At 55.2% G+C, this 71,439-nt stretch overlaps 2 protein-coding genes across 2 annotated transcripts; one reads left to right on the top strand and one right to left on the bottom strand.

Moving 5' to 3' along the window:
* Positions 1–48,423: 48,423 nt before the first annotated feature.
* Positions 48,424–49,011, top strand: LOC136105111 (olfactory receptor 14J1-like). The gene has a single exon (XM_065844669.2). It carries the CDS (start codon positions 48,424–48,426, stop codon positions 49,009–49,011), a length of 588 nt encoding a protein of 195 aa, XP_065700741.2.
* Positions 49,012–59,882: 10,871 nt separating this feature from the next.
* Positions 59,883–60,854, bottom strand: LOC136105110 (olfactory receptor 14J1-like). The gene has a single exon (XM_065844668.1). The coding sequence runs from the start codon at positions 60,852–60,854 to the stop codon at positions 59,883–59,885; it is 972 nt and encodes a 323-aa protein (XP_065700740.1).
* Between the last annotated feature and the right edge of the window lie 10,585 nt (positions 60,855–71,439).

Here is a 71,439-nt window from a genome sequence, read left to right as displayed (position 1 = left end):
GGGGTCCTGGGACGTCACAATGGGCCCTGGGGACAAGGGGGGTTACCACGGTGTTACAATGGTCTCGGGGGACAAAGGGGGGTGCCCAGGATGTCACAATGGGCCCTGAGGACAAGGGAGGCTCCCCATGGTGTCACGATGGGTCCTGGGGATAAGGGGGTCCCCAGGATGTAACAATGGACCCTGGGGACAATGGGGGGTCCTGGGACATCACAATGGGCCCTGGAGACAAAGGGGGTCTCCAGGATGTCACAATGGGCTCTGGGGACAATGGGGGGTCCTGGGACGTCACAATGGGTCCTGGGGACAAAGAGGGGTCCCCAGGATGTCACAATGGGCCCTGCGGACAATGGGGGGTCCTGGGACGTCACAATGGGCCCCAGTGACAAAGGGGGGTCCCCTGAATGTCACAATGGGCCCTGCGGACAACGGGAGGACCTGGGACGTCACAATGGGCCCTGGGGACAAAATTGGTCCCCACGATGTCTCAATGAGCCCCAGTGACAAATGGAGGTCCCCATGATGTCACAATGGGCCCTGGGGACAAGGAGGGGTCCTGGGACGTTACAATGGGCCCTGGGGACAAGGGGGGGTCCCCTGAATGTCTCAATGGCCCCTGGGGAGAAAGGGGGTCCCCAGGATGTCAAAATGGGCCATGGGGACAAAGTGGGGTTCTGGGATATCACAATGTGCCACAGTGACAAAGGGGGTCCCCATGGTGCCACAATGAGCCATGGGGACAAAGGGAGGTCCCTAGGATGTCACAATGGTCCCCGGGGACTAATGAGGTCCCCACGGTGTCACAATGCGTCCTGGAGACAAAGGGGGGTCCCCTGGATGTCTCAATGGGCACTGAGGACAATGGGAGGTCCCCAGGATGTCACAATGGGCCCTGGGGACAATGGGGGGTCCTGGGACGTCACAATGGGCCCTGGGGACAAAGGGGGTCCCCAGGATGTCACAATGGGCCCTGGGGACAAAGAGGCTCCCCAGGATGTCACAATGGGCCCTGGGGACAATGTGGGGTCCTGGGACATCACAATGGGCCCTGGGGACAAAGGGGGTCCCCAGGATGTCACAATGGGCCCTGGGGACAAAGAGGCTCCCCAGGATGTCACAATGGGACCTGGGGACAAGGGGGGGTCCCAGGATCTCACAGTGGGCTCTGGGGACAATGGAGGTTCCCCAGGATGTTCACAATAGGCCCTGAGGACAAGGGGTGGTCCCCATGGTGTCACAATGGGTCCCCAGTGACAAGGGGGGTCCCCACAGTGTCACAATGGGCCCTGGGGACAAAGGGGGTCCCCACGGTGTTACAATGGTCCCGGGGGACAAATGGGGGTGCCCATAATGTCACAATGGGCCCTGAGGACAAGGGGGGCTCCCCAGGGTGTCGGAATGGGTCCCCAGTGACAAGGAGGGTCCCCATGGTGTCACGATGGGTCCTGGGGACAAGGGGGTCCTGGGATGTCACAATGGGCCCTGGGGAAAAAGAGGCTCCCCAGGATGTCACAATGGGACCTGGGGACAAGGGGGTCCCCAGGATCTCTCAATGGACTCTGGGGAAAATAGAGGTTCCCCAGGATGTTCACAATAGGCCCTGAGGACAAGGGGTGGTCCCCATGGTGTCACAATGGGTCCCCAGTGTCAAGGGGGGTCCCCAAGGTGTCACAATGGGCCCTGGGGAAAATGGGGGTCCCCAGGATGTCACAATGGGTCCTGGGGACAATGGGAGGTGCCCAAGATGTCACAATGGACCTTGAGGACAAGCGGGGGGCTCTATGGTGTCACAATGGGTCTCCAGTGACAAGGGGGGGTCCCCATGGTGTCACAATGGGCCCTGGGGACAAACGTGGCTCCCCTCAATATCAAAATGGGTCCTGGCGACAAAGTGGGCTCCTCGGATGTCACAATGGACACTGGGGACAACGGGAGGTCCTGGGACGTCACAATGGGCCCTGGGGACAAAGTTGCTCACCACGATATCTCAATGAGCCCCAGTGACAAAGGGGGCTACCCAGGATGTCACAATGGGCCGTGGGGACAATGAGGGGTCCTGGGACATCACAATGGGTCCTAAGGACAAGGGGGGGTCCCGAGGATGTCACAATGGGTCCTGGGGACAATGTGGGGTCCTGGGATGTCACAATGAACCCCAGTGACAAAGGGGGTCCCCTGAATGTCACAATGGGTCCTGGGGACAATGGGAGGTCCTGGGACGTCGCAATGGGCCCTGGGGACAAGGAGGGATCCCCAGGATGTCACAATGGGCCCTGGGGACAATGGGGGGTCCTGGGACGTCACAATGGGCCCCAGTGACAAGGGGGGGTCCCCAGGATGTCACAATGCGCCCTGGGGACAAAGAGGCGTCCCCGGAATGTCACAATGGGCCCTGGGGACAAGGGGGTGCCCTGAATGTCACAATGGGCCCTGGGGACAATGGGAGGTCCTGGGACGTCACAATGGGCCCTGGGGACAAGGAGGGATCCCCAGGATGTCACAATGGGCCCTGGGGACAATGGGGGGTCCTGGGACGTCACAATGGGCCCTGGGGACAAGGGGGGGTCCCCAGGATGTCACAATGGGCCCTGGGGACAAAGAGGGGTCCCCTGAATGTCACAATGGGCCCTGGGGACAAGGGGGTGCTGAGGATGTCACAATGGGCCCTGGGGACAATGGGGGGTCCTGGAATGTCACAATGGGCCCTTGGGACTATGGGGGTCCCCAGGATGTCACAATGGTCCTTGGGGACAATAGGAGGTTCTGGTATGTCACAATGGGCCCTGGGGACAATGAGGGTCCCCATGATGTCACAATGGGCCCTGGGGACAATGGGGGTGCCCAGGATGTGAAAATGAGTCCTGAGGACAAGGGGGGGTCCCCATGGTGTCACAATGGGTCCCCAGTGACAAGGAGGGGTCCCCATGGTGTCACAATAGGCCCTGGGGACAAAAGTGGTTGCCATGGTGCCACAGTGGGCCCTGGGGTCAAAGGCGGTCCCCATGGTGCTACAATGGGCCCTGGGGACAAAGGGGGTGTCCCCATGGTGCCACGATGGGCCCTGGGAGCAAGAGGGTGGCCAGGATGTCACAATGGGTCCTGGGGACAATGGGGGGTGCCCAGGATGTCACAATGGACCCTGAGGACAAGGGGGGATCTCCATGGTGTCACAATGGGTCCCCAGTGACAAGGAGGGGTCCCCATGGTGTCACAATAGGCCCTGGGGACAAAGTGGGGTCCTAGAATGTCACAATGGGCCCTGGGGACTAATGAGGTCCCCACGGTGTCACAATGCGTCCTGGAGACAAAGGGGGGGCCCAGGATGTCACAATGGGCCCTTGGCACAATGGGGTTCCTGGGATGTCACAATGGGTCCCCAGTGACAAAGGGGGTCCCCATGATGTCTCCATGGGCCCTGAGGACAATGGGAGGTCCCCACGGTGTCACAATGGGTCCCCAGTGACAAGGGATTCCCCAGGATGCCACAATGAGCCCTGGGGACAATGTGGGGTCCTGGGACGTCACAATGGGCCCTGGGGACAAGGGGGGTTACCACGGTGTTACAATGGTCTCGGGGGACAAAGGGGGGTGCCCAGGATGTCACAATGGGCCCTGAGGACAAGGGAGGCTCCCCATGGTGTCACGATGGGTCCTGGGGACAAGGGGGTCCCCAGGATGTAACAATGGACCCTGGGGACAATGAGGGGTCCTGGGACATCACAATGGGCCCTGGAGACAAAGGGGGTCTCCAGGATGTCACAATGGGCTCTGGGGACAATGGGGGGTCCTGGGACGTCACAATGGGTCCTGGGGACAAAGAGGGGTCCCCAGGATGTCACAATGGGCCCTGCGGACAATGGGGGGTCCTGGGACGTCACAATGGGCCCCAGTGACAAAGGGGGGTCCCCTGAATGTCACAATGGGCCCTGCGGACAACGGGAGGACCTGGGACGTCACAATGGGCCCTGGGGACAAAATTGGTCCCCACGATGTCTCAATGAGCCCCAGTGACAAATGGAGGTCCCCATGATGTCACAATGGGCCCTGGGGACAAGGAGGGGTCCTGGGACGTTACAATGGGCCCTGGGGACAAGGGGGGGTCCCCTGAATGTCTCAATGGCCCCTGGGGAGAAAGGGGGTCCCCAGGATGTCAAAATGGGCCATGGGGACAAAGTGGGGTTCTGGGATATCACAATGTGCCACAGTGACAAAGGGGGTCCCCATGGTGCCACAATGAGCCCTGGGGACAAAGGGAGGTCCCTAGGATGTCACAATGGTCCCCGGGGACTAATGAGGTCCCCACGGTGTCACAATGCGTCCTGGAGACAAAGGGGGGTCCCCTGGATGTCACAATGGGCCCTTGGGACAATGGGGTTCCTGGGATGTCACAATGGGTCCCCAGTGACAAAGGGGGTCCCCAGGATGTCTCAATGGGCACTGAGGACAATGGGAGGTCCCCAGGATGTCACAATAGGCCCTGAGGAAAAGGGGTGGTCCCCATGGTGTCACAATGGGTCCCCAGTGACAAGGGAGGTCCCCAAGGTGTCACAATGGGCCCTGGGGAAAATGGGGGGTCCTGGAAAATAAGAATAGGCCCTGGGGAGAAGAGGGGTCCCCACAGTGTCACAATGGGCCCTGGGGACAAAGGGGGTCCCCACGGTGTTACAATGGTCCCGGGGGACAAATGGGGGTGCCCATAATGTCACAATGGGCCCTGAGGACAAGGGGGGCTCCCCAGGGTGTCGGAATGGGTCCCCAGTGACAAGGAGGGTCCCCATGGTGTCACGATGGGTCCTGGGGACAAGCGGGTCCTGGGATGTCACAATGGGCCCTGGGGAAAAAGAGGCTCCCCAGGATGTCACAATGGGACCTGGGGACAAGGGGGTCCTCAGGATCTCTCAATGGACTCTGGGGAAAATAAAGGTTCCCCAGGATGTTCACAATAGGCCCTGAGGACAAGGGGTGGTCCCCATGGTGTCACAATGGGTCCCCAGTGACAAGGGGGGTCCCCAAGGTGTCACAATGGGCCCTGGGGAAAATGGGGGGTCCTGGAACATAACAATAGGCCCTGGGGAGAAGAGGGGTCCCCACAGTGTCACAATGGGCCCTGGGGACAAAGGGGGTCCCCACGGTGTTACAATGGTCCCGGGGGACAAAGTGGGGTGCCCAGGATGTCACAGTGGGCCCTGAGGAAAAGGGGGGCTCCCCATGGTGTCACAATGGGTCCCCAGTGACAAGGAGGGTCCCCATGGTGTCACGATGGGCCCTGGGGACAAGGAGGTCCCCAGGATGTAACAATGGACCCTGGGGACAATGGGGGGTCCTGGGGCATCACAATGGGTCCTGGGGACAAGGAGGGATCTCCAGGATGTCACAATGGGCCGTGGGGACTATGGGGGGTCCTGGGACGTCACAATGGGCCCTGGAGACAAGGGGGCGTCGCCAGGATGTCACAAGGGGCCCTAGGGACAAAGAGGGGTCCCTACAGTGTCACAATGGGTCCTGGGGACACAGAGGGGCCCTAGATCCTCACAATCGGCCCTGGGGACAAAGGGGGTGTCCCCTGAAAGTCACAATGAGCCCGGGGAACAGAGGGGGTCCCCTGGATCTCACAATGGGCTCTGGGGACAATGTGGGGTCCTGGGATGTCACAATGAGCCCTGGGGACAAAGGGGGCTCCCCAGGATATCACAATGGGGCCTGAGGACAAAGGGAAGTCCCCATGGTGTTACAATGGGTCCCCAGCGACAAGTGGGTCTTCCATGGTGTCACAATGAGCCCTGGGGACAATGGGGGGTCCTGGGATGTCACAATGGGCCCTGGGGACAAGGGGTTAGGGGGTTGTGTTAGGGGGTTGGAGGATTAGGTGGTGCAGGATTTGGGGGTGCAAGGCTGGGGGAGCAGGATTTTGGGGGCCTGATTTGGGGCTTCAGGTTCTGGGGTTGCAGGTTCCAGGGGTGCAGGATTTGGGGGTTCAGGGTTTAGGGGTGCAGTGGTTTGGAGTGCAGTGTTTTGGGGTGCAGGGTTTGGGGAAGGAGGATATGGGGGTGCAGGGTTTAGGGTGCAGGATCTTGGGGTGCAGGGGTTTGGGGTGGAGGGCTTGGTAGGGCAGGATTGGGGGTGGAAAGTTTAGGGGGTAGGGCTGGGGGTGCAGGATTTGGGAGTGAAGGGGTTGTGGGGTGCAGGGTTGTGGGGTGCAGGGTTTGGGAGATCGGTACGTGGGGCTGGAGAATTTGGGGGTGCAGGGTTTGGAGCAGCAGGATCTGGGGGTGCAAGATTGGGGGTAGCAGGGTTTTGGGGGAGCAGGGTTTCGGGGTCAGGCTTTAGGGGGACAGGGTTTGGGGGGCAGGGTTGGGAGGGATGATTTTGGGGTGCAGGGTTTAGGGCTGCACGATCTTGGGGTGAAGGGGTTTGGGGTGAAGGGTTGGGTAGGACAGGATTTGGGGTGCAGGTTTTTAGGGTGCAACTTGTGGGGGTCAGGATTTGGGGTACAGGGTTTGGGGGTGCAGGGTTTGGGGGTGCAGGTCTTGGGGAGGCAGAATTGGGGGTGCAGGTTTTTGGAGTTCAGGGATTTGGGGGTGCAGATTTTGGGTGTTCAGGACCTGGGGGTGCAGGATTTGGGGATGTAGGTTTGGGGTTCAGGGCTTAGGGTTTCAGTATCTTGGGTTGAAGAGGTTTGGGGTGAAGGGTTGTGTACGGCAGGATTTGGGGGTGCAGGGCTTTGGGCTGAATGTTTGGGGGTGCAGGGTTCGCATGTTTAGGAACTGGGGGTGCAGGATTCGGGTTTGCAGGTTTGGGGAATTTTGCGGTAAAGGATTTGGGGTGCAGGGTTGGGGGACGCAGGATCTGAGGGTGCAGCGTTTGGGGTGCAGAGTTAGGGGCTGCAGGATCTGGGGTGCAGGGTTTGGGGGGCACTGTTTTGGGTGGAGGAGCAGGAGTGGAGGTGAATACCAGAGAGAGCGAGTGTGTGCGGATCAGAAGTGATCACCCCAAACCTGCCCCGCAGACACGGCACCCAAAATCCTGCACCCCAAAATACTCTTCCCAAACCCTGCACCCCAGATCCTGACGCCAAGCCCTGCACCAAAACCCTGCCCCTCAATCCTGCACCCCCAAATCCTCCACCCCTGATCCTGTCTTCCCAAACCCTGCACCCCAAATCCTGCACCCCCAAATTCGGCCCTACCAAACTCTGCACCCCTAAACCCTACAACTGAAACCTTGCGCCCCCTAATCCTGCCCTCCCTACCTTCCTGAACCCCAAAACCTGCACCCCAAACCCTGCATTCCCAAATCTTTCCGTCCTATACCCTCCACCCCTAAACCCTGCCCCCAAACCCTGCACCCCAAAGAATTCCCTCCCAAACCCTGCACCTCCAAATCCTGCACCTCAAAGGCCTGGAAACCCAAGCCCTTCAACCCCATCCCTGCAACACCAAATCCTGTACCCCAAACCCAGCACCCCAGAATCCTGCACCCCAAATCCTGCCTACCAAACCTTTCACTGCAAACCCCTGCACCCCAAGATTGTGCTGCCCTAAACACTGAACCCTCAAATCCTGCAGGCCCGGATCCTTGCCTCCCAAAACTCTGCACCTCCAAATCCTGCACCCCAAATCTCTCACCCCCACCACCCTGCACTCCCAACCCCTGCACCCCAAAACTCCACACCTCCAAATCCTGAACCCTGAAACCTCACACCCCCAAATCCTGTGCCCCAGTCCTGTGCACCCCACACTCTGCAACCTTAAATTTCCCCCCAAGCCCCTGCACCCCAAACGCTGCACTCTTAGACCTGACTTCTAAACCCTGCACCCCCAAACAGTGCACCCCCAAATCCTGAACCCTCAGATCCTGAATTGCAGGATCTTGCACCCCCAGACCCTGCACCCCCAAATCAGACACACGAAAACTCTGCACCCCCAAATCTTGCACCTGTAAGCCTCCACCCCTTAACACTGCATCCCCAAATCTTTCACCCCAAAACCTCAACCCAGAACCCTTTACCCCAAAACCCTACACCTCCAAATCCTGAACCCTTAAACCCTGCACCCCCAGATCCTCCCCCCAAATGAATGAACCCCCAAAACCTACACCCCCAGATGCTGCTGCCCCATACCCAGCACCCCAAACTCTGCACCCAGAAATCCTGCACTCTCATAACCCTGCACCTCAAACAATTCCCTCGACCCTGCACCCCCAGAACCTGTAACCCCAATCGCTGCACCCCCAGGTCCTGTCCCCAAACTCTGCACTGCCAGATCCTGCCCCCCTAAACCCTTAAAGCCCAAATATTGTACCCTCAGATCCTTCCTCAACACCCTGCACCCCCAAATTCCCCACCGAAAACCTGCACCCCCAGATCCTGCACCACCAAGTTCTGTGCCCTGAAACCCTGCACTGAAAATCCTGCCCCCTAACTCTGCACTTCCAAATCCTGCACCCCCAAATCCTGCATCCCTAAATCCTGCACCCCCAAATCCTTCAACCCCCAAAGCCAATGCACTGCCAAACCCTGGACCCCCAGATACTGTACCCCAGAACCCTGCACGTTGAAATCCTGCACCCCCAAACCCTGCAGCCCAGAACCCTATACCCGATATCCTGCCGCCCCACAACTTGCACCCCCCAAACCTGCAACCCCAAATACTGCACCCCAAATCCTGCATCTTGAAACCCTGCACCCCTAAATCCTTCCTCCCAAGCCATGATTCCCCAAAACCTGTAATACCAAATCCTGCACCCCTAAATTCAGCCCTACCATACTTTGCACCCCTAAACCCTGAAATCCTACACCCGCTGATCCTGCCCTCCCAAATCCTGAGCCCTGCACCCCCAAAGCCTGCATTCCCAAACGCAGCACCCCCAGGTCCTGAACACCCAAACACTGCACCCCCAAATTAGGCAGCCCCAAACCCAGCACCCCAAAATCCTCCATTCACAAACTCTGCATCCCCCAAACCTGGACCCCCACATGTGCACCCCAAAAACCATGCCCCCCTGAAACGCTGCACTTCAAAACCCTGCACCCCTAAATCCTTCCCCCAAAACCCTGCCCCCCCAAACCCTACACCCCAAGGTCCTTCCCCCACCTCCTGGAACCCCAAACCCTGCACCCCAAAGAATTCCCTCCCAAACCTTGCACCTCCAAATCCTGCACCTCAAAGGCCTGGAAACCCAAGCCCTTCAACCCCATCCCTGCAACACCAAATCCTGTACCCCAAACCCAGCACCCCAGAATCCTGCACCCCAAATCCTGCCCTACCAAACCTTTCACTGCAAACCCCTGCACCCCGAGGTTGTGCTGCCCTAAACACTGAACCCCCAAATCCTGCAGCCCCAGATCCTTGCCTCCCAAAACTCTGCACCCCAACATCCTGCACCCCAAATCTCTCACCCCCAAATCCTCCCCCCACCACCCTGCAGCCTCAAATCCTTCACCCCCATCCCCTGCACCCCAAAACTCCACACCTCCAAATCCTGATCCCTGAAACCCCGCACCCCCAAATCCTGAGCCCCAGTCCTGTGCACCCCACACTCTGCAACCTTATATTTCCCCCCAAGCCCCTGCACCCCAAACGCTGCACTCTTAGACCTGACTTCTAAACACTGCACCCCCAAACAGTGCACCCCCAAATCCTGCACCCCTAATCCTCCACCCTTTTAACACTGCACCCCCAAAACCTGAACCACCAAATCTTTCACCCCCAAAACCTCCCTCCTCCAAACCCTGCACTTCAAAATGCTGCACCCCCAAATCCTTCTCCCCAACATCCTGCACCCCCAGATCCTGACCCCAAAACCCTGCACCCCAAATCCTGTACCCCAAAGCCCTGCACTCTCAAATCATACATGCCCAGAACGTGCACCCTAAACTGTGCACCCCAAAATCCTAAACCCCTTAACCCTGCACCCCCAAATCCTCCAGACCCATGTGCCGAACCCAGCACCCCAAAATCTACCCCCCAAAACCTACATCCCCAAATCCTGCACCCCCAGGTCCTGAACAGCCAAAATCTGCACCCCCAATTCTGCCTCCCCAAGACCTGCACCCCCAATTCTGCCTCCACAAGACCTTCACCCCCAGTCCCTGCTCCACTAAATCCTACACCCCAAACCCTGCACCCCCAACCTCCTGTACCCCAAATCCTGCCCCCACAAGTTGCACCCCAAAACCCTGCTACCCCAAATCTTGTAGCCCCAGATCCTTCCCCCAACACCCTGCAATCCCAAACCCTGCACCCCCAATTCTGGCGCTAAACCCTGCACCCCCAAAACCTTCTACCCCATAAGTTGCACCCCAAAGCCCTGCACCCCCAAATCCCTGCACCCCCAAATCCTGCCTCTAAACGCTGAACTACAAGGTTCTGTACCCTAACAGCCTGCTCACCCAGATCCTGCACCCCAGAACCCTGCACCCCCATATTCGGATCCCTACAGCCTGCACCCCCAGCTCCTGCACCCCCAAAACCTGTACCCCTAAATCCTGCACCCTTCAACCCTGCAGCCCACAACGCTGCACCCCCAGCATCTGCAGCCCCAGTTCCTTAACGTGTGAAACCTGCACCCCAAGTCCTGCACCTCAAAACCTTACACCCGGAATCCTGCCCCTCAAACCGTGCACCCCAAAATCAAGGCCCCTCAAACTTGCACTCAAAAGTCCGCACCAAGAAACCCTCCCCCCCCAGTTCCTAAAGACATGGAACCTGCACCCCCAAATCCCGCACCCCAAAACCCTGCACCCCAGTACCCCAGACCACCAAATCTTGCACCTCCAAATCCTGCCCCCTTTAGCCCTGCACTTCAAACCCTGCACCCCAAATCCTGCAACCAAACCCTGTACCCCAAATCCTGCAACCAGCCCTTGTACCCCCAACTCCTTGACCTCCACATCCCGAATCTCCAAACGTAGCAACCCCAAAACCCTACACCCCCAATCCCTGCACCCCCAAATCATTGTCCTTCAAATCCCACACCCAACGCTCGTACACCCCAAGATCTTGCACCCCCACACACTGCACCCCAAATCCTGCACCCCCAAATCCTCCAGCCCCACATCCCAAACCCCCAAACCCTGCACCCTCAAGTCTTGCACCCCCAAACCATTCTCCCCCAAATCCTGCAACCCCAAACCCCACACCTCCTGCACCCCAAAATTCGACACCTACAAATTCTAATCCCTTAAACCCTGCATCCCCCAAATCCTTCCCCCCAAAACAGTGCCCCCCAAACCCTGCACCCCAGATCCTGCAGCCCCTAACTCTGCACCCCAAACGCTGCACCCTCAGATCCTGCGTCCCCAACCCTGCACCCCAAATCCTTTACCGCAAAATTCACCTGCACCCCCAAACCCTGCACCACTAAACCCTGCACCCCCAAACCCTGTACCCCAAATACTGACCCCCACAAGTTGCACCCTAAAAACCTGCACCCCAAATCCTGTCCTACCCAACCCTTCACCCCAAACCCCTTCACCCCAAGATCCTGCTCATCTAAACCCTGCACCCCAAAATCATCCCTCCCAACCCTGCCCCCCAAACCCTGTCCCCCTAAAGCCTGACCCCGAAACCCTGCTTCCCAAAACCCTGCTACCCCCAATCTTGCACCCCCAGATCCTGCTGCTCCAAACCCTGCACCCCCAAATCCTCCAGCCCCACGTACCGATCTCCCAAACCCTGCACCCCACAACCCTGCACCCCACAAGCCCTTCACCCCCAAATCCTGCACCCCCAGCCCTACCCCCTAAACTTTCCACCCCCAAATCCTGCCCTACCAAGCCCTCCACCCCAAACCCCTGCACCCCAAGATCCTGCACCCTAAACCCTGCACCCCCATATCCTCCTTCCCCAAACCCTGCACCCCAAACCACTGCACTCCAAACCACTGCACCCCTAAACCCTGAACCCCCAAATCCTGCACCCCTGGAACCTGCAACCCCAGACCCTGAAGCCCCAAATCAGGCCCCCAAAATCCTGCTCCCTCAGCCTTGCACCACCTAATCCTCCAACCCCCTAACACAACCCCCTAACCCCTTGTCCCCAGGGCCCATTGTGAAGACCCAGGACCCTCCGTTGTCCCCAGAGCCCATTGTGACATCCTGGGGACCCCACTTTGTCCCCAGGGCCCATTGTGACATTCAGGGGACCCCCCCCTTGCCACTGGGGACCCATTGTGACACCATGGGGACCCCCCCTTGTCCTCAGGGCCGATTGCGACAATCTGGACACCCCCCATTGTCCACAGGGCCCATTGTGACATCCCAGGACCCTCCATTATCCCCAGGGCCCATTGTGACATCCTGGGGACCCCCCTTTGTCACTGGGGCTCATTGTGACATCGTGGGGACCCCCATTGTCCCCACAGCCCATTGTGACATCCTGGCGACCCCCTTTGTCCCCAGGGCCCATTGTGACATCGTGGGGACCCCCATTGTCCCCACAGCCCATTGTGACATCCTGGGGACCCCCTTTGTCCCCAGGGCCCATTGGACATTCCATGACTCCCTGTTGTCCCCAGGGCCCATGGTGACATCCCAGGACCCCCCATTTTCCCCAGGGCCCATTGTGACATCCCAGGACCCCCCTTGTCCTCAGGGCCCATTGTGAGACCAAGGGGACCCCCCGTTGTCCCCAGGGCCCATAGTGGCACCATAGGACCCCCCTTGTCACTGGGGACCCATTGTGACACCATGGGGATCCCCACTTTGTCCCCAGTGCCCATTGTGACATGCCAGCACCCCCCTTTGTCTCTAGGGCCCATTGTGGCACCATGGGGACCCCCTTTGTCCCCAGAGGACATTGTGACATCCCAGGACCCCCCATTGTCCCCAGGGCCCATTTTGACATCCTGGGGACCCCCTTTGAAACCAGGGCCCATTGTGATATCCTGGGGACCCCCTTGTCCCCATGGCCTATCATGGCACCGTGGGGTTCCCACCCTGTCCCCAGGGCCCATTGTGACACCGTGGGGACACCCTTTGTCCCCAGGGCCCATTGCACGTCCCAGGACTCCCCGTTGTCCCCAGGGCCCATAGTGGCACCGTGGGGACCCCTCTTGTCACTTGGGCCCATTGTGACACCATGGGGACCCCCCCTTTGTCCCCAGAGCCCATTGAGACATCCCAGGACCCCCCATTATCCCCAGAGCCCATTGTGACATCCTGGGGAACCCTCTTTGTCCCCAGGGCACATTGTGATGTCCTAGGACCCCCCGTTGTCCCCAGGGCCCATTGTGACATCCTGGTATCCCCCTTTGTCCCCAGTACTCATTGTGAAATCCTGGGGACCCCCTTTATCCCCAGGGCCCATTGTGATGTCCCAGGACACCCCATTTTCCCCAGGGCCCATTGTGACATCCCAGGACCCCCCATTGTCCGCAGATCCCATTGTGACATCCGAAACCCCCCATTGTCTCCACGGTCCATTGCGACATCCTGGGGACCCCCTTTGTCGCCAGGGCCCATTGTGACATCTCAGGACTCCACTTTGTCCCCAGGTCCAATTGTGACACCGTGGGGACCCCCTTTGTCCCCAGGGCCCATTGTAACACCATGGAGACCCCATTTGTCACTGGGGCCCATTGTGACATCCCAGGACCCCCCATTGTCCCCAGGGCCCATTGTGACATCCTGGGGACCGCTTGACCCCAGGGGCCATTGTGACACCGTGAAGACACCCCCTTTGTCCCCAGGGCCCATTGTGACGTCCCAGGACCCCCCACTGTCCCCAGAGGCCATTGTGACATCCTGGGGAGCCCCCTTTGTCCCCAGGGCCCACTGTGACATCCCAGGACCCCCCATTTTCCCCAGGGCCTATAGTGACACCGTGGGGACCCCCTTTGTCCCCAGGGGCCATTGTGACATCCTTGGAACCCCGTTTGTCCCCAGGGCCCATTGTGTTGTCCCAGGACCCCCCGTTGTCCACAGGGCCCATTGTGACATCGCAGGACCCCCTTTGTCATCAGAGCCCATTGTGACATCCTGGGAACTCCCTTTGTCTTCAGGGCCCATTGTGACATTGCAGGACCCCCATTGTCCCAAGGGCACATTGTGACATACTGGGGACCCCCTTTGTCATCAGAGCCCATTGTGACATCCTGGGGACCCCTCTTTGTCCCCAGGGCCCATTGTGACATCTTGCGGACCACCTTGTCCCCAGGGTCCATCGTGGCACCGTGGGGACCCCCCCTTTGTCTCCAGTGCCCGTTGTGACGTCCTTGGGACCCCCCTTGTCCCCAGAGCCCATTGTGACATCTTACGGACCCCCCTTTGTCCCCAGGGCCCATTGTGACATCCTGGTGACCCCTTTTTCACCAGAGCCCATTGTGATATCCTGGGGAGCCCCCTTTGTCTCCAGGGCCCATTGTGACATCCCAGGACCCCCCATTGTCCCCAGGGCCCATTGTGAACATCCTGGGGACCCCTCTTTGTCCCCAGGGCCCATTGTGACATCCTGGGGACCCCCTTGTCCCCAGGGTCCATCGTGGCACCATGGGGACCCCCGCTTTGTCCCCAGAGCCCATTGTGACATCGCAGGACCCCCATTGTCCAGGGGGCCCATTGTGACACCTGGGACCCCACATTGTCCCCAGGGCCCATTGTGACATCCTGGGGACCCTCTTGCCCCCAGGACCCATCATGGTACCTTGTGGACCCTCCCTTTGCCTACAGTGCCCATTGTGACATCCTTGAGACCCCCCTTGTCCCCTGAGCCCATTGTGACATCCTGGGCATGCTCCTTTGTCCCCAGGGCCCATTGTGACATCCTAGGGACCCCTTTGTCACCAGAGCCCGTTGTGATATCTTGGGGAGCCCACTTTGTCCCCAGGGCCCATTGTGACATCCTGGGGACTCCTTTTGTCTCCAGGGTCCATTGTGACATCGCAGGACCCCCCATTATCCCCAGGGCAGATTGTAACATCCTGCGGACCCTCTTGTCCCCAGGGTCCATCGTGGCACCGTGGGGTCCTGGGATGTCACAATGGACCCTGGGGACAAAGAGGGCTCCCCAGGATGTCACAATAGGCCCTGGGGACAAGTGGGGTCCGCAGGATGTCACAATGGGCTCTGATGACAAAGGGGGTCCCCAGTATGTCACAATGGGCCCTGGGGACAAGGTGGGGTCCCCAGGATGTCACAATGGGCCCTGGGGATAAAGGGAGTCCCCAAGATGCCACAGTGGGCCCTGGAGACAATGGGGGAGTCCCCACAGTGTCACATTGAACCCTGGGGACAAAGGGGGCTCCCCAGGATGTCACAATGGGTCGTGGAGAGAAGGGGGGTCCCCAGGATTTCACAATAGGCCCTGGGGACAAAAAGGGGTCCCCTGAATGTCACATTGGTCCTTGAGGACAAGTGGGGTCCCCACGGTGTCACAATGGGCCCTGGGGACAAAGTGAGGTCCTGGGATGTCACAATGGGCTCTGGGGACAATGGGGAGTCCTGGGATGTCACAATGGGCCCTGGTGACAAAGGGGGATCCTCTGAATGTCACAATGGGCCCTGGGGACAAAGCAGGGTCCCCAGGATGTCACAATGGGCCTTGGAGACAAGGGGTGTCCCACCCTGTCACAATGGACCCTGGGGACAAAGTGGGGTCCTGGGATGAGACAATGGGCTCTGGGGACAAGGGGGTCCCCAGGATGTCAGAATGGGCCCTGGGGACAATGGGGGGTCCTCGGATGTCACAATGGCCCCTGGGGACAAAGGGGATCCCCAGGATGTTCACAATGTGCCCTGGGGACAAGAGGGGTCCTCCGATGTCACAATGGGCCCTGGGGACAAAGGGGGTCACAAGGATGTCACAATGGGCATTGGGGACAATGGGGTCCCCAGGATGTCACAATGGGCTCTGGGGACAAGGGGGGTCCCAAGGATGTCACAATGGGCCCTGGAGACAAGGGGTGGTCCCCAGGATGTTCACAATAGGCCCTGGGAACAAAGAGGGGTTCCCTGAATGTCACAATGGACCCTGAGGACAAGCAGGGTCCCCACGGTTTCACAATGAACCTTGGGGACAAAGGGGGGTCCCCACGGTGCCATGATGGGCCCTGGGGACAAGGGGGTCCCCAGGATGTCACAATGGGCCCTGGGGACAAAGAGGGGTCCCCAGGATGTCACAATGGGCGGTGGGGACAACTGGGGGTCCTGGGACTTCACAATGGGCCCTGGGGACAAAGGGAGTCTCCAAGATGTCACAATGGGCGCTGGGGATAATTGGGGACCCCAGGATGTGCACAATGGGGCCTGGGGACAATGGGGGGTCCTGGGACGTCACAATGGGCCCTGGGGACAAAGGGAGTCCCCAGGATGTCACAATGGCCCCTGGGGACAAAGGGGACTCCCCAGGATATCACAATGGGCTCTGGTGACAAAGGTGTCCCCACAATGTCACAATGGGCCCGGGGACAATGAGGGGTTCCCAGAATGTCACAATGTGCCTTTGGTACAATGGGGGGTACTGCGATGTCACAATGGACCCTGGGGACAAAGGGAGTCCCCAGGATGTCACAATGGGCTCTGTGGACAAGACGGGTAACCAGAATGTTCACAATGGGCCCCGGGGACAATGGGGGGTCCCCAGGGTGTCACAAAGGGCCCTGGGGACAATGGGGGGTCCTGGGATGTCACAATGGGCCCTGGGGACAAAGGGGGTCCCCACAGAGTCACAATGGGCTCTGGGGACAAGAGGGGGTCCTGGGATGTCACAATGGGCCCTGGGGACAAAGTGGGGTCCTGGGATGTCACAATGGGCCCCAGTGACAGAGGGGGTCCCCATGGTGCCACAATGGGCCCTGGGGACAAAGGGGGGTCCCCAGGGTGTCACAATGGGCCCTGGGGACAAAGAGTGTCCTCAGGATGTCACAATGGGGACTGGGGACAAAGAGATTCCCAATGGTTTCACAATGGGCCCCGGGGACAATGGGTGGTCCTGGGATGTCACAATGGGCTCTGGGGACAAAGGGGGTCCCCACGGAGTCACAATGGGCTCTGGGGACAAGAGGGGGTCCTGGGATGTCACAATGGGCCCTGGGGACAATGGGTGGTCCTGGGATGTCACAATGGGCTCTGGGGACAAAGGGGGTCCCCACGGTGTCACAATGGGCCCCGGGGAGAACGGGGTGTCCTGGGATGTCACAATGGGCCCAGAGGACAAAGCGGGTGCCCAGGATGTCACAATGGGCCCTGGGTACAATGGGGGGTCCTGGGATGTTACAATGGGCCCTGGAGACAAGGGGTGTCCCACCCTGTCACAATGAGCCCTGGGGACAAAGGGGGTCCCCACAGTGTCGCAATGGGCCCTGTGGACAAAGGAGGGTCCCCAGGATGTCACAATGGGCCCTGGGGACAAAGGGGTCCCCAGGATGTCACAATGGGGCCAAGTGACAAGAGGGGTCCCCACGGTTCCACTATGGCCCCTAGGAACAAGAGAGTCCCTCGGATGTTACAATGGGCCCTGGGGACAAAGTAAGGTCCTCGGCTGTCACAATGGGCCCTGAGAACAAGCGGGGTCCCCAGAATTTCACAATGAGCACTGGCGACACATTGGGGTCTTGAAATGTCACAATGGGCCCTGGGGACAAAGGGGGTCCCCATGGTGTTACAATGGGTCCTGGGGACAAGGGGGGGTCCCCAGGATGTCACAATGGGCCCTGGGGACAAAGGGGGTTCCTTAATTGTCACAATGGGCCCTGGGGACAAGGGGGGTCCCCACGGTGTCACAATTGGCCCTGTGGACAATGGGAGGTCCTGGGATGTCACAATGGGCCCTGGGGACAAAGGTGGGTCCTGGGATGTCACAATGGGCTCTGGGGACAAGGCTGGGTATCCATGGTGTCTCAATGGGCCATGGGGACAAAGTGGGGTCCTGGGATGTCACAATGGGCACTGGGGACAAGGGGGGTCCTGGGACGTCACAATGGGTCCTGGGGACAAAGGAGGTCCCCACGATATCACACTTGCCCCTGGGGACAATGGGGTGTCCTAGGAAGTCATAATGCGCACTGGGGAGAAAGCGGCGTCCTGGGACGTCACAATGGGACCTGGGGTCAAGCGGGGTCCCCACGGTGTCACAATGGGCCTTGAAGACAACAGGGAGTCATCGGACATCCAATGGGCCCTGGGGACAAAGGGGGTCCCCAGGATGTCACAATGGGCCCTGGGGACAAGGGTGGGTACCCAGGATGTCACAATGGGCCCTGGGGACAAAGAGGGTCCCCATGGTGTCACAATGAGCCCCAGTGACAGAGGGGGGTCTCTAGGATGTCACAATGGGTCCTCGGGACAAGGGGGGGTGCCCAGGATGTCACAATGGGCCCTGGGATCAATGGAGGGTCCTGGAATGTCACAATGGGCCCTGGGGACAATGGGGGGTGCCCAGGATGTCACAATGGGTCCTGAGGACAAGGGGGGGTCCCCATGGTGTCACAATGGGTCCCCAGTGACAAGGGGGCACTCCCCATGGTGTCACAATGGGCCATGGGGAAAAACGTGGGTCCCCTGAATGTCAGAATGGGCCCTGGGAACAAAGGGGGGGTCCCCATGGTACCACAATGGACTCTGGGGACAAGGGGGTCCGCAGGATATCACAATGGGTCCTGGGGACGATGGGGGGTGCCCAGGATGTCACAACAGACCCTGAGGACAAGGGGGGGTCCCCATGTTGTCACAATGGGTCCCCAGTGATAAAGGGGGTCCCCATGGTATCACAATGGGCCCTGGGGACTATAAGGGATCCTGGGATGTCACAATGGGTCCTGGGGACAAGGGGGTACCCAGAATGTCACAATGGGCCATGGGGACAATTGGGGGTGCCCAGGACGTCACAATGGGTCCTGAGGAAAAGGGGAGGTCCCCATGGTGTCACACTGCGTCCCCAGTGACAAGGGGGGGTCCCCCTGGTGTCAAAACGGGCCCTGGTTACAAAGTGGGCTCCTCGGATGTAACAATGGACACTGGGGACAACATGGGGTCCTGGGACGTCACAATGGGCCCTGGGGACAAAGTGGGTCCCCACGATGTCTCAATGAGCCCCAGTGACAAAGGGTGGTCCCCAGGATGTCACAATGGGCCCTGGGGACAACAGGGAGTCATGAGTCGTCCAATGGGCCCTGGGGACAAAGGGGGTCCCCAGGATGTCACAATGGGCCCTGGGGATAATGGGGCGTCCTGGGACGTCACAATGGGCCCTAGGGACAAGGGGGGGGTTCCCAGGATGTCACAATGGGTCTGTGGACAAAGAGGCGTCCTCTGAATGTCACAATTGGCCCTGGGGATAAAGGGGGTCCCCAGGATGTCACAATGGCCCCTGGGGACAAAGTGGAGTTCTGGGATATCATAATGTGCCACAGTGACAAAGGGGGTCCCCATGGTGCCACAATGAGCCCTGGGGACAAAGGGAGGTCCCCAGGATGTCACAATGGGCCCTGGGGACTAAAGGGGTCCCCACGGTGTCACAATGGGCCCTGGATATAACGGGGTATCCTTTGATGTCATAAGGTGCCCTGGAGACAAGGGGGGTCCCCAGGATGTCACAATGGGCCCTGGGATAAAAGGGGGTCCTGGGATGTCACAATGAGCCCTGCGGACAAGGGTGGTACCCACGGTGTCACAATGGGCCCCGGGGACAAGGGGGGGTCCCCATAGTGTCACGATGGGTCCCCAGTGACAAGGGGGGTCCCCACGGTTCCACGATGGGCCCTGGGGACAAGGAGGGGTTCCCATTGTGTCACAATGGGCCCTGGGGTCAAAGGGGTTTCCCAGGACATCACAATGGGTTCTGGGGACAATGGGGATCCTGGGACATCACAATGGGCCCTTGGGACAACGGGGGGTCCTGGGACGTCACAATGGGCCCTGGAGACAAAGGGATTCCCCAGGATGTCACAATGGGCCCTGGGGACAAAGGGGGTCCCCAGAATGTTACAATGGGCCCGGGGGACAGTTGGGGGTCTTGGGATGTCACAATGGGCCCCAGTGACAAAAGGGGTCCCCATGGTGCCACAATGAGCCCTGGGGACAAAGGGAGGTCCCCAGGATGTCACAATGGGCCCTGGGGACTAATGGGGTCCCCACGGTGTCACAATGGGCCCTGGAGACAAAGGGGGTTCTTCAGGATGTCACAATGGGCCCTTGGGACACATGGGGGTCCTGGGATGTCACAATGGGTCCCCAGTGACAAGGGGGGTCCCGACGGTGCCACGATGCATCCTGGGGACAAGGGTGTCCCCAGGATGTCACAATGGGCCCTGGGGACAAAGGGGCTCCCCAGGATGTTCACAATGGGCCCTGAGGACAAGGGGTGGTCCCCATGGTTTCACAATGGGCCCTGGGGACAATGGGGGGTCCTGGGATGTCACAATGGACCCTGGGGACAAAGGGTTAGGGGGTTGTGTTAGGGGGTTGGAGGATTAGGTGGTGCAAGGCTGGGGGAGCAGGATTTTGCGGAGCCTGATTTGGGGCTACAGGGTCTGGGGTTGCAGGTTCCAGGGGTGCAGGATTTGGGGGTTCAGGGTTTAGGGGTGCAGTGGTTTGGAGTGCAGTGTTTTGGGGTGCAGGGTTTGGGGAAGGAGGATATGGGGGTGCAGGGTTTAGGGTGCAGGATCTTGGGGTGCAGGAGTTTGGGGTGGAGGCCTTGGTAGGGTAGGATTTGGGGGTGGAAAGTTTAGGGGTAGGGCTGGGGGTGCAGGATTTGGGGGTGAAGGGGTTGTGGGGTGCAGGGTTTGGGAGATCGGTACGTGGGGCTGGAGGATTTGGGGGTGCAGGGTTTGGAGCAGCAGGATCTGGGGGTGCAAGATTGGGGGTAGCAGGGTTTTGGGAAGCAGGGTTTCGGGGTCAAGCTTTAGGGGGACAGGGTTTGGGGGGCAGGGTGGGGAGGGATGATTTTGGGGTGCAGGCTTTAGGGCAGCAGGATCTTGGGGTGAAGGGGTTTGGGGTGAAGGGTTGGGTAGGACAGGATTTGGGGTGCAGGTTTTTAGGGTGCAACTTGTGGGGGTCAGTATTTGGGGTACAGGGTTTGGGGGTGCAGGGTTTAGTGGTGCAGGGTTTGGGGGTGCAGGTGAATTTTGCGGTAAAGGATTTGGGGTGCAGGGTTGGGGACGCAGGATCTGAGGGTGCAGCGTTTGGGGTGCAGAGTTAGGGGCTGCAGGATCTGGGGTGCAGGGTTTGGGGGGCACTGTTTTGGGGGGAAGGATTTGGGGGATGCAGGGTTTAAGGGATTAGAATTTGTAGGTGTCGAATTTTGGGGTGCAGGAGGTGTGGGGTTTGGGGTTGCAGGATTTGGGGGAGAATGGTTTGGGGGTGCAAGACTTGAGGGTGCAGGGTTTGGGGGTTTGGGATGTGGGGCTGGAGGATTTGGGGGTGCAGGATTTGGGGTGCAGTGTGTGGGGGTGCAAGATCTTGGGGTGTACGAGCGTTGGGTGTGGGATTTGAAGGACAATGATTTGGGGGTGCAGGGATTGGGGGTGTAGGGTTTTGGGGTTGCTACGTTTGGAGATTCGGGATGTGGAGGTCAAGGAGTTGGGGGTACAAGGGCTGGTTGCAGGATTTGGGGTACAGGGTTTGGTTGCAGGATTTGGGGTGCAGGGTTTGAAGTGCAGGGCTAAAGGGGGCAGGATTTGGAGGTGCAAGATTTGGTGGTCTGGGGTACTGGGGTGCAGGGTTTTGGGGTGCGGGATTTGGGGGTGCAGGTTCCATGTCTTTAGGAACTGGGGGGGGAGGGTTTCTTGGTGCGGACTTTTGAGTGCAAGTTTGAGGGGCCTTGATTTTGGGGTGCACGGTTTGAGGGGCAGGATTCCGGGTGTAAGGTTTTGAGGTGCAGGACTTGGGGTGCAGGTTTCACACGTTAAGGAACTGGGGCTGCAGATGCTGGGGGTGCAGCGTTGTGGGCTGCAGGGTTGAAGGGTGCAGGATTTAGGGGTACAGGTTTTGGGGGTGCAGGAGCTGGGGGTGCAGGCTGTAGGGATCCGAATATGGGGGTGCAGGGTTCTGGGGTGCAGGATCTGGGTGAGCAGGCTGTTAGGGTACAGAACCTTGTAGTTCAGCGTTTAGAGGCAGGATTTGGGGGTGCAGGGATTTGGGGGTGCAGGGCTTTGGGGTGCAACTTATGGGGTAGAAGGTTTTGGGGGTGCAGGGTTTAGCGCCAGAATTGGGGGTGCAGGGTTTGGGATTGCAGGGTGTTGGGGGAAGGATCTGGGGGTACAAGATTGGGGGTAGCAGGGTTTTGGGGAGCAGGGTTTCGGGGTCAGGCCTTAGGGGGACAGGGTTTGGGGGGCAGGGCTGGGAGGGATGATTTGGGGGTGCAGGGTTTAGGGCAGCAGGATCTTGGGGTGAAGGGGTTTAGGGTGAAGGGTGGGTAGGACAGGATTTGGGGTGCAGGATTTTAGGGTGCAACTTGTGGGGGCAGGATTTAGGGTACAGGAGGTTGGGGGTGCAGGGTTTGGGGTGTAGGATTTAGTGGAGCAGAGACTGGGGGTGAAGGTCTTGTGGAGGCAGAATTGGGGGTGCAGGTCTTGGGGAGGCAGAATTGGGGGTGCAGATTTTGGCTGTTCAGGACCTGGGGGTGCAGGATTTGGGGATGTAGGTTTTGGGGGGTAGATTTTGGGGTGCTGGGTTCGGCACATGGGTCTGGAGGATTTGGGGGTGCAGGGTTAAGGGGTTTAGGATTTTGGGGTGCACAGTTTAGGGTGCACGTTCTGGGCATGTATGATTTCAGAGTGCAGGGCTTTGGGGTACAGGATTTGGGGTGCAGGGTTTTGGGGTCAGGATCTGGGGGTGCAGGGTGTTGGGGAGAAGGATTTGGGGGTGCAGCATTTTGAAGTGCAGGGTTTGGAGGAGGGAGGTTTTGGGGGTGAAGGATTTGGTGGTTCAGGTTTTGGGGGTGCAGTGTTAAGAGGGTGGAGGTTTAGTGGCGCAGGATTTGGGGGTTCAGGATGTGGGGGTGCAGGGTATCGGAGGGAAGGATGTGGGGCTTCAGGATTTGGGGGTGCACTGTTTGGGGGTGCAGGGTTTAGAAGTCAGGTCTAAGAGTGCAGCGTTTGGGGTGCAGACTGTGGGGTGCATAGGACTGGGGCACAGGATTTGGGGGTGCGGGGGTTTCAGGGATCAGGATTTGGAGGTGTGGAGTTTTGGGGTGCAGGGGATGGGGTTGAAGGATCTGAGGGTGTAGGGTGGTGGGGGAAGGATTTGGGGGTGAGAGATTTGGGTGCAGGATTTGGGGGTTCAGTGTTTAGGGCAGCACAATCTTGGGGTGCAGGGGTTTGCAGTGAAAGGTTTGGTAGGCAGGATTTGGGGTGCAGGATTCTGGGGTGCTGGGTTTGGGGTACAGGATTTGGTGTTGCAGGGATGGGGTTGAAGGGCTTGGGTTTCCAGGCCTTTGAGGTGCAGGATTTGGAGGTGCAAGGTTTGGGAGGGAATTCTTTGGGGTGCAGGGTTTGGGGGCAGGGTTTAGGGGTGGAGGGTATAGGACGGAAGGATTTGGGAATGCAGGGTTTGGGGTGCAGGTTTTGGGGTTCAGGAAGGTAGGGAGGGCAGGATTAGGGGGTGCAAGGTTTCAGTTGTAGGGTTTAGGGGTGCAGAGTTTGGTAGGGCCGAATTTGGGGGTGCAGGATCTGGGGTGCAGGGTTTGGGAAGACAGGATCGGGGGTGGAGGATTTGGGGGTGCAGGATTGAGGGGCAGGGTTTTGGTGCAGGGCTTGGGGTCAGGATCTGGGGTGCAGGTTTGGGAAGAGTATTTTGGGGTGCAGGATTTTGGGTGCCGTGTCTGCGGGGCAGGTTTGGGGTGATCACTGCTGATCCGCACACACTCGCTCTCTCTGGTATTCACCACCACTCCTGCTCCTCCACCTCCCCACTGTTCTCTCCATCTCCTCTCTTCTCGTTCCCACCCCCCCACCCCAGTTCCTGGTGCTGAGTGCGGAGCTCAGCGCACACAGAGCTGCCCAGGGTGAGCAGTGCAGGTGCGGTTCGAGCTGGGAGGAAAGGCTGTGGGTGTGTGCAGCGTTCTGGGCCATGATGGGTATGAACCCCTCACCGTGTTTAACACACCCGTGCTGTTTAACGGGGGCGTGTGGGGCGGAGCGAATCCCCCGCGCTGCTTTGCTTTTGCTCTGATGAACGGGGGTTTAAGGAATACAAGTGAGGAATTGGATTGAAATAAATAACTTACGCTTTTGCTATGGATAAAAACGTTTAAGCTAATAATTCACAAACAAATTTCGTAACTTTTTACATAGAACTTAAGCACCTTTTCCTTTCTCCAGGTGCAGAGCCCGTGCCTCACTTGGTTCCGTCTGCAAACAGCGCCCATCCCAGCTCGAATCCCCCTGCCCCTCTCACCCTGTGCAGCTCTTTGTGCGCTGAGCTCCGCACTCAGCACCAGCGGGTGCGGCTCCTCCTGAGGGGCTGGGGGGAGGGGGCGGGGCCAAGGGCTGGTTTGAGGGGGCGGGGCTGAGGCGGCGAGCTGCGATTGGCCGGCCGGGCCGCAGCGGCCGTTCCCGCCTGAGCCTTGGGGCGGAGCCAGAGCGGGAGTGCGGGGGGCGGCCGGGCCAGGAGCCACCCGCAGAGCGCCCGGAGAGCGGGCTTCGGGGACTCTGCCCGGGAACGAGCGGCAGGAGGAGAGGAGACGGCCCCAGCGGTACCGGGTGAGCTTCTGGCTGGAGCCTGGGAGCTGTTCCTCCCAGCGAGGGCTGTCGGGCACTGAACGGGCTGCCCAGGGCAGGGCTGGAGCCGCCATCCCTGGAGGGGTTTCCACAGGAGCTCCTGAGGGCCGTGGGCAGTGCCGGGGGGTTGTGCTTGGACTCCAGCACCTTCAAGGTGTTTGACACCCAAAGGGATTTTGTGGCACACTCCATTTTCACATTGCCATGGAGCCCGGAGGTCCCAGCGGGGTTTGGATCAGCGTGTTCTGGAACATTCTCAGTGGTCGGGTCTGTGTGCAGAGTGTGGTGGGAACGAGAAGAGAGGAGATGGAGAGAACAGTGGGGAGGTGGAGGAGCAGGAGTGGAGGTGAATACCAGAGAGAGCGAGTGTGTGCGGATCAGCAGTGATCACCCCAAACCTGCCCCGCAGACACGGCACCCAAAATCGTGCACCCCAAAATACTCTTCCCAAACCTGCACCCCAGATCCTGACCCCAAGCCCTGCACCAAAACCCTGCCCCTCAATCCTGCACCCCCAAATCCTCCACCCCCGATCCTGTCTTCCCAAACCCTGCACCCCAAATCCTGCACCCCCAAATTCGGCCCTACCAAACTCTGCACCCCTAAACCCTACAACTGAAACCTTGCGCCCCCTAATCCTGCCCTCCCTACCTTCCTGAACCCCAAAACCTGCACCCCAAACCCTGCATTCCCAAATCTTTCCGTCCTATACCCTCCACCCCTAAACCCTGCCCCCAAACCCTGCACCCCAAAGAATTCCCTCCCAAACCCTGCACCTCCAAATCCTGCACCTCAAAGGCCTGGAAACCCAAGCCCTTCAACCCCATCCCTGCAACACCAAATCCTGTACCCCAAACCCAGCACCCCAGAATCCTGCACCCCAAATCCTGCCTACCAAACCTTTCACTGCAAACCCCTGCACCCCAAGATTGTGCTGCCCTAAACACTGAACCCCCAAATCCTGCAGCCCCGGATCCTTGCCTGCCAAAACTCTGCATCTCCAAATCCTGCACCCCAAATCTCTCACCCCCACCACCCTGCACTCCCAACCCCTGCACCCCAAAACTCCACACCTCCAAATCCTGAACCCTGAAACCTCGCACCCCCAAATCCTGTGCCCCAGTCCTGTGCACCCCACACTCTGCAACCTTAAATTTCCCCCCAAGCCCCTGCACCCCAAACGCTGCACTCTTAGACCTGACTTCTAAACCCTGCACCCCCAAACAGTGCACCCCCAAATCCTGAAGCCCCAGATCCTTCCCTCCCATACTGTGCACCCCCAAATCCTGAAGCCCCAGATCCTGAATTCCAGGATCTTGCACCCCCAGACCCTGCACCCCCAAATCAGACACATGAAAACTCTGCACCCCCAAATCTTGCACCTCTAAGCCTCCACCCCTTAACACTGCATCCCCAAATCTTTCACCCCAAAACCTCAACCCAGAACCCTTTACCCCAAAACCCTACACCTCCAAATCCTGAACCCTTAAACCCTGCACCCCCAGATCCTCCCCCCAAATGAATGAACCCCCAAAACCTACACCCCCAGATGCTGCTGCCCCATACCCCGCACCCCAAACTCTGCACCCAGAAATCCTGCACTCTCATAACCCTGCACCTCAAACAATTCCCTCGACCCTGCACCCCCAGAACCTGTAACCCCAATCGCTGCACCCCCAGGTCCTGTCCCCAAACTCTGCACTGCCAGATCCTGCCCCCCTAAACCCTTAAAGCCCAAATATTGTACCCTCAGATCCTTCCTCAACACCCTGTACCCCCAAATTCCCCACCGAAAACCTGCACCCCCAGATCCTGCACCACCAAGTTCTGTACCCTGAAGCCCTGCACTGAAAATCCTGCCCCCTAACTCTGCACCCCCAAATCCTGCACCCCCAAATCCTGCATCCCGAAACCCTGCACCCCCAAATCCTTCAACCCCCAAAGCCAATGCACTGCCAAACCCTGGACCCCCAGATACTGCACCCCAGAACCCTGCACGTTGAAATCCTGCACCCCCAAACCCTGCAGCCCAGAACCCTATACCCGATATCCTGCCGCCCCACAACTTGCACCCCCCAAACCTGCAACCCCAAATACTGCACCCCAAATCCTGCATCTTGAAACCCTGCACCCCTAAATCCTTCCTCCCAAGCCATGAATCCCCAAAACCTGTAATACCAAATCCTACACCCCCAAATCCTGCACCCCAAAATCGTTGCCCCAAACCATTCGCCCCCGAATCTTTTATGTCCAAACCTGTCCCCCAAAACCTTGCACCCCTGAACTCTGCTCCCCCAAAACCGACCTGCGAAACCTTGTCAACCAATTCCATCACCCCCAGATCCTGCTCCCCAAACCCTGCACTCAAAATCCTGCCCCACAAACCCTGCGCCCTCAGATCCTTCCTTACCCAACCCTGCACCCCCAAATCCTCCAACCCCCAAATCCTCCATCCCCCAAGTCCTGAACCCTGCACCCCCAACTCCTCACCCCAAAGCCCTGCACCCCCAAATCCTGCCTCTAAACCCTGAACAACAAGGTTCTGCACCCCAAACCCTGCTCCCCCAGATCCTGCTCCCCAGATCCTGCACCCCAGAATCCTGCACCCCCATACTGTGATCCCTGCACCCTGCACCCCCAGATCCTTCCCTCCCAAAACCCATAGCCCCATAACCCTGCACCCCAAAACGCTGCACCTCCAGATCGTGAACCTTTAAACCCTGCACCCCAAATCCTTCCTCCCCAAAACCTGCACCCCAAAACCCTACAATCCCAGATCTTGCACCTGCAAATCTCTGCACTCCACAACCCTGCACCCTCAAATCCTGCACCTGTATATCCTGCCCCCCAAAACCCTGGCACCTCCAAACCCTTGACCCCCAAATCCTGCAACCCTAAACCAGGCACCCCAAACCCTTCCCCACCAAACCCTGCACCCCTCAGACCCTGAAGCCCAAATCCCTCTCCCAAAGCCCCTGCACCCCTTAAATCCTGCACCCCTGAAATCCTGTTCCCTAAGACCCTGCACCCCAAAATACTGCACCACAATCCCTGCAGGCCAACCCCGGCACCCCAGAGCCCTTCAACGCAAAATCCTGCACCCCCAGTTCTGAACATGCAAAACCTGCCCCCTAAACCCTGCACCCCAAAACCTGCCCCCTAACACTGCACCCCAAAGCCCAGCACCCCAAAATCCTTCCCCCCCAGTTTCTAAAGACATGAAACCTGCACCCCGATAACCTCACCCTAAAGCCCTGCACCCCCAAATCCTGCCCTACCAAAGCCTTCAGCCCTGCACCCCAAGATCCTCCTACCCTAAACCCCCAACACCCTGCACCCATAAATCCTGGAACCAAACCTTGCGCTACAAACCCCTACACCCCCAAATCCTTCCCCCCTAACCCTGCACCCTGAAACCCTTCAACCCCAGATCATACACCCCCAAACCCTGCACCCCGAAAGCATTCACCCCCTAACACTGCACCCCCAAATCCTGGAACCCCGAATCTTGAAATCTCAAACCCTGCACTGCAACACCTTGCGCTTCCAAACCCTGCACCCCCAAACCTTGCACTCCCAGATTCTGCACCCCAAAACCCGGCACCCCAGACCCCTGCACACCTAAATTCTGCACCTCCAGGCTCTACACGTGTGGACCCTGTACCCCCAAACCCTGCATACACAAAACCTGACCTTGGAAATCCTGCACCCCCAAATCCTCCAGCCCCACGTCCTGAACTCCCAAACCCTGTACCCCTAAAACCTGCAACCACAAACCTGGCACCTCCAAACTCTGCACCCCAAATCTTCCCTCCCCAAAACCTGCACCCCAAAACCATACAAGCCCAGATCTTGCACCCCTAAATCTCTGCACATCACAACCCTGCACCCTCAAATCCTGCACCCCTATATCCTGCCCCCCAAAACCCTGCACCTCCAAACCCTTGACCCCCAAATCCTGCAACCCTAAGCCAGGCACCCCAAACCCTTCCCCACCAAACCCTGCACCCCCAGTTCCTCCATCCCCACGTCATGTACTCCCAAACCCTGCTCCCCAAAACTCTTCACCCCCAAAGCCTGAATTCCCAATCCCTGCACCCCAAACTTAGCTGTCAAAACTGTGCTTCCCAAAATTCTGCCTCCTCAAGCCTGGCCCCACAGAACCCTGACCCTCACCCTGGCTCCCCAAACCCTGCACCCCAAACCCTGCACCCCCAAATCATTTTCCTTCAAATCCTGCATCCAAAACTCGTACACCCCAAGATCATGCACCCCCAAGTCCTGAAACTTCAAACCCTGCACCCTCAGATCCTTCCTTACCCAACCCTGCACCCCCAAACACTGCACCCTAAATCCGGCTTCCCCAAACCGTGCACCCCAAAATCAAGGCCCCTCAAACTTGATTCAAAAATCTGCACCACAAAACCCTGCCCCCCCAGTTCCTAAAGACATGGAACCTGCACCCCCAAAGCCTCACCCTAAAGCCCTGCACCCCCAAATCCGGCCCTACCAAACCCTTCAGCCCTGCACCCCAAGATCCTCCTACCCTAAGCCCCCAACACCCTACACCCATAAATCCTGGAACCCCAGATCCTGCACCCCAAAACTCTGCAGCTCCAGATCCTAAACCCTTCAACCCTGCACCCCAAATCCTCCCCAAACACTCTACCCCCAAAGCCTACAGCCCTAAATGCTGCCCCACAAACCCTGCACCCCCAGATCTGTCCCCGAAACTATGCCCCAACAGCACGCACGCTCAAATCCTCCACCCCCAAATCGCTGACCCCAAAACCCTGCACCCCCAATCCCTGCACCCCCAAATCATTGTCCTTCAAATCCCACACCCAAAGCTCGTACACCCCAAGATCTTGCACCCCCACACACTGCACCCCAAATCCTGCACCCCCAAATCCTCCAGCCCCATGTCCCAAACCCCCAAACCCTGCACCCTCAAGTCTTGCACCCCCAAACCATTCTCCCCCAAATCCTGCAACCCCAAACCCCACACCTCCTGCAGCCCAAAATTCGACACCTCCAAATTCTAAACTCTTAAACCCTGCATCTCGCAAATCCTTCCCCCCAAAACAGTGCCCCCCAAACCCTGCACCCCAGATCCTGCAGCCCCTAACTCTGCACCCCAAACGCTGCACCCTCAGATCCTGCGTCCCCCAACCCTGCACCCCAAATCCTTTACCCCAAAATTCCCCAAACCTGCAAACCCAAATCCTGCACCCCCAGTTCCTGAACATGTGAACCCTGCACCCCCAAACCTTCAGCCCGAAGCCCTGCACCCCCAAATCCTGCCGTACACAACCCTTCACCCCAAACCTCTTCAACCCAAGATACTGAAACCCTAAGCCCTGCCCCCCAAACCTACATCCCCAAATCCTGCACCCCCAGGTCCTGAACACCCAAAATCTGCACCCCCAAATCCCTGAACTCCAAAAACCTGCACCCCCAATTCTGCCTCCCCAAGACCTGCACCCCCAAACCCTGCACCACTAAACCCTGCACCCCAAATCCTGACCCCCACAAGTTGCACCCTAAAAACCTGCACCCCAAATCCTGTCCTACCCAACCCTTCACCCCAAATCCCTTCACCCCAAGATCGTGCTGACCTAAACCCTGCACCCCAAAATCATCCCTCCCAACCCTGCCCCCCAAACCCTGTCCCCCTAAACCCTGACCCCTAAACCCTGCTCCCCAAAACCCTGCTACCCCCAATCTTGCACCCCCAGATCCTGCTGCTCCAAACCCTGCACCCCCAAATCCTCCAGCCCCACGTACCGATCTCCCAAACCCTGCATCCCAGAAGCCTGCACCTCACAACCCCTTCACCCCCAAATCCTGCACCCCCAGCACTACCCCCTAAACTTTCCATCCCCAATCCTGCCCTACCAAGCCCTCCACCCCAAACCCCTGCACCCCAAGATCCTGCACCCTAAACCCTGCACCCCTATATCCTCCTTCCCCAAACCCTGCACCCCAAACCACTGCACTCCAAACCACTGCACCCCTAAACCCTGAACCCCCAAATCCTGCACCCCTGGAACCTGCAACCCCAGACCCTGTAGCCGCAAATCAGGCCCCGCAAAATCCTGCTCCCTTGGCCTTGCACCCCCAAATCCTGCACCACCTAATCCTCCAACCCCCTAACACAACCCCCTAAACCCCTTGTCCCCAGGGCCCACTGTGACATCCCAGGACCCCCCATTGTCCCCAGGGCTCATTGTGACACCATGGGGGACACCCTTGTCGCTGGGGACCCATTGTAACACCACGGGGACCTCCCCTTGTCCTCAGGCCCCATTGTGATATCCTGGGGAGCCCCCTTTGTCCCCAGGGCCCATTGTGACATCCCAGGACCCCACATTGTCCCCAGGGCCCATTGTGACATCCTGGGGACCCCTCTTTGTCCCCAGGACCCATTGTGACGTCCCAGGACCCCCCATTGTCCCCAGAGCCCATTGTGACATCCTGGAGACCCTTTTTGTCCGCAGGGCCCATTGTGACGTCCCAGGACCCCCCATTGTCCCCAGGGTCCATTGTTACATCCTGGGGAACCCCTTGTCCCCAGGACCCATCGTGACACCATGGGGACCCTCCTTGTTACTGGGGACCCATTGTGACACCATGGGGAGCCCCCCTTGTCCTCAGGGCCCATTGTGACATCCTGGGCACCCTCCTTTGTCCCCCGGGACCATTGTAACACCGTGGGGACCCCCTTTGTCCCCAGGGCCCATTGTGACACTGTGGGGACCCCCCTAGTCCCCAGGGCCTATTGTTACGTCCCAGGACCCCCCTTTGTCCCCAGGGCCCATTGTGACACCTTGGGAACCCCCTTGTCACTGGGGACCCATTGTGACACAATGGGGACCACCCCTTGTTCTCAGGGCCTATTGTGAACATCCTGGGGAACCTCCATTGTCCCCAGAGCCCAGTGTGAGATCCTGGGGACCCCCTCTGTTCCCCGGGCTCATTGTGACTTTCAGGGGACCCCCCCTTTGTCCCCAGGGCCGATTGTGAGGTCCTAGGGCCCCTCTGTGTCCCCAGGACCCATTGTGACACTGTAGGGACCCCTCTTTGTCCCCAGGGCCCATCGTGACACCATGGGGACCCTCCTTGTCACTGGGGACCCATTGTGACATCCCAGGACTCCACATTGTCCCCAGGGCCCATTGTGACATCCTGGGGACCCCTCTTTGTCCCCAGGACCCGTTGTGACGTCCCAGGACCCCCCATTGTCCCCAGGGTCCATTGTTACATCCTGGGGACCTCCTTGTCCAGAGGACCCATCGTGACACCATGGGGACCCTCCTTGTCACTGGGGACCCATTGTGACACCATGGGGAGCCCCCCTTTTCCTCAGGGCCCACTGTGACATCCTGGGCACCCCACTTTGTCCCCCGGGACCATTGTAACACCGTGGGGACCCCCTTTGTCCCCAGGGCCCATTGTGACACTGTTGGGACCCCTCTTCTCCCCAGGGCCTATTGTTATGTTCCAGGACCCCCCATTTTCCCCAGGGCCCATTGTGACAACTTGGGGACCCCCCTTGTCACTGGGGACCCATTGTGACACCATGGGGACCACCCCTTGTCCTCAGGGCCTATTGTGAACATCCTGGGGAACCTCTATTTTCCCCAGAGTCCATTGAGAGATCCTGGGGACCCCCTTGTCCCCAGGTCCCATTGTGACATCCTGGGGAGCCTCTTTTTCCCCAGGGCCCATTGTGACATCCTGGGGCCCCCTTTGTCCCCAGGGCCCATTGTGACGTCCCAGGACCCCACATTGTCCCCAGGGCCCATTGTGACATCCCAGGACCCCCTTGTCCCTAGGACCCATCGTGACACCATGGGGACCCTCCTTGTCACTGGGGACCCATTCCGACACCCTGGGGAGCCCCCCTTGTCCTCAGGGCCCATTGTGACATCCTGGGCATCCCCATTTGTCCCCCGGGACCATTGTAACACCGTGGGGACCCCCTTTGTCCCCAGGGCCCATTGTGACACTGTAGGGACCCCCCTTGTCCCCAGGGCCTATTATTCCGTCCCGGGACCCCCATTGTCCCCAGGGCCCATTGTGACACCTTGGGGACCCCCCTTGTCACTGGGGACCCATTGTGACACCATGGGGATCACCCCTTGTCCTCAGGGCCTATTGTGAACATCCTGGGGAACCTCCATTGTCCCCAGAGCCCACTGTGAGATCCTGGGGACCCCCTTGTCCCCAGGACCCATTGTGACATCCTGGGGAGCCTCTTTGTCCCCAGGGCCTATTGTGACATCCTGGGGACCCCCTTTGTCCCCAGGGCCCATTGTGATGTCCCAGGACCCCACATTGTCCCCAGGGCCCATTGTGACATCCTGGGGACCCCCTTTGTCCCCATGCCCATTGTGACGTCCCAGGACCCCCCATTGTCCCCAGGGCTTATTGTGACATCCTGGGGACCTCCCATTGTCCTCAGTGCCCACTGAGACATCCTGGGGACCCCCTTTGTCACTGGGGACCCACTGTGACATCCCAGGAACCCCATTGTCCCAAGGGCCCATTGTGACATCCAGGGGACCCCACTTTGTCTCCAGGACGCATTGTGACACCGTGGGGACCTCATTAGTCCCCGGGGCCCATTGTGACATCCTAGGGACCTCCCTTTGTCCCCAGGGCTCATTGTGGCACCATGGGGACCCCTTTGTCACTGTGGCACATTGTGATATCCCAGAACCCCACTTTGTCCCCATGGCCCATTTTGACATCCTGGGGAACCCCCTTTCTCCCCAGGGGCCGTTGTGACATTCAGGGGACCCCCCCTTGTCCCCAGGGCCCATTGTAACGTCCCAGGACCCCTCCTTGTCCCCAGGGCCCATTGTGACATCATGGGGACCCCCATTTGTCACTGGGGCTCATTGAGATATCGTGGGGACCAATTTTGTCCCCAGGGCCCATTGTGACGTCCCAGGCCCTCCCGTTGTCCCCAGGGCCCATTGTGACATTCAGGGGACCCCCCTTTGTCACTGGGGCCCATTGTGACATCCCAGGACCCCCCATTGTCCCCAGGGCCCATTGTGACATCCTGGGGACCCCCATTGTGTCCCCAGGACCCATTGTGATGTCCCAGGACCCCCCATTGTCCCCAGAGCCCATTGTGACATCCTGGAGACCCCCTTTGTCCCCAGGGCCCATTGTGATGTCCCAGGACCCCCCATTGTCCCCAGGGTCCATTGTTACATCCTGGGGACCCCCTTGTCCCCAGGACCCATCGTGACACCATGGGGACCCTCCTTGTCACTGGGGACCCATTGTGACACCATGGGGACCCCCCCTTGTCCTCAGGGCCCACTGTGACATCCTGGGCACCCCCCTTTGTCCCCCGAGACCATTGTAACACCGTGGGGACCCCCTTTGTCCCCAGGGCCCATTGTAACACTGTGGGGACCCCCCTTGTCCCCACGGCCTGTTGTTACGTCCCAGGACCCCCATTGTCCCCAGGGCCCGTTGTGACACTTGGGGACCCCCCTTGTCACTGGGGAACCATTGTGACACCATGGGGACCACCCCTTGTCCTCAGGGCCTATTGTGAACATCCTGGGGAACCTCCATTGTCCCCAGAGCCCATTGTGAGATCCTGTGGAGCCCCTTGTCCCCAGGTCCCTTTGTGACAACCTGGGGACCCCCTTTATCCCCAGGGCCCATTGTGACGTCCCAGGACCCCCCATTGTCCCCAGGGCCCATTGTGGCATCCTGGGGACCTCCTTGTCCCCAGGAGCCATCGTGGCACCGTGGGGACCGCCCTTGTCACTGGGGACCCATTGTGACACCATGGGGACCTCCCATTGTCCTCAGGGCCCATTGAGACATCCTGGGGACCCCCTTTGTCACTGGGGACCCATTGTGACATCCCAGGAACCCCATTGTGCCAAGGTCCCATTGTGACATCCTGGGGACCCCCCTTTTTCTCCAGGATGCATTGTGACACCGTGGGGACCTCATTAGTCCCCAGGGCCCATTGTGACATCCTAGGGACCTCTCTTTGTCCCCAGGGCTCATTGTGGCACCATGGGGACCCCCCCTTGTAACTGGGGACCCATTGTGACACCATGGAGACCCCCCCTTGTCCTCAGGGTCCATTGTGACATCCTGGGCACCCCACTTGTCCCCAGGACCCATTGTGACACTATGGGGACCCCCCCTTGTTCCCAGGGCCCATTGTGACACCGTGGGTACCACCCTTGTCCGCAGGGCTCATTGTGACATCCCAGGACTCCCCTTTGTCCCCAGGGCCCACTGTGACATCGCAGGACCCCCCCTGGTCCCCAGGGCCCATTATGACATCCTGGGGACCCCTTTTGTCCCCACGGCCCATTGTGGCACCATGGGGACCACCTTTGTCACTGGGGCCCATTGTGACATCCCAGGACCCCAGTTTGTCCCCAGGGCTTATTGTGACACCATGGGGACCTCCCTTGTCCCCAGGGCCCATTGTGACATCCCATGACCCCCCTTTGTCCCCAGTACTATTGTGAAATCCTGGGGACCCCCTTTGTGCCCAGGGCCCATTGTGGCACCATGGGGAACCCCTTTGTCACTGGGGGCCATTGTGACATTCCAGGATTCCACTTTGTCCCCAGGGCTCGTTCTGACACCTTGGGGACTCCCATTGTCCCCAGGGCCCATTGTGACATCCTGGGGATCCCCCTTTGTCCCCAGGGTCCATTGTGACATCCTGGGCAACCCCATTGTCCCCAGGGCCCATTGTGACATCTGGGGGACCCCCTTGTCCCCAGGACCCATCGTGGCACCGTGGGGCCCTCCTTGTCACTTGGGCCCATTGTGACACCATGGGGACGCCCCCTTTGTCCCCAGTGCCCATTGTGACATCCTGCGGACCCCCTTTGTCCCCAGGGCCCATTTTGACATTCAGGGGACCCACCATTGTCCTCAGGGCCCATTGTGAGGTCCCAGGACCCCCCATTGTCCCCAGGGCCCATTGTGACATCCTGGGCACCTCCTTGTCCCCAGGGCCCATTGTGACCTTCAAGGGACCCCCATTGTTCCCAGGGCCCATTGTGATGTCCTGGGGAGCCCCCTCTGTTTCCAGGGCCCATTGTGACATCCTGGGGACCCCCCCTTGTCCCCAGGGCCCATTGTGACGTCCCAGGACCCCCCCTTGTCCCCAGGGCCCATTGTGACATCCTCGGCACCCCCTTGTCCCCAGGGCCCATTGTGACATTCAGGGGACCCCTCTTTGTCCCCAGGGCCCATTGTGACATTCAGGGGACCCCCTTTGTCACTGGGGCCCATTGTGACATCCCAGGACCCCCCCTTGTCCCCAGAGCCCATTGTGACATCCTGGGGACCCCCTTTGTCTCCAGGGCCCATTGTGACGTCCCAGGACCCCCCATTGTCCCCAGGGTCCATTGTTACATCCTGGGGACCCCCTTGTCCCCAGGACCCATCGTGACACCATGGGGACCCTCCTTGTCACTGGGGACCCATTGTGACACCATGGGGACCCCCCCTTGTCCTCATGGCCCATTGTGACATCCTGGGCATCCTCCTTTGTCCCCCGGTGCCATTGTAACACCGTGCGGACCCCCTTTGTCCCCAGGGCCCATTGTGACACTGTGGGGAACCCCCTTGTCCCCAGGGCCTATTGTTACGTCCCAGGACCCCCCATTGTCCCCAGGGCCCATTGTGACACCTTGGGGACCCCCTTGTCACTGGAGACCCATTGTGACAGCATGGGGACCACCCCTTGTCCTCAGGGCCTATTGTGAACATCCTGGGGAACCTCCATTGTCCCCAGAGCCCATTGTGAGTTCCTGGAGACCCCCTTGTCCCCAGGTCCCATTGTGACATCCTGGGGAGCCTCTTTGTCCCCATGGCCCATTGAGACATCCTGGGGACCCCCTTTGTCACTGGGGACCCATTGTGACATCCCAGGAACCCCATTGTCCCAAGGGCCCATTGTGACATCCTGGGGACCCCCCTTTGTCTCCAGGACATATTGTGACACCGTGGGGACCACATTAGTCCCCAGGGCCCATTGTGACATCCTAGGGATCCCCTCTTGTCCCCAGGGCCCATTGTGACGTCCCAGGACCCCCCATTGTCCCCAGGGCCCATTGTGATATGCTGGGGAGCCCTCTTTGTCCCCAGGGCCCATTGTGAAATTCAGGGGACCCCAACTTGTCCCCAGGGCCCATTCTGACATCCTGGGGACACTCTTTGTCCCCAGGGCCCATGGTGACATCCCAGGACCGCCTGTTGTCCCCAGGGCCCATTGTGACATCCTGGGGACCCCATTTTCACCGGAGCCCATTGCAATATCTTGGCGATCACCCTTTGTCCCCAGGGCCCATTGTGACATCCCAGGACCCTTTTTGTCCCTGTCGAGGGTTAAGATTGCAGGGTGACAATCAAACCCTGCCAGATGTGTTGTCAACCTCATCTCCCCCCCCAATTCCCCCTTTTTCCCCTCCCTCTCCCCCTTCCCACTTAGCACAGGCGATTGGGAGCGGAAGAAGCACAGATGGAAGAGAGTTGGAAAAGTTAAAGATGTTTTACTGATGCTACTGATAAGAATAGAGAAAATAATACAAATATACAAAACCAATCTTGTAAGTCTGAGCAACTGCAGAGCCAGCACCCAAAGTCCTGGATTAGACTCTGCAGCCAACCGGAGCTGGATTCAGTCTCTCACTGGCCTCAGTTCGCAGGGACGACCAGCAAGGTCCTCTCCTAATGTCGGCCATGAGGAAAAAAGGGCCGAGATCCTCGTGATCTCCCGCTTTTATATGAAGTATTCACGTGAACGGAATGTTATACACAGTGGTCACCGGTTTCTCGTTGCCCCTCTCGCGAGATGTGCATCCGTGCTTATCAATAAGTTTTCATTCCATTGCTGGGTTTGCCAAAACATGTGTCCGGTTCTCCAGGAAAATGCAGCTGATATGAAGCTTGAGCTGACAGGCAAATTCACTAAAAGACAAACTTGTTTTTTAACAAAACCAGGACATTCCACCCCTTATAATATGACATTCACTGAATACTTAAACCTTATCAATACAATCTATCAATACAATCTAATTAATCACTACTATATATATATATATATACATATGTACATATATACACAGGAGTAATTAATCAGTGGACCATCCTTTGAAAAGTTCATTAAGTTCATTTTGTCACCACAGTCTCCCAGGGCAGGGAAAATGGTCCAAGTGCATCTCATGACCACTGTTTGTGGGTTAAGGACACCAACTTCGAAGAAGGTGTCGGGCGCCACTCGAAGAAGCCAGCGCTGGTTTCATCGCCATTGTCTTGATCTGAAAGACACTTATTAAACATTGTTAGTGCGGCAATTCACATCCTACAGTTCAGTATTGCATATTTTCACCTAAAATCAAATCCCCTTGAGGTACACACCGAACTTCTCCATCCTTGAGCATCACCCACCAGGTGCTGCCAGGTCCCTGGGCAAAAACAATCCCACGAATAGGTTTGCCTGTGCCTGAGGCAGGAGGAACCCAGACTGCCTTCCCTAACATATTTTCCATGTGTACTACAGGGACTTTATCTCCTTCCACAGTCCGTAGAATTTCTGATTGGGCAGGCCCGGCTCGATTGGTTGATCCCCTGGTGTTGACCAACCAAGTGGCTTTTGCTAAATGTGAATCCCAGTTTTTAAAGGCTCCACCACCAAGTGCCTTTAGTGTAGTTTTTAACAAACCATTGCACCCGTCAATTTTCCCAGAGGCTGGTGCATGATATGGAATATGATACACCCACTCAATACCATGTTCTTTGGCCCAATTGTCTATAATACTGGTTTTGAAATGAGTACCATAGTCTGATTCAATTCTTTCTGGCGTACCGTGCTGCCAAAGGACTTGCTTCTCAAGGCCCAAGATGGTATTTCGGGCTGTAGCATGAGGTACGGCTGATGTTTCCAACCATCCGGTGGTTGCTTCCACCATTGTAAGTACATAACGCTTACCTTGACGTGTCTGTGGAAGTGTAATATAATCAATCTGCCAAGCTTCTCCATACTTACACTTTAACCATCGCCCCCCATACCATACAGGCTTTAACCGTTTTGCTTGTTTGATTTCGGTGCAAGTTTCACATTCATGAATAACCTGTGAAATAGTGTCCATAGTTAAATCCACCCCTCGATCGCGAGCCCATTTTCATGTTGCATCTCTACCTTGATGCCCTGAAGCACCATGGGCCCACCGAGCTAGGAAAAGTTCACCTTTATGTTGCCAGTCCAAGTCCACCTCAGCTACTTTAATCTTAGCAGCTTGATCTGCTTGTTGGTTGTTTGGATGTTCCTCGGTGGCTCGACTTTTAGGCACATGAGCATCTACATGACGAACTTTCACAGGCAGGCTCTCTAGCCGAGCAGCAATGTCTTGCCACAGTGTGGCAGCCCAAATGGGTTTACCTCTGCGCTGCCAGTTGCTTTTCTTCCATTGCTTTAGCCACCCCCACAAGGCATTTGCTACCATCCATGAGTCAGTATAGAGACAAAGCATTGGCCACTTCTCTCGTTCGGCAATGTCCAAAGCCAGCTGGATGGCTTTCACTGCTGCAAACTGACTGGATTCACCTTGTCCTTCAGTGGCTTCTGTAACTTGTCGTGTGGGACTCCACACAGCAGCTTTCACCTTCAATGTTTTCCTACAAGACGACAGGATCCACCTGTGAACAGTGCACACTGCTTATCAGTCTCTGAAAGCGTATTATATGCTGGTGCTTCTTCAGCACGTTTTACTTCCTCCTCATCTGGAGACATCCCAAAGTCTTTGTTTTCTGGCCAGTCTGTAATCACTTCTAATATCCCTGGACGGTTGGGACTTCCAATTCGAGCTCGTTGCGTGATCAGTGCAATCCATTTACTCCATGTAACTTCGGTTTCATGATGTGGAGAGGGAACCGTCCCTTTGAACATCCAGCTCAGCACCGGCAGTCGAGGTGCCAGGAGGAGCTGTGCTTCAGTGCCGATCACTTCTGAAGCAGCTCGAACTCCTTCATATGCTGCTAGTATCTCCTTTTCAGTTGGAGTATAGTTGGCCTCAGATCCTTTGTATCCTCGACTCCAAAAACCTAGGGGTCGACCTCGGGTTTCTCCTGGTGCTTTCTGCCAGAGGCTCCAGGTAAGTCCATTATCTCCGGCTGCGGTGTAGAGCACATTTTTAACATCTAGTCCAGTTTGGACTGGTCCAAGGGCCACCGCATGAGTTATCTCACGATTAATTTGTTCAAAGGCTTGTCGTTGTTCAGGGCCCCACTCAAATTGGTTCTTTTTACGAGTCACTCGATAGAGAGGCTCACAATGTGGCTGTAGTCAGGAATATGCATTCTCCAAAAACCTACAACGCCCAAGAAAGTCTGTGTCTCCTTTTTATTAGTAGGTGGAGACATTGCTGCAATTTTGTTGATCACATCCATTGGGATCTGACGACGGCCATCTTGCCATTTTATTCCTAAAAACTGGATCTCTCGTGCAGGTCCCTTGACCTTGCTCCGTTTTATATCAAAACCAGCATCCAAAAGAATATGAATTATTCTCTCACCTTTCTCGAAGACTTCTTTCACTGTGTCGCCCCATACGATGATGTCATCAATATATTGCAAGTGTTCTGGAGCTTCACCTTGCTCCAGCGTGGTCTGGATCAGTCCATGGCAGATGGTAGGGCTGTGTTTCCACCCCTGGGACAAGCGATTCCATGTATACTGGATGCCCCTCCAGGTGAAAGCAAACTGCGGCCTGCACTCTGCTGCTGCAGGAATAGAGAAAAATGCATGAGCAATGTCAATTGTAGCATCGCACTTCACTGCCTTTGACTCCAGTTCAAATTGCAGTTCTAGCATGTCAGGCACAGCAGCATTCAGTGTGCTGTAACTTCATTCAGGCCACGATAGCCTACAGTTAGTCTCCACTCGTCACTAGACTTATGCACTGGCCAGATTGGGCTGTTAAAAGGTGAGCGAGTCTTACTGATCACACCCTGGCTTTCCAATTGACGGATCAGCTTCTGGATAGGAATCCAAGAGTCTCGATTGGTGCGATATTGCCGGCGATGCACCGTCGTGGTAGCAATTGGCACCTGCTGATCGTCAACCATCAGCAGTCCTACAACAGAAGGGTCATCTGAAAGACCAGGCAAATCAGACAGCTGTTCAATTTTCTCAGTGTCCACAGCTGCTATACCAAATGCCCACCTATACCCTTTTGGGTCCTTAAAATACCCTCTCCTGAGGTGGTCTATGCCAAGGATGCACGGAGCATCTGGACCAGTCACAATGGGATGCTTTTGCCAGTTTTTTCCAGTTAAGCTCATTTCAGCCTCTACAACAGTCAGCTCCTGGGATCCCCCAGGAGCAATGCAGAGGAGCTGTAGCTTCAGCCTGTGAAGCCGCGGTTGGGGGGGCAGTGGCTGCAGCAGAAGCTTTGGCTGTTTTGCCTTTTCTCGAGCGGCTCGGAGTGCTTTTTGCTAAAGCTTCCGAAGGCACACCGCAAATCTCAGGACTAAAAAGAGACACAAACCTCCTATTGAACCTCATTTCTCTTAACAGTAACACAAACTGACACACATTCAGCAAACCAGATAACACCATCACAGTTCTACAAAGCTCCAAGGATATTCAAAGTTCTCTAAAACACTTGCAAACTGTCCTAGCGAAAACACAAAAGTATTGTTAGTCAGCCTTTCTAAAGATTCGCTTGACCAATTAGCAAATATAGAGCCATTCTGCTCTTTAATCTCTCCTGGAGGTTTTTCAAGGTAAAGCAGAAGCGAGTAGAAATTCATTAGCGGCTGCAGTATAATGAAATAAACCAGTGCCATACCACACAGTATCATCATGACCGCTGTCCAGTTTCTTGTTGTTATATAATGAATACTTCGATTCAGAAAGAAACACCAACACAGATATGGGATCAGCGAGCACAATGTAGAAAATAACTGATACAACTTTTGTCATAACATCTTTAAATCGATGTAATTCACTTTGCCTTAATGCCACTATAATAATATCCAAAGCAAACAGGCGCGCGAGTATCACAACTCTATGAGTTTGCACTGTGCCAAGAAAATTGAAAGGTACGTCAGAGCAGTAGAAGAGCCAAAAATCTCCAAATTTACCCCTTTCTCTTGCCCCACGTTGGGTGCCAATTATCTGTTGAGGGTTAGGATTGCGGGGTGACAATCAAACCCTGGCAGATGTATTGTTAACCTCCTCTCCCCCCCACTTCCCCCTTTTGCCCCTCCCTCTCCCCCTTCCCACTCAGGACAGGTGATCGGGAGGGAAAGAAGGACAGAGAGAAGAGAGTTGGAAAAATTAAAGATGTTTTACTAATGCTACTAATAAGAATAGAGAAAATAATACAAAATATACAAAACCAATCTTGTAAGTCTGAGCAACTGCAGAGCCAGCACCCAAAGTCCTGGATTGGACTCTGTAGCCAACCAGAGCTGGATTCAGTCTCTCACTGGCCTCAGTTCGCAGGGACGACCAGCAAGGTCCTCTCCTAATGTCAGCCATGAGGAAAAAAAAGGGAAAAAAGGGCAAAGGGAAAAAAGGGACGAGATCCTCGTGATCTCCCACTTTTCTATGAAGTATTCACGTGAATGGAATGTTATTCACCATTGGTCAGTCTCTCGGTCATCAGTTTTCTCGTCGCCCCTCTCGCGAGATGTCCATCCGTGCTTATCAATAAGTTTGCATTCCATTGCTAGGTTTATCCAAAACATGTGTTGGGTTCTCCAGGAAAATGCAGCTAATATGAAGGCTTTAGCTGACAGGCAAAAATTCACTGAAAGAGAAACTTGTTTTTTAACAAAACCAGGACATACTGCTACACATAGACCGCTCTCTTCATGCACTCCCATGTGTCTCACAAATCTTTCACTCTTGTTGTTCTGTAATGGGCAAGCGCTCCAGGAGGTTCATGCATCCATCAGGCTCATGGATGATTCCTGAGGACCATCCAAGTGTGGGCAGTGTAAGAGAGGAGCAGAGCAGGGTCAGCTCATGGGCCATGACTGAGCACAAACACCCCAGCAGCAGCCATTCCCCATCTCCCAGGCACAGCCATGCCCACAGCATGCAAATGGCACTGCCATGTATGATTAGTCCGAGGGAAGCCTACCCCCAAAAATCTGCTTCTTATCCCCCCTCAACCCCCAGACATCAACCACATTCCACTTCAGCTCAGACCTGGTTGTAAGGATTTGCTGAAGTCATCAGCCATCACCCTTTACCTCACATCCCCTGACCCTCTTTGCCACACCACACATGGCCAATCACTGTTGCTCAAGGCCTCCCGCTCTTCAGAAGAGTCCTTGAGCTTCTTGGTTCTTCCTGGTGCTTGTTATAATTTTCCTTGCTAGCTCCAGAGCTCATGCTGAGCTTTCTTTATTCATGACAGGGCCTTTGTAACCATCTCTTATGAAGCTGTTGTCTTTTTGTGGTCATCTGTGCAGGTGTTATCACAGAAAAGCACCAAATATATCAAATCTGATGGTGAGTGAATGACAATAAAACCTTGTTGAGTCACTCCCATACCTGGGTCTTTTCATTAAGGAGTTTCTCCTGAGAAAAAGATCCAACTCCTGCCACTCTCTGGAAAGGCACATGAGCACCTGGGGACACAAAGGGTGACTTTTGACAGACCATCCTTTATCTGAACCACTTACATAAAAACCTATGGATAGGGTAGTGCAGCAGAGACTGGAGTTTTGAGCCCAATTCAGCTGCCCTGTGTGACAGACTGTAAAATTAATTTACCCCAGGCAAAGTGTTGGTTTTGATTCTCTTAACAACCTGGAGCACCACATGGGTCAGGAGATGAGTCAGGATACTCAGCAAGAATTCACACTTCTGTGTTCTTAAAGTACAGGTGTTCCCTGGAATCTCAGCAGACATGTCACGCTAGTATCTGGGTTCAAGGAGCTGGTCAAGATCCTCGTCTCCATTTCTATAATGATGGTTTTGCTGCCTGGCTGATGTGCAGACTCTGTACATGGATGATGACACCTGTAGAGCAACCTGCTCTGAAAGACCAGCAGGATGGGCAGTTCTTTCTGGAAGGGTATTAGGACAGCAAACAAGATGACCCTGGGTTGGGGCAAAAGAAAGGGGATGCAAAAGTTGTGATCAGGGCAGTTTACAGTTACTTGTAAAGCAGTCCTGCACCTCAGGTGAATTATTTCTATGATCAGAGCACCTGAGAGATTTCTCCAAATCAAAAACATGAAGGGGATGAAAAGATAGCATCATTCAGGCTCAAAGAGACCTCAGGAGTTGTCTTGACCAGCCTCCTGCTCTAAGCAGGGTCAGACCAGATTAGTGAGGGGTCGATACAAACACATCTTGGTAACTTTCTGATGTAGAGTGGATGCACACTCCTGGGAAACAGCTTCCAGTGCTTGACTGTCCTCAGGAATGGAAAATTTCTTCCTTTCTATAGCACCTTTCCAAGCCCCACCATCGAGATGGGTTCTTACCAATCTACTTGCACACTGACACAGACCATAATGTCCTACCTTGGACACAAGAATATTGTGGGGGATGATGCTGAGTCCTTGCTGACTTCCAGGTAACAGACCATCAATGTTCTCCCCACATCCACAACCCCGTACTTTCCTCACAGAAAACAAAGAGTACGGACAGACACAACGTGCCCTGGGTAAACCCCGTCACCTTCTCTTCCAGACACCCAGAAATGGGGTCCCAGTGGACATGTTCTGGCGCACAGCCCTTAGTTCCCCTGCTCACCCATTGGCCATTTTGAAAAGTGCACACACTGTGTGAGAGCTGCCAGTGGTCAGGGAGTCCCCCCAGTCCCCATGAGCTTTCCAAGATGGTGGAGAGTGGCCTCACTGTGACATCGTCCTGCTGTCTCAGCTCCTGGGATGCTGCCCCTCCTGTCCCATAGAATGGAGAGGATTGTGTTAGTTCCAGTGACCCCTGACTTGGTCCACATCCACTGCTGGTTGTTCTACAGATTCCTGTCTCCAGTCACAGAGGCCTTGGAGAACTTTCTGGTAAACAGGGAGGACAAGAGGACACAGGGATTCTCACCTCTTTCTCTTATTAAATTCATCAGTGCCCACACACTGTCTTTGTTTGTCCTTTAACTGTTACTGCAGTAGTAACAGCTCATTATCGGCCGTTGAATTGCCTCACAGGTCCAAACTGAGTTCTGATCTGGGCTGTTCTGTGCTTGGAGGCTGCTGTCCTTGCAGACCAGATGAACTCACTTCTGCCACCCTGCCTGGCAGTTCATTCCACCCGTGTCACAGCTCTGTCTGCAGCACTGACAGCTCCAGCTCCCCAGTCAGGTCCCTGGCTGAGGACATTGCCTCACATCTGGGCTGAACCACCCCAGCTGTGGCACCAGCCCAGCTCTGACCTGCCACAAGGAACCTGGTACCAAGTGTCCAAGAACCCATGTGTGCAAAGGCTTTGCTTCAGAGCACAGACATGACATGGCCAAAGACTGATGAATGTCTCTCTAGACTGAGGATATAAAACCAGAATAAAATGCCTGAACTCATTCAACTGAAGATATTCCTCCCCCAGCCTGGAGAAATTAGATACTTTGCTGTAATATTCCTGTTGTCCTGTCTAATGATGGGACAAGAAAAGATGATTCTCATACCGATTTATTTTTAAAATGAAAAATACAATGCTGGCAAGAAGTGTCTCTGAAGAGGAGAAAGAATCAACATCACTGATTACTTCAGGTTTTTTCAAAGGACGTGCCCCTGGAGCCCCAGGGACACCTGGAGGGAGCCCAGAGGGGACAGAGAAAGGGACATCATGGGCTGCTCCTGTGCTGCTGAGCTGGGCTGGGCTCCTGGGACAGAGGGAGTTCCTGGCAAGCGGCAGCGCTGCAGAGAGACAGCTCTGCCCAGGAGCAGCTCCTCTGCACAGCGCAGCAGGGCTGAGGGCTCTGCCTGCAGCACCGAGGGCACAGGAGCCAGGCAGAGAGAGGGAAACACAGTCTGGGGTGGGAGGATGCTGGGAGATCACTGGAAACCACATCTTCACAGAATTGAAGCCAGTGGCTGCAGGGCATTGCATCTGGCAATCATTGTGGGATCTCAGAAAGCTGTCACATTGAAGAGCCTGCAAGAGATGTAAGTACAGCTCTCAGAGATTCTCTGATGCAGAGGAGAGGATGTGCTGCAGAGCAGGGGTTGACTTCTGCACTGTCAGAGTGACAAGACGTGAATGCTGCGTTCTCCCAATAATGGCTGTGGACTGTAAATGTAAATGTGCAGGCAGGAGTGCCCAGGGCTGTCCTGCAGAGCAGGGTCCCTGCACCCCGGGGCTGTGCCAAGGCAGGGACTCTGTCGCCTGCCAGGGTCAGCCTGCCCGGGGAGATCCCCACGGTGCTGTAGGGTGAAGCTGTGGGTGGAAAGAGCAAACGCTCTTGGGCACGAAAGGTTCTTCTGCTGTGGAGAGGGTGCTGTGTGGGTCAGGGCTGCTCACAGCTCCAGATCACCCCCAGGATTTTTCCAAGGGGATGCCTCAAGGACAAGATCAATGCAAGGATTACCAGACAGATAAGGAGCTTTCCTGAGCCTGTTTTTTCAGTTTCCTTTCCCATGGGGTGGGGGGTGCAGGAAAGGATAAAATGAAAATGAGCTCTCCTGCTTAAACAAGTCACTGAGACTACTGAACTGCAACTCTGAGTGATCAGCACATCTGCCAGAAGGCTCATAACATCCCTTCACCACCCCTCTGCCTGTGCACAGCACCTGCATCACCTTTGCTGGACCCATCAGCCTTAGTCTGACCTGTCCTGTTTTCCAGCCTGCAAACAGGAAGATGCCCCCAGGCAGTGCCCTGTGAACAGGCAGGATCTGTAGGGCCAGGGGGAGGGCACAGAGGGTGGGATGGGGTCTGTGAGCACTGACAGGGAAGAGACATGGACAGGGAAACACCTCCCAGGGGGAGAATCTCTAGGCAGCAGGGAAATGATCAGAGATGAGAGGAAAATAAACCCAGAATTGTTGTGGGAGGGAGCACAGAGAAAAGTCCCTGTGACCCCCTGCAGTGCAGATCCCTCCTGTGAGCAGCCCCCTGGCCTCCTGTCCCACCCAGCAAAGCCTCTGCCCTCAGGGCCGGGGGCTCCAAGGCATGGAGCAGCTCCTGTGCAGCCAGAGCTCCAGTTCCTCTGCAGAGCACAGGGGCTGAGAGCAGCTGCCCGGCAATGTTGGTGTCTGGGAGGTGGCTGCACAGCTGGGGAAGGGTGACGCTGTCTGAGTGCCCGGCTGCCTCTGCCCTGGCCTCTCTCACACCCACCCTCACCGCATTGTCCTTCTTGCTCCCCTGCTCTGGGTCACTGCTGTTGGGATCTTGTTCTTGCTGTCAGGCTCTCTGGGGATGGGAGTTTCAGCTGCAGAGTCACAGCCTGATCTTGTGGGTCCTTTCCTGCAGGTGTGTCCATGGGAACATGTGTTCCAGCTTTGCTCTGATCTGTGGGGTGTGGGCAATGCAGTCTGTGGGGCTGGGGAATGAGCTGAGTCTCCCTGAATCAAACGCTATCATTAGGACTCTTGATTGTCTCCTTAAGGTTTTGTTCCAAGCTGTGAGCTTCCATCCAGGATGCAAACCTGTCCTATAGCATCTGTGTGTTATGTGAATCCCCATGTAGAAGCACAGAAATTAAGCAACAGAGAAAATGTTGTTTGGTTTGTGAAAGAAAGTCGTGTCTGTCCTGGGCTGAATGTGGGGTGCTGAGACCTTAGGAAAGGCTGAGACATGGCATGGTCTGAGGTGGATCCCTCTACTCTAAGCAGTGCCTGGTGGCTTTTCAGGGTAACATGGGAGTGTGATCAGGCTCCATCTCAGAAAGGTGCCAGCCCAGGGCAGCTGGAGCAAGAGAGGAGGACAGAGCAGCTGCCCTCACTCTGCACTGACCCACAGGCATCCTCTGGTCTCGCAGGACTCGCTCTGTTCTCCCTGAGTGCACCAGAAATGCTGAGGGTTTCTGACACCCAAGAACACTCCCCAGGGTGGGAGGGCAGAAGGAGCTGTAGAAACCCCAAACCTCTCCAACTCAGTTTCTCAGGCCTGGGGATACAGATGCTGACAGTCCCTTCTGCACCAGGAGCAGTTCCAGCTGACAAAGATGAACCCCAGGACTGGCCCCTGCCCACCCAATCACACAGGGTCAGGCTGACTGCTCAAGAGCCCCTGGCCAGAGACCCTGTTCTTCATTGCACACTCATCAAGCACTGACGAGGGCTTCAGCCAGGACGTTCTCCTGGAAAAAGAAAAATGCCTCTTTGTGGGGGACGTCTGTGGGGAATGGCTTTGGTTTCCTCCAGAGAAGTCTCATCTAAACCATCAGTGTCCTTTCCTCCTTGCACAGGTCCTCATGCCCACAGGCAGCAAATGTCCAACAGCAGCTCCATCACCCAGTTCCTCCTCCTGCCGTTCACAGACACATGGGAGCTGCAACTCTTGCACTTCTGGCTCTTCCTGGGCATCTACCTGGCTGCCCTCCTGGGCAACGGCCTCATCATCACCACCATAGCCTGGGACCAGTACCTCCACACCCCCATGTACTTCTTCCTGCTCAACCTCGCCCTTCTCAATCTGGGCTCCATCTCCACCATAGTGCCCAAGTCCTTGGCCAGTTCTCTTTGGGAGACCAGGGCCATCTCATTTTTGGGATGTGCTGCACAAATCTTTATGTTTCTCTTCTTTTTGACATCAGAATATACACTTCTCACAGTCATGTCGTACGACTGCTACGTTGCCATCTGCAAACCCCTGCACTACGGGACCCTCCTGGGCAGCAGAGCTTGTGTCCACATGGCAGCAGCTGCCTGGGCCACTGGGTTTCTCAATGCTCTGCTGCACACGGCCAATACATTTTCACTGCCCCTGTGCAAGGGCAATGCCCTGGGCCAGTTCTTCTGTGAGATCCCCCAGATCCTCAAGCTCTCCTGCTCACACTCCTACCTCAGGGAAACTGGGCTTCTTGTGGTTGGTGTCTGTTTGGCATTTGGGTGTTTTGTGTTCATCGTGGTGTCCTATGTGCAGATCTTCAGGGCCGTGCTGAGGATCCCCTCTGAGCAGGGACGGCACAAAGCCTTTTCCACGTGTCTCCCTCACCTGGCCGTGGTCTCCCTGTTTATCAGCACTGGCATGTTTGCCTACCTGAAGCCCCCCTCCATCTCCTCCCCATCCCTGGACCTGGTGGTGTCTGTTATGTACTCGGTGGTGCCTCCAGCACTGAACCCTCTCATCTACAGCATGAGGAACCAGGAGCTCAAGGATGCCCTGTGGAAACTCATATCTTATAGTTTCCTGAAGCAATAAATTGCCCATTTGCTTCTACATAGGAGTTTAAATGTAGCTAATTACAAGTCCAGCCTGTCAGCTGGATTTTCTGTTCTTATTTTTGGGTTTTTTTATTTCGTTAATGTCATCAGCCCCTTTTTAATTCACTGTCTGCTTTTGTTTTACAACCGCTGGCTGAGTGAGGAGCCGTGTACTCCTTGTCTCTAAACAAAATAAATGGTCCTATAGTGACTTGTTTTTCACTTTATCCTTCCTGCAAGGCCTTTTTAGTGCTGCAGGGACAGTTCCTGTGCATGAGTGGAGGGGAAAAGAGTCCAGCCTGGCAACCCTGCCAGGGAGCACCAGAGCTTGTTCTTCCAGAGCTGTTCTGGTTCCACTCCCACACTCTCCTTCTCATCCCTTGTGTTGGTGCAAGGCCTGAGTGCTCTGGCAGCTTGGTCCCCGTCCTGCTGTGTGTCAGTGCTGTGAGCGCATGCAGGGACAGGCAAAGGGCACTGCTGTCACAGAGGTGGCCTCACAACAGTCTTTCCAGGTAGAAAGGTGATCTCCTATGGGTAGAGCATGATGGTTTAGGTCTTCTTCCAAAGATTCTCTAAAGAATATGCATATGAAAGTGGCCATGGATGCAAACCCCAGGGCACAGCTGTACAGTGTGTGTGTGCAGGGCTGGCACACAGCAGTGTCCTCTCACAGCCAGGCCTCCTGCCAGAGACCTGCAGGACCAGCAGAGCAGGGGCTGCACTGTGCCCCTGTGCACTGGACACCCCTCAGAAGGAGCCACAGGGCATCATCATGGACTGGCCCCTCACAACCACCATTTCCAGCCCTGCGCTCTCACCAAAAGAGGCTATTCTTCCCTCCATGGATGGACACTCAATGAGTGTTTCAGCAGTCCATGTTTGCTTTGGACAGATGACATGTGAGCATGCACATCATGTACGTGAGGTGACATGAACGTGAGTGAGCACAAACACCATCAACTACTCCTTTCCATTCTGTGAAGGCCTGTGGAACACACGAGGTCTTGAGCTCACTTCATATTGGGAGGAACAACCTATGGGAAATCACCTGAAAGCAGCACTGGGTTGTGCTTCCTTTGACTGAGGTCCCTGTGTCCATTCCCCATGACGTGGGACATCTCAGATGAGTCCAGAGCAGGTGACACAGCACAGGGGTGAGGTGTCTCCCATCCTTTGGGAGTGGCAACAGGAAGCCAGAAGGACACTGTGACTCCTGCCTCTGTGTGTAAAAGGGACATACTCTGTCTCTGAGCATCCCTGGGTGCATAAGGAGCCCCTGAAACCAGTGGACACCTGACAGAACCCTGATATTTATGTCAAAAGTGCCATAGAAACCAGAATGGTTCTTGGGTCCTTAGAAAACACAGACCTCAAACCCATCTTCAAGAAGAGCAGGAGTAGGAACTGGGAGAATAACAGGCTGGCCACCTTATCTCCCTCCCTGGGAAGGGGATGGGACACGTCCTCCTGCAGCCGTTTCCAGGAATGTGAAGGACAAGGAAGGGACTGCTGAACCCAAATGGACAGGGCAAAGAAAGGCATGTTGTGTTCAGGGTGTTTGCAAGGCTCAGACATGGTCTCCCTCTGGCCAGAGTGGTGCTGATGGGGCTCAAGAAGTGGATGCTGGGTGGGAAGTTGGCTGAACCGTCAAGCCCAAATATCATCAGTGGTACAAAGTCCTCCATGCAGCCAGTTACTGGTGTCATCTCTCAGTGACCAGCGCTTGGGGAACACTGTTGAACACCTTTATTCTCCCCTCCTATGATGTAACGGAGTGAACTTTCAGTGCCTTTGAGGATGATGGAGTCCTTGAGCAACCTCACCTGGTTCACCCTGCCCTGAGCAGGACAGTGAGACAAGATGAGTGAGACAAGGGCTCTCTGCAAACGTGAGTTATTCTGTGATTTGACAGAATTTTTGCCTTGGAGAGGTTGCTGGAGAGGGAATAGGTAGAATAATAATAATAAAAATAAATAAATAAATGAAAAATAAGGCTGTAGAGGAGATATAGAAGGTGTTAACATAAAAACAGCAGTTCCAGCGAGGAGTGCTTTTCACTCACATTGTTAGTTGGAAATATATTTGACAAATTTGAACAAGGTGAGGAAGCGAGATGGGTGTCTGCAGCCTGTGGGAAAGAGGGGCAGGTATAGGACTGAGTAGAACACGCTTCAGTCTTGGGAGGTCCTGGGTGCTAAGGAGGAGGATGGATGAGTGTGGTATTTTGAGGTCAGTTGTGTTTCAGACACTCATAATCCAAACAGAATCCTGTGGCTGTGAACGGGACAGTGAGGTCAGTTCTGTCTCTGGAGGTGACAGCCCAGCAGCAGGGACATGGCTGGGAAAGAACCTCTGCCTAGGTGCCCACAGGCCGTACCCAGGAGATGGGTAGGAGATGCCTTAGAGATGTGTTACCATGTCCATCCCACCTGAGAACATGACGGGACAGCAGCAGGAACATGGTCGTGTCTGTCAGAGAAGCTGAGCGGCCCGTAGCAGTCATGGGATTTAGAAAATCATGGTGAGGTCAGGTAAAAGACCACAAGAAGCCTAATGGGTTGGGTTCCCTGCATGAAGGGCAGTTTCTGAAGCAGCTGAGCTTTCCATGGTATTTGGAAAAAGCAGAAGAGAGAAAAAAAAAATGCAAAGTGCAATTTGGAAGGTGAGGATTGGATATGAGGAGTAAGAAATGTCAGTGGAAGGGCAGTGCTGTGGTGCAAGAGGTCACCCAGAGGGAGCTGGATCAGCCCATGGTTTGTGTTCCAAGAGCAGCCAGTGAGGGTGCAGACACAGCAGTGAAGGTGCAGAAATGCTGGGCTGAGAGCAGGTGGGGAAGCGAGATGGGTGTCTGCAGCCTGCAGGGAAAGAGGGGCAGGGGTAGGACCGTGTAGAACAGCCTGTGGTGGAGATGGCAAAGGGTGCTGGCAAGGCTGGAAGGGACCCACAGAACCCAGGTCTCTGTCCCCTTGGCCATGGCAGTTGTCTCTGCCACTGAGGCCCAGGAGAAGCCATGTTGTCCTCATGGCACTGGGGCCTCAGTGCCTCCTTGCAGCCCCTTGGGGAAGCTGGAAGTTGTTGTCCCAGTGTTGTTGTTCCCTCGGCCTTGCACACCCACATCCCACGGTCCCAGGAAGAGCCCTGAGCCGTGTGTGAGGGACAGGATCCCCCTTCCCATTGCCTGAAGGTCATGGCTTCTCCTTTCTGCTTCAGAAAGCAATCCAAGGGGTTTCTCAGCATCAGAGCTGAAGAAAAGACTAAAAGGAGACCTCATGGTGGCTACAGCTTCCTCACAAGGGGAGAAGGAAGGGAAGGTACTGATCTCTTCTCTGTGGTGACCAATGACAGAACCCAAGGGAATGGAAGAAAGATGTGCCAGGGGAGGGTCAGTTGGACATGAGGAAAAGGTTCTTCACCCAGAGGTGCTGGACACTGAACAGGCTCCCAGGGAGGTGTCACGGCCCCAACCTGACAGTGTTCAAGAAGAGACTGGACAATGTCCTCAGACACACGGGGTGACCTGTGGGGTGTCCTGTGCAGGGACAGGAGTTGGATTCAATGATCCTTGTGGGTCCCTTCCAACTCAGGACATTCTACAATTCTATGAAATACTAGGTGAAAAGTCCATGTTTTCATTGTACAGATGAGTTGTAACCATACACATCATGTGCATGTCCAATGTGTGCACATGATGAGATGAGCCCAAGGGAGCACAAATGAACCTTGGGGTGCCATAAAGGTCAGTGGGACAGAGATGATGTTCAGGGGTCTCTTCCAACCTGCGCTATTGTAGGATTCCATGAATCTTTTCCTTGGAGAGCTCTATCAAGAGACATATATAATGCCCCAGAGTAAATACAGCAGCTCCTCTGAGGAACGTTTCTGCACTCAAACCCTTGATAGGAAATCTGTTGGATACATTTGATGAAAGCAGCTCAGTTCTATCTGCTCACACACTGGACCACAAGGAGGGTGATGGCTGGGTACGATGCCATGTGGTCACTTGTGTCTCAGGAGCTCATGGTCCAGTAGGAAGCCAATGGCTGTGGAGGGGACTGTGAGGTCACTTCTGCCTCTGCAGGGGATAGGCCAACAGCAGGAACATGGCTGGGAAAGGACTGTGAGGTCACACATACCAGACGAGCAATCGGGTCCAATCAGCATGGCTTTGTGAAAGGCAGGTCCTGCTTGACCACCCTGATCTCCTTCTATGACAAGGTGACCGGCCGAGCAGATAAGGGAAAGTCTGTCGTGGGGAGTGAATCCGCCACACAGGCTGTGGGTGTTGTGTCCTTAGACTGCAGTAAAGCCTTTGACACCATATCCCACAGCATCTCCTGGAGAAGCTGCAGCTCATGGCCTGGATGGTGTATCTGTGATGGGTAAAGAACTGGCTGGAGGGCCGGGCCCAAAGAGTTGTGGTGAACGGAGCGAAATCCACTTGGCCTCCAGTCCCAAGTGGTGTCCCCAGGGCTCAGTATTTGGCTCAGTTCTATTTAACCTTTATCAATAATCTTGATGAGGGGATAGAGTGCAGCGTCAGTAAGTTTGCAAATGACACCAGGTTGGGTGGGAGTGTTGATTTGCTGGTGGGTGGGAAGGCCACACAGAGAGATCTGGACCAGCTGGATTGTTGTGCTGAGGCCAATTGCCTGAGGGCACTGGGTCCTGGATAGGGTCACAACAACCCCAGGCAGCGCTACAGGCTTGGGGAAGAGAGGCTGGAAAACTGCCTGATAGAAAGGGATCTGTGGGTGTTGATCAACAGCGGCTGAACATGAACCTGCATGTGCCCAGGTGGCCAAAAAGGGCACCAGCATCCTGCCTTGTATCACTAAGGGGAGACCTCGCTGTCCACAACTGCCTGAAGGGAGGTTGGAATACGGAGGGTGTTGGTCTCTTCTATGAAGTAGCAAGTGACTGGACAAGAGGAAATGGCCTCAAATTGTGCCAGGGGAGGTTTAGATTGGATATTAGGAAAAAATTCTTCCTGGAAAGGGTTGTCAGGCAATGGAACAGTCTGCCCAGGGCAGTGGTGGAGTTGCCATACCTGGAAGGGTTTAAAAGGTGTTTAGATGAGGTTCTTAGGGACATGGTTTAGTGCTAGATTTATTTTATGGTTGGACTCAATTATACTGAGAGTCTCTTTCAACTGAAATAGTGCTATGATTCTCTGTTACCAACTGGAAAATTCTTCTATCTCTTCTTCAAAGTGCTCTTCACACACCTGCCTCTTTACCTATAGTCCTGAAACTTCTCTAAATAAGCACACAATCTTGAATAGCAGATGTAAATGATGAAAGCACCATGGCTCTATCAGTCTGGTCTGATCCCTGCCAGTCCCAGGCAAACACCTCAGGTACATGGGGGCCTCTCGAGGTTTGCACGGGGTGCTTATAGTGAGACCATGGTGCTCAGCCCGAAAACCTGAGAACTCCTCTCAAAACTGAAAAACAAAACCAACAACAACAAAAAGAACAAAAAGCCCCACACTCTTTTTTTCATCAGATTAAATAATTCAATATTTCCATTAAAATATCCATGGAAGTTCTGTTCTGTCAAACTATGAATTTTCAGTATGTGTATGAACTGTGGGAGATGAAACATTGACCTTTCCTCGTGCTTGCATTGCCAGAATTCTGTCCATCACAATGTGTATTTAATCCCCTGAACATCCAGGAGTTTCTCCCTGTCCTTATCCAGCTCACCATGTCTGAACTCATCTCTTCAGAAGCCTGTCTGGACATTTGCACTTTCCATGGCTCCCCAGAGGTTCTTCACCTCTCACTCTTTGCTCATTCAGAGCCTCTCAGCTCTCACTCTGCTTTGAGCTTCAGGCAGGTAAAGTCTTTCAGAAGTTGCTCTCATAGGCAACTCTTCAATTAGGGCAATGGACCTCGCTGGAAACTGCTTAATTTAACCATAGAACTGAGAAACATCATTAATTTCTATTGTGTTTTCTTTTTTTTTTTTTTCTCCTTTTTTGTTTCCTCTAATTAAAAATTCCCCGGTGCCTGTTTACATCCAGTCCTCTAAGGAAACATGAAGTGATTCCTGCGAAGAAGCTGTAACAATTAGTGAAAACTTCAGTGCAGAATCTGATGTAAAGAAATGTGCTGTAAATCCCAGGGGCCAATGAGCAGAACAGGGAGTCTGGGGAGCTGATTGTAGATTTCCTGCTATCAATTTGAGTAGAGAAACATTCTTCTCAGGAACTGCTCTGTTTATTTGACAGCTTTTAGGTCTCCTCCTCTGCCTATATTTTTTTTTTCTTGTTCCTCCACCTATTCCTTCTCCCAAAACCTTTCCAAGGGAAAGATTCCTTGAATCACAAAGTAACTCAGGTTGAACATCATCTTGTCTCAGTGTGCTGCTCAAGGCAGGGTGAACCAGGTGAGGTTGTCCAAGGCCTCTGCCCAGCTTTGCACCATCCACAAAGGAGCTGAAGGTTCACTGCGTCACATCATACAGGGGAGAATAAAGACGTTCAACAGTGTTGGCCCAAGTGCTGGTCCCTGAGGGATTCCACTGGTAACTGTCTGCAGGGGGCACTTTGTACCACTGGTGACATTTGGATTCTATGGGGGACTACAGATGCTATATAAAACGCCATATAAAAGGATGTGCTCATGTTTTTGTGACAGTAGTGTGTTGAAAAATTAAAATGTCTTGAGTTTGCCGGTTTGAGAGTTGGGGTGTTCAGCTGGAGAAGAGAGGCTCCTGGGAGACCTTATTGCAGCCTTTCTGGACTGAAAAGGGGTCGATAAGAACGATGGGGACAGACTTTTGAGCAGGGCCTGTTGCGATAGGACAAAGGGCGATGGTTTAAACTAGAAGAGGGGAGAGTCAGGGAATGAAATGAGAAGAGATGTTTTACACTGAGGGTGGTAAAACACTGGGACAGGTTTCCCAGAGAGATGGTGGATGAACCATCCCTGGAGACATCCCAGGCCAGGCTGGACGGGGCTCTGAGCAACCTGAGCTGGTGAAGATGTCCCTGATCACCGAAGGGAGTTGGACCACATGGGCTGTGAATGTCACTTCCAACTCAAACTACTTTGTGATTCTAGGATTCAGTGGCAGGAAAGACTGGATGCATCAATGCTTGATAACCAGAAAAGGTCTTGTCTGGCAGCTTCACCCAGCAGCTCTCCCCACCCGAGTGGAGAGCTGACCCACTTCTGTACAACCAACCCTGCCCCTGCCCCACAGTGCCCAGAGAATGCTGCCCAGGGCCCCCAGGATGGGGATGCTGTGAAGGGGATCCCCCCTCAGAAAGTCAGGGAGAGTTGCAGGGCACAAAGATGATGAAGGGAGTGGAGCATGTCCCATGTGAGGAGGTGATTCTGGTGCCATTTTGAGCCCTGAGGTGATTCTGGCACCACTATTTTGAGTCAGTTTGGGGGTCACTCCCTTGTTCTCCTCTCTGCCCTGGGGAGACCACACCTGGAATATTGTGTCCAGTTGTGGCTCCTCAGCTCCAGAAGGACAGGGAACTGCTGGAGAGAGTCCAGTGCAGCCACCAAGATGCTGAAGGGAGTGGAGCATCTCCCGTGTGAGGAAAGGCTGAGGAGCTGGGGCTCTGGAGCTGGAGAAGAGGAGACTGAGGGCTGACTCATTCCTGGGGATCAATATGGAAAGGGGCAGTGTCAGGAGGATGGAGCCAGGCTCTTCTGGGTGACAACCAGTGACAGGACAATGGGCAATGGGTGCAAACGCAAACTGGAACACAGGAAGTTCCACTGAGAAAGGAGAAGAAACTTGTTCCTGGTGAGGGTGGCAGAGCCTGGCCCAGGCTGCCCAAGGAGGTTGTGGAGTCTCCTTCTGTGCAGACATTCAAACCCGCCTGGACACCTTCCTGTGGAACCTCAGCTGGGTGTTCCTGCTCCATGGGGGGATTGCACTGGATGAGCTTTCCAGGGCCCTTCCAACCCCTCACATTCTGGGATTCTGGGATTAGTGAGGGGTTACTGGGAACACTGGTGGGGTTGCTGGAATCACTGGGGGGTTGCTGGGATGGTTACTGGCAACACTAAGAGGATTTGTAGAGGATTTGTATTGGGAACACTGGGAGGTTTACTGGGAGCACTGGGAGGTTTTCTGGGAACACTGTGGGTTTTCTTGCAGGCTTACTGGGAACAATGGGGGTTGCTGGGATCACTGGAGAGGTTAGTGAGGGGTTCCTGGGAGCACTGGGAGGGTTACTGGGAACATTGGGGGTTGCTGGGAGTATAGTGGGAGCACTAGGTGGTTACTGGGAGCACTGGGGGGGGGTTTGCTGGGAGCACTGGTAGAGTTATTGGGAATGTTATGGGAACACTAGAGGGATTAGTAGGAGTTTATTGGGATCACTGAGAGGGCTACTGGGAGCAATGGGGGTTGTTGGGTGGTTACTGGCAGCACTGGGAGGGTTACTGGGAACACTAGGAGGATTAGTGCAGGGTTATTGGGATGACTGGGAGGGGTACTGGGAACACTCAAAGTATTAGTGGGGGGTCACTTGAAACACTGTGAGGGCTACTAGGAGCCCTGTGGGGCCTTGCTGGGAACACTGAGGGGGTTGCTGGGGGCACTGGGAGGGTTACTGGGAACACTGGGGTTTGCTGGGGAGTTACTGGGAGCAGTAGGTGGTTACTGGGAGCACTGGTAAGGTTACAGGGAGGGTTACTGGGAATACCAGGAGAACTAGAGGGTGGTTTCTGGGACTAGTGGGAGGGTTACTGGGAGCACTGGGGGTTTACTGGGAGTTCTTGCAGGATTACTGGGAACAATGGGGGTTTCTGGGAGCACGGGGTGAGTTACTGGGAACACAGGCAGTTGGTGGGGCCTTACTGGGAGCACTAGGTTGTTACTGGGAGCACTGTGGGGGCTTGATGGGAGCACTGGGTGGGTTACTGGGAGCATTTGGGTTCATTGGCAGTTATTGGAGGATTACTGGGAAAGATATTGGGAGCACTGGGGGGTTGCTGGGAGTTATTGAAGGATTAGTGGGAACAATGGGGGTTGCTGGGAGCACTGGAGGGGTTTTTGGGGGGTTACTGGGAGCACTGGGACTGGTTACTGGGAACAGTCGGAGTTGCTGAGGGCTGACATGAAAGCAGTAGGTGGTTACTGGGATCAGTGGGAGGGCTAGCGGGGAATTACTGGGAGCAATGAGGGGTTCCTGGGGTTCACTGCGAGCACTGGGGGGGCTGGTGGGAGCACTGGGACTTTTAATGGGAGGATTACTGGAAACAGTAGGATGGTTAGTGGGGGGTTAATGGGAACACTACATGGTTACTGGGAGCACTGTGGGGGCTTGCTGAACATTCCCTCTGTCACATCATTCAGGGGCCCAGGCTTGGGGCCGTGACACCTCCCTGGGAGCCTGTTCAGTGTCCAACAACTCTGGGTGAAGAACCTTTTCCTCATGTCCCACTGACCCTCCCTGGCACATCTTCTGCCATTCCCTGCGCTCTGTCACTGTCACAGAGCAGAGCTCAGCCCTGCCCCTCCTGCTCCTGCTGAGGAATCTGCAGCCCCATGAGCTCTGCCCTCAGTCTGCTCTGCTCCAGCTGAACAAACCCAGGGACTTCAGCCGCTCGTCATACGGCATCCCCTCCAAACCCTTCACCGAATTTGTAGCCTCTTCTGGACACTCTCCAGTAGCTTTATCTCCTTTTCTCCTCTGTCCCCAGCCCTGCACACAGTGAAGGCTGCAGGTGAGACCGCCCCAGTGCAGAGCAGAGCGGGACAATCCCCTCCCTGCCCGGCTGGCCGTGCTGTGCTGGATGCACCAGGACACGGGTCCCTCTTGGCTCCAGGGACACTGATGGCTCTTGTTCAATTTCCTGTTGACCAGAACTCCCAGATCCCTCTCTGCAGAGCTGCTCTCCAGCATCTTGTTCCACAGTCTATATGGACAGACAGGGTTGACGTGTCCCAAGTACAAAATGGCATGAGGAATACCTGACAGCATTGGGGCTCACTTGGGTTCATCTCACCTCATGTACATGATGTTCATGCTCACATCTCATCTGTACAAGGCACACATAGATTTCTGACCTACTCATTTAGGGTCTTTCCAAGGAGGGAAAAAGAACCGCTCTGAACTGGGGCGAGAGGTCTGGGCTGGAAGTGAAGGTTGTGACGGATTAGTCCATGATGATTGGGGCAGATTCCATGAGTGTCCAGCACCCACAAGCACAGCCCAGCCCCTGCTCTGCTGGTCCTGCAGGTCTCTGGCAGGAGGCCTGGCTGTGAGAGGACACTGCTGTGTGCCAGCCCTGCACATGCACACTGTTCAGCTGTACAATGGTGTTTCATATGTGGGTCACTTTCTTGGGCATGTTCTTGAGAGAACCTTTGTAAGAAGAAATAAACCCTCTGTCCCTGCCCATTAGAGATCATCTTTCTATCTGGAAAGGCTGTTGAGAGCCCAGCTCCGTCACAGCAGTGCCCATTGCCTGTCCCTGCCTGCGCTCACAGCACTGACACACAGCAGGATGGGGACCAAGCTGCCAGAGCACTCAGGCCTTGCACCAACACAAGGGATGAGAAGGAGAGTGTGGGAGTGGAACCAGAACAGCTCTGGAAGAACAAGCGCTGCTGCTCCCTGGCAGTGCTGCCATGATGGACTCTTTTCCTCTCCACCCACCGCAGGAACTGTCCCTGCAGCTCCAAACAGGACTTGGTGAAAGGATCTCAGGAAAAAATAGATGCTGCAAGGCCTTTTAATTTGTTGAAACACCCATAGAGCACAACTTCTCATTCACACAGCCCCTCAGTAAGCAAAGAAGACAGTGAATTGGAAAGGGGATGACAATATTACCACATGTGAAAAACCACAAGCAGCAACAAAAAATACAGAAGGCAGGACGGGCCTACAACAATTTACACTATAACTGTTATGCAGAAGATGATGGGCAGTTTATAGCTATAAGGAAATAATCCAGTCATCAGTTTCCTCAGGGCATCCTTGAGCTCCGTGTTCCTCATGCTGTAGATGAGGGAGTTCACTGCTGGAGGCACCACCGAGTACAGAACAGACACCACCAGATCCAGGGATGGGGAAAAGATGGAGGGGGGCTTCAGGTAGGCAAACATGGCAGTGCTGACAAACAGGGAGATCACAGACAAGTGAGGGAGGCAGGTGGAAAAGGCTTTGTGCCGTCCCTGCTCAGAGGGGATCCTCAGCACGGCCCTGAAGGTCTGCACATAGGACACCACAATGAACACAAAACACATAAAAGCTAAACAGGAACTCACTGCAAGTAGTCCAAGTTCCCTTAGATAGGAGTGTAAGCAGGAGAACTTGAGGATCTGGGGGATTTCACAGAAGAACTGGCCCAGGGCATTGACCTTGCACAGGGGCAGTGAAAATGTATTGGCCGTGTGCAGCAGAGCATTGAGAAACCCAGTGGCCCAGGCAGCTGCTGCCATGTGGACACAAGCTCTGCTGCCCAGGAGGGTCCCGTAGTGCAGGGGTTTGCAGATGGCAACGTAGCGGTCGTAGGACATGATGGTGAGAAGTGAATATTCTGCTGTAACACAGAACAAGAAAAAAAAGAGCTGGGTAGCACATCCAGGGTAGGAGATGGCCCTGGTGTCCCAAACGGAATTGGCCATGGACTTGGGGACAACGCTGGAGATGGAGCCCAGGTCGAGGAGGGCGAGGTTGAGCAGGAAGAAGTACATGGGGGTGTGGAGGTGCTGGTCCCAGGCTATGGTGGTGATGATGAGGCCGTTGCCCAGGAGGGCAGCCAGGTAGATGCCCAGGAAGAGCCAGAAGTGCAAGAGCTGCAGCTCCCGTGTGTCTGTGAACGGCAGGAGGAGGAACTGGGTGATGGAGCTGCTGTTGGACATTTGCTGCCTGTGGGCATGAGGAACTGTGAAAGGAGGAAAGACAGTTTTGTGTTAGGGGCAACTTCTCTGTGGGAAATAAACGTGCTGTTTCTCATAGCAAACCTCTTCCCTGATGGAAGGATGTTTCAGCCAATTCTGTTTCTATAAATTGAAAAAAAACCAGTTAATCACAGCTTAACATAAAGCTTGGGCATCTAGATTCCATGAACACACTTCTGGGGCAAGACTCCTGAGTTACTGTCAGATGAAAAATTGACCCACACTTGCACCCCAACCCCAGAGAGCAAGAGCTCCAGGGACAGGTGGACAAACAGGGAAGAACACTGCAGTGCTACCAGAAAATAAAGCAAGGACAAAGAGGCAGACGGGCATGCTGTGGAACCTTCTCCTTACCCAGCTGTGCTGCTGCCGCTCACATAATGACACTGTAGAGCAAGTACTTTTAGCACCTCTTTTGTGTACCACGTTCCAGGAACCTTTCATGTGGAGGTCCATCTGCTGAGGTGGAGACTCAGGACCTGGACCCCATGGCTTTGGGGCAGAGGCTCTGCTGGGGAGGAGAGGAGACCAGGGGTTGCACTGGGAAATGTGTCTGCACTGCAGGGGATGGCAGGGGGGTCCTGAATCCCCTCCCCAGCATTTCTGGTCCATCTCCCTCTCCCTGCCCATACCTGTGCTGCCTGCAGCTGTGACTCTGTCCCTGGATCTGCTCCCTGTCAGTGTCACAGACCCCGTCCCACTGCTGTATGCTCAGCTCTGTCCTGCTCACACCTCCTGGCACTGCCCAGGGGCAGCTCTGTGTGTGCAGGGGCTCAGGAGCAGCTCAGACAAGTCCTAACGAGAACTGGGGTCTCAGTGTCTTCTCCAAGGAGAGAAATAAATCCCCATCTCCCACTGCACACCCAGACAACCAAGAGCGGAAAACTGAAAGCACAGACTCACTCCCTTGCAGCTGTTCCTGTCTTGATGTCGTTGTTCAGAAGGAGCCTCTGCCATGTCTGTGTGGGTGATCTGGAGCTCTGAGCAGCCCTGACCCCCAGAGCACCCTTCAACCCCACAAGCTCCTTGCCTACCCTGCCGGGGGTCGCTCCTTCCACCCACAGCTGCTGCCATGGGATCTCCCCGGGCAGGCTGAGCGCTGACCCTGGCAGGCAGCAGAGTCCCTGCCCCAGCACAGCCCTGGGGTGCAGGGACCCTGCTCTGCAGGACAGCCCTGGGCACACCTGGGTGCTCACCCGGCTTCACAGCTGTTCCACATTGCCTCACAAGAGCCCCCTCCTTACAGATCCCACCAGCTGTGCCTGTACCAGTTTTAGGAGAGGCCTCCAGGAGCTACAGCTCCGTTGCCCTGCACCCAGAGACTTACCATGGCAAGGGCTGCAAAGGTTTCTCATGCAGTGAGCTCTCAGTCATCCTCCCAATCCTGACCACCTTTAATCTCTCTCTGCCTTGCTCATCTCCCTGAGATCCTGGGCAGAGCTGTCTCTCTGCAGCGCTGCCGCTTGCCAGGAGCTCCCTGTGTCCCAGGAGCCCAGCCCAGCTCAGCAGCACAGGAGCAGCCCAAGGCGCTTTAATGACCCCTCAGGTGGGTTTGGTGCTGAGTCCATGAACCTCAGGCCCTGGAGGAAGATGATGAAACCTCTCAAGAAGTCAAACTCGTATCTAAGCTTCAAAGTTTCTTGTAATGTTAATGGGTCCCACTGAGGGACACAACTGAGAAAGCATCCCCACGGTCAGTTACAGAAGAAAACTGGAGGCAGTGATAACAGATCAGGAAGAGCAAAGTAAAGATGGCTCTGATGCTGAGTAAACCTGGATGTGTTTCATTAATCAAAGGGCCAAGCCCTGACTTCGTACCATGGGAAGTCAGATCCTCTCCCTCCCACGTTGCCCAGGCCCCTTCCTGGGACAGTGTGATGTGGGGCTGTGCAAGGCCAAGGGCAGGACTATGGTCCCACACCTCCCAGGCTCCTGGCTGGGGACAAGGAGGCCATGAGGCCCCTGTGCTGGAAGGACAAGGTGTCTCCTCACAGGCATCAGAGGTGCAGACAACAGCCATAGCCAAGGGGAGAAGGAGCTCAAGTCTGCTGGGGCTTTCAGCCTCCTTTACATCCCTTGATCATCTCCAGGACAGCCTGTCCTGTGCTGTGGCATCCCCTGCACCTCTTTCCCTGCAGGCTGCAGACATCCCCCCTGCTGCCCCACCTTGCTCTTGTCTGAGAATCTTCCTTCCTTTGCTGAGATCTCCGCATCCTCCCCAGCTGTTCCTTGGAGCACAAAGCCTTGGGCTGATGCAGACTCCCTCTGCTGACCTGCTCCACCACAGCACTGCCCTTCCAGTCACATTCCTTCCTGCTCATATCCAGCCTGGACCTTCCCAGCTGCACTTTGGGCCATTATTTCTTTCTCATGCTCTTTCCCACTACAAAGAAAACCTCCACCACCTCTGAAACCACTCTTCAAGCTACTCCTACAGTGCTGCAGCCTCCCCAGCGCTGCTGGGCCAAAGCAGCCCAGGTCCCTCAGCATCCCACACCATGTGCACAAGGTGCTGAACCTGCCTTGGCAGAGCCCTGCACTCTCCAGTTCCTCCCTGCTTCTCCAAACTGGGAAGCCGCACACTGGCACACCCCCGTGTGTGTGGGGTCACACCAGTGCTGAACCAAATGGGATGAGAACTCCAGGTGTCTGGGTCCCCACGCTCCTCCTCATGCAGCCCCGTGTGCAGCTGCCTTGTTCATGGTGAGCGTGCACCACGGGCTTGTGTGGGGACCTTGGAGTGCCCAGGCCCTTCTCCTCAGGTTCACTGCTCAGCGTGTTGGGTCCTTCTCTGTCCTTATGGACGGGGTTATTTTCCCACCCTGATACATCACAGCTTATTTTTCCTTGTACAAAGGAATAGTTTTCTGTTGGGCATATCATAGATTTTCTCAAGGTCTGGACTCTCCCTTGACTGAAGCTCCATTTGCTCAGCTTTTAATGTTTGTACACAGGTGGTTTATCCTGATAAGGGTGTCTCTCACAACTTAACAGCATGAGGAGTTACAGGACACTACAAATACCACCTCCTAGAGAAACTCTGGGGGCTTGGGTGTCTGGTGTTCATAATGGCAGCGGTCTGGAGTCAAAGGGATAGTTTCCCTTCATGTGGGAGAGCAGCAGGAATGTGTGGAGCTCTGCCTGGGGACAATGTCAGCTGAAGGGTGAGGAGTCAGCCTGAGCGGGCAGAACAACATGGGCAGGGTTGTGGCTACTGGACATCAAGTACAGGCTCACTGATCAGGAAGAGGAATTAGATGAGGCCTCCTTCAGACAAATTAAAGAAGCCTCATGTTTCCAGGGCAGTGTCCTCATGGCTGACCTAAGATATCCCAATATCTGCAAGGTACCAGCCATCCAGGAGGGGCTGGAGCTCATTGACAACATCTTCTTGACATGGGTGACTGAGGAGTCAGTGGGGTGAGGTGCCTTGTGGGACTTCACACTTACAAACCAGGAAGAGTTGGTCAGTATGGAACAGTCAGGGTTGGGACAGTGGAGCTGAGGCTCCTGGGAGATGATAACAAGGCAAAGAGCAGGATTTCAGGAGAGCAAGCTTTGGCCTGCTGAGGGACCTGCTTGGGTCCTATGGGATATGACCTTGGTGTCTGCAGTGCTTTTCTCTCACTTTTCCTCCCTCCTCTCTCCCACTTGCTGTTGTGCAGCGTTTTTTACCCTTTCTCAAATACAATATCCCAGAGGTGCTGCCAGCATCACTGAGTGGCTCAGATTTGGCAAGGAGTGGGTCCATTTGGAGCCAGCTGAAATCGACTCTGTCTGACGTTGGTCAAACTCCTGTTGTCTTCTCAGAGAGGTGACAACTGTAGCACAACCACACCCACCCCCCATTCCAAGATTTTGCCATAAACCCAGCACAGGGTGACAGTGCGTTGGATGTTACAAAATAATTGATCGTGAAGAAGAAATTGTAAAGATCTTCTTTCAGCAACGCATGAAAGTCTCCAGTCAATGAGCAGGTTCCTATGGGGCACTGTAATTGACGTGACAGTCACTGGCCAGGCAAAGCTGCAGGTGCCAACAGTCGAAAGGATCTTGAGCCAAATGCTTAAGAGAGCTGCCTGATGGGCCAAGAAGGGTGATGCTCACCTGGATCTGGTACCACCGAAGAAGGAAGAGATGGTGAGGGATGTGAACATGAGTGTCCACCTTGGCTGTTGTGACCAGGAAACAGTGGGGTCCCAGGCACCAGAGGGGAGGGAGGAAGGACAGCAGCAGAGCACAGGCTGGTGGGCTCCAGAGGAGAAGACTTTGACATACTAGGGGATGGCAGGTAGAGCTGGTGATGTGGTAAAGTCATGGAGGGTGAAGGAGCTCAGGAAATCTAATCAGCCTTATAGGACAGGCTGCTCCAAGCACAAGAATGATCCCTCCGAGTACCCATAAAAAGAAGCATTTATCTTGTGAGGCTGCTCCTCTGAACTGATGGAGCTGCAGAGAAAAAAGGCAGCACACAGGAGGTGGAAGCAGGGGAAGCTGCAAAGGAGGAATTTAGAAACCTTGGCCACGGATGCAGAGATGATTCCAAAGTTGCCCTGGACTTGATACCTAAAGGGGAGGCTGAGGGCAGCAAGATGAGCTGATACAGCTTCCTTACAAAAAAAAAAAAGGAATAGACAGGGAGAACATGGGCTTGCTGCTGAACTTTATAGGGGCAGAATCAGACAGGACTGAGGTTCTTCATGGCTTCTTTGCCTCCATCTTCACCAGCAAGGTCTCCTGGGACTTTGTTCCTGAAGACAGGAGTCTGGAGAACACCCAGGAGTGGATGGGGCTCAAGTCAGGGGTGACCTGAGCAAACTCAGACACCATTACAGAACAGGAGATGGGTCACTTGACCAGCTCCCTGAAGACAAGTATCACTGTGCTGTGGCATCTGAGATTCCCAGGAACACCCACCTCTTGGTCCAGAGTTGTGTGATTCCTCTTGAGGTGTCCTGGCCTGTCTCCTCGGTCAAGTGATCCTTTAGGCACCCACTTCTCTGACACATTCAGTCGTTCTCAGGAGATTCTCTAGATCAATATTCATTGGAGATTGTTGATACCAGCTGTTGTGGAAATAAGGGTTTTGGGAGGGTGATGGAAATATTAGAGATTTGGTTTTATTACTCTTTATTATGGAAATGCTCACTGTTTGGCTACAATTCTGAAATCTCTGAAATCATCCACACCAGACCTGAAGCCTTTAGGAAAGTGCTGCAGAGAGCATTGTCTTGAAAGGGCGTTTTGGATGTTACTGAGCCCTCTGCTGCCACGATCCTGAACTGCAGGTACTGAAAGAATGAACAAACCCGTCATGACCTGAAGGGCAGAAACAAACCCCAAGTTTCTGAGGGTGTTTGGGACCCCACGAAGGACCATTGCTGACACAAGCAGTCCCTGTCCCTGGAGACAACGGTCAGCAGTCGTAAAGGTGATGTGGAGGTGGCTCTGGTGCCACGTCAGCCCTTGACGTTTGTTCATCACCAGAATGGCCAAGCCCTGACCCCAGGACCAGACAAAGGAGACCCTTTCAGTCAAAGGTTTCTCAGGCTCTGCCTGTGGTCACTGTGAGTGTTTTGTGTTTTGGGGGTGGGTTTGGTGCCAAGTGCTGTTGCTTTAACCACAAGGCTCTGGTTTTCTGAGGACTTGGCAATGCCTGTGAGGTCCCCCAAACCCATTCAACTTCTTTCATACACCTGGCAATGGTCACCAATCACCTGAGCTGTCCCAGTCCCAAACTTGCTTGAATCCTCTATTTGGATCAATACCCATCCCTCCAGGAGGTCCATGCATCCACCAGGTTCATGGATGATTCCTGAGGTCCTTCCAAGTGTGGGCAGTGTAAGAGAGGAGCAGAGCAGGGTCAGCTCATGGGCCATGACTGAGCACAAACACCCCAGCAGCAGCCATTCCCCATCTCCCAGGCATAGCCAAGGCCACAGCATGCAGATGGCACTGCCATATATCCTTAGTCCAAAAAAGCCTGCCTTCTTTCCAAAATCAACAACAATCTTTCTACTATTCCTCTTCGACCCCCAGATATCAGCCACATTCCACTTGTGGCTCAGACATGGTTGTAAGGATTTGCTGAAGTCATCAGCCATCACCGTTTTCTACCCCACATCTCCTGACCCTCTCCCACATCACACATGGCCGGTCACTGTTGCTCAGGGTTTCGCACTCTACAGAAGAGGCCTTGAGCTTCTTGGCTCTTCCTGGTGCTTGTTATAATCTTCCTCACTCCCTCCAGATCTCACGGTGAGATTTCTTGTTCATGACAGGGCCTTTGTAACCAACTCTTATGAAATGGTTGTCCTTCTGTGATCATCTGTGCAGAAGAAGTGATCACAGAAAAGCACCAAATATTTCAAATCTGATGCCGAGTGAAATGCAATAAAACCTTGTTCAGCCAGCCCCGTAGCTGTGTCTTTCCAGCAAGGAGTTTCTCCTGAGAAAGGGATCCAACCTCTGCCACTCTCTGCAGAGGCACATGAGCAGCGTCCATGCACCTGGGGACACAAAGGGTGACTTTGGCAAGATCACCCTCTATCTGGACCATTTAGATATCATAGTATCACAGTATGTTTGGGATTGGAAGAGACCTCAAAAGATCATCTAGTCCAATCCCCCTGCTGGAGCAGGAACGCCTAGGTGAGGTCGCACAGGAATGTGTCCAGGCAGGTTTGAATGTCTCCAGGGAAGGAGACTCCACAACCTCCCTGGGCAGCCTGTTCCAGTGCTCTGTTACCCTCACTGAGAAGAAGTTCTTTCTCAAATTTAAGTGGAACCTCTTGTGTTCCAGCTTGATCCCATTGCCCCTTGTCCTATCATTGTTTGCCACTGAGAAGAGCCTGGCTCCATCCTCATGGCACTCACCCTTTATATATTTATAAACATTAATAAGGTCACCCCTCAGTCTCCTCTTCTCCAAACTAAAGAGCCCCAGCTCCCTCAGCCTTTCTTCATAAGGGAGATGCTCCACTCCCTTAATCATCTTTGTTGCCCTACGCTGGACCCTCTCCAGCAGTTCCCTGTCCTTCTTGAACTGAGGGGCCCAGAACTGGACACAATATTCCAGATGGGGTCTCACCAGGGCGGAGTAGAGGGGAAGGAGGACCTCTCTCGATCTACTGACCACCCCCCTTGTAATACACCCAAGGATGCCATTGGCCTTCCTGGCCACAAGGGCACAGTGCTGGCTCATGGTCATCCTGTTGTCCACCAGGACCCCCAGGTCCCTTTCCCCTACACTGCTCTCTAATAGGTCATGCCCCAACCTATACTGGAACTTGGGATTGTTCCTGCCCAGATGCAGGACTCTACACTTTCCCTTGTTAAATTTCATCAGGATATCCCCCGCCCAACTCTCCAGCCTGTCCAGGTCCCGCTGGATGGCAGCACAGCCTTCTGGCGTGTCAGCCACTCCTCCCAGCTTAGTGTCATCAGCAAACTTGCTGATGGTACACTCAATTCCCTCGTCTAAATCGTTAATGAATATATTGAATAATATTGGCCCCAGTACTGACCACTGAGGCACTCCACTAGATACTGGCCTCCAACTGGACTCCGCACCATTGACCACCACTCTCTGGCTTCTCTCTTTAAGCCAGTTTGCAACCCACCTCACTACTCTATTGTCTAGACCACACCTCCTGAATTTAGCTGTGAGGATGCTGTGAGGGACTGTGGATGGGGTATCAAGCCTTATAGTAGAGCAGAGACTGGAGTTTTGAGCTTCCTTCAACTCCCTGTGTGACAGTCTGTAAATTAATTAACCAAGTGAAAAAGTTGGTTTTGATTCTCTTCACAGCCTGAAGCACCACATGGCTCAGGAGATAATCCAGGATACCCAACCAGCACTCACGTGCTCAGGTGTTCCCGGGAATCTCAGCAGACACGTCACGCTGATATCTGGGTTCAAGGAGCTGGTCAAGAGCCTCGTCTGCATTTCTGTAACGGTGGCTTTGCTGCCTGGCTGATGTGCAGACTCTGTACATGGATGCTGACACCTCTTGAACAACCTGCTCTGAAAGGATGAACAAGGTGGTGTTTTCTTTCTGGAAGGGTATTAGGACAGCAAACAAGAGGAAGCTGGATTAGAGGAAATGAAAAAGGATACAAAGGTTGTGATCAGGGTTGTTTATGGTTACTTGTAAGGCAGTCTTGCGCCTCATGTGAATTATTTCTGTGATCAGAGGGAACCTGAGAGCTTTCTCCAAATCAGAAACATGAAGGGGAAGGAAGGAAGGAAGGAAGGAAGGAAGGAAGGAAGGAAGGAAGGAAGGAAGGAAGGAAGGAAGGAAGGAAGGAAGGAAGGAAGGAAGGAAGGAAGGAAGGAAGGAAGGAAGGAAGGAAGGAAGGAAGGAAGGAAGGAAGGAAGGAAGGAAGGAAGGAAGGAAGGAAGGAAGGAAGGAAGGACAGTGTCATTCAGTCTCTAAGGCACCTCAAGAGGTGTCTTGACCAACCTCCTCCTAAAAGCAGGGTCAGACCAGATAAGTGAGGGGTCTATACAAACACATTGTGGTAACATTCTGATGTAGAGTGGATGCACACTGCTGGGAAACAGCTTCCAGTGCTTGACTGTCCTCAGGATTGGAAAGTTCCTCCCTTTATCTACTGTCCTTCTAAGCCAAACCATCCAGATTGCCTTTTACCCATCTACTTGCACACTGACACAGACCATAATATCCTACCTTGGGCACAAGAATATTGTGGGGGACGACGCTGAATGCCTTGCTGACTTCCAGGTAACAGACCACCACTGCTATGCCCACATCCAAACCCTGTCCTTTCCTCACAGAAAGCAAAGAGGATGGACAGGAACAACCTGCCCTGGGTAACCCCCGTCACCTTCTCTTCCAGACACCCAGAAATGGGGTCCCAGTGGACATGTTCTGGGGCACAGCCCTTAGTTCCCCTGCTCACCCATTGGCCATTTTGAAAAGTGCACACACTGCATGGGAGCTGCCAGTGGTCATGGAGTCCCCTCAGTCTCCATGAACTTTCCAAGATGGTGGAGAGTGGCCTCACTGTGACACCGTCCTGCTGTCTCAGCTCCTGGGATGCTGCCCCTGCTGTCCCATAGACTGGAAAGGGTTGTGTTAGTTCCAGTGACCCCTGACTTGATCCCCATCCACTGCTGGTTGTTCTCCACATTCCTGTCTCAAGTCACAGAGGCCTGGACACATTGCTGGTGAAGATACAGGACAACAGGACACAGAGATTCTCACCTCTTTCCCTTATTGAAATTCATCAGTGGCCACACACTGTCTTTGTTTCTCCTTTAAGTGTTCTTGCAGTAGCAACAGATCATTATGGGCCCTTGAATTGCCTTACAGGTCTGGACTGAGTTCTGATCTGGGCTGTTCTGTGCTTGGAGGCTGCTGTCCTTGCAGACCAGATGAACTCACTTCTGCCACCCTGCCTGGCAGTTCATTCCACCCGTGTCACAGCTCTGTCTGCAGCACTGACAGCTCCAGCTCCCCAGTCAGGTCCCTGGCTGAGGCCATTGCCTCACAGCTGGGCTGGACCACCCCAGCTGTGGCACCAGCCCAGCTCTGACCTGCCACAAGAAACCTGGTACCAAGTGCCCAGGAGTCCATGTGTGCAAAGGCTTTGCTTCAGAGCACAGACATGAGATGGCCAAAGACTGAGGAATGTCTCTCTAGACCTGGGAGTATAAAACCAGAACAAAATACCTACATTCCTTCAACTGAAGATATTCCTCCCTCAGCTTGGAGAAATCAAATCATTTGCTGTAACCTTCCTGGTGCCCTGTCTAATGATGGGAAAATAAAAGATGATTCTCATACCAATTTATTTTTTAATACAAAGAACACAATGCTGGAAAGAAGTGTTGCTGCAGAGGAGACAGAATCAACATCACTTATTACTTGAGGCTGTTTGAAAGGATGTGTCCCTGGAGACCCAGGGACACCTGGATGGAGCCCAGAGGGGACAGAGAAAGGGACATCATGGGCTGCTCCTGTGCTGCTGAGCGGGGCTGGGCTCCTGGGACAGAGGGAGCTCCTGGGAAGCGGCAGCGCTGCAGAGAGACAGCTCTGCCCAGGAGCAGCTCCTCTGCACAGCGCAGCAGGGCTGAGGGCTCTGCCTGCAACACCGAGGGCACAGGAGCCAGGCAGAGAGAGGGAAATGCAGTCTGGGGTGGGAGGATGCTGAGAGATCACTGGAAATGAAATCTGCTCAGACATGAAGCCTGTGGCTGCAGGGCACTGTATCTGCAAATCTTGGTAGGATCTCAGAAAGCTGTCACATTGCAGACCCTGCAAGACACGTAAGTACAACTTTCAGAGATTCTCTGACGCAGAGGAGAGGATGTGCTGCAGAGCAGGGATTGCCTTCTGCACTGTCAGAGTGACAAGACGTGAATGCTGTGTTCTCCCAAGGGTGGCTGTGGGGTGTAGATGTAAATGTGCAGGCAGGGGTGCCCAGGGCTGTCCTGCAGAGCAGGGTCCTTGCACCCCAGGGCTGTGCCAGGGCAGGGACTCTGCCACCTGCCAGGGTCAGCGCTCAGCCTGCCCGGGGA

Source organism: Patagioenas fasciata, chromosome 9, assembly GCF_037038585.1.
Source record: "Patagioenas fasciata isolate bPatFas1 chromosome 9, bPatFas1.hap1, whole genome shotgun sequence".
Taxonomy (NCBI): domain Eukaryota; kingdom Metazoa; phylum Chordata; class Aves; order Columbiformes; family Columbidae; genus Patagioenas; species Patagioenas fasciata.
This window is presented reverse-complemented; position numbering and strand designations above follow the sequence as displayed.

Excerpts from the sequence above, each read along its gene's own strand:
- LOC136105111 (XM_065844669.2), top strand. The coding sequence starts at position 48,424 with ATGTCGTACGACTGCTACGTTGCCATCTGCAAACCCCTGCACTACGGG.
- LOC136105110 (XM_065844668.1), bottom strand. The coding sequence starts at position 60,854 with ATGTCCAACAGCAGCTCCATCACCCAGTTCCTCCTCCTGCCGTTCACA.